The 72,089-nt window shown below is 44.6% G+C and overlaps 3 protein-coding genes across 3 annotated transcripts; all 3 read left to right on the top strand.

Annotated features, from left to right (window-relative positions):
- Positions 1 to 31,728: 31,728 nt before the first annotated feature.
- On the top strand, positions 31,729 to 32,177 carry LOC308219980 (gallinacin-10-like; the record flags this gene model as incomplete). Its single annotated transcript, XM_080615653.1, has 2 exons — positions 31,729 to 31,786; positions 32,041 to 32,177. 2 exons carry the CDS (start codon positions 31,729 to 31,731, stop codon positions 32,175 to 32,177), a joined length of 195 nt encoding a protein of 64 aa, XP_080471779.1.
- A 7,904-nt stretch (positions 32,178 to 40,081) lies between these two features.
- LOC308219881 (gallinacin-9-like) lies at positions 40,082 to 42,948 on the top strand (the record flags this gene model as incomplete). The annotated part of the gene is made up of 2 exons (XM_080615441.1): positions 40,082 to 40,139; positions 42,815 to 42,948. The coding sequence occupies 2 exons, from the start codon at positions 40,082 to 40,084 to the stop codon at positions 42,946 to 42,948; spliced, it is 192 nt and encodes a 63-aa protein (XP_080471567.1).
- Positions 42,949 to 58,018: 15,070 nt separating this feature from the next.
- Positions 58,019 to 58,889, top strand: LOC308220726 (antimicrobial peptide THP2-like; the record flags this gene model as incomplete). The annotated part of the gene is made up of 2 exons (XM_080617082.1): positions 58,019 to 58,076; positions 58,765 to 58,889. The coding sequence occupies 2 exons, from the start codon at positions 58,019 to 58,021 to the stop codon at positions 58,887 to 58,889; spliced, it is 183 nt and encodes a 60-aa protein (XP_080473208.1).
- Positions 58,890 to 72,089: the final 13,200 nt, after the last annotated feature.

Raw genomic sequence — 72,089 nt, 5'->3', positions numbered from 1 at the left:
CAGTACTTAACCAGATATTCACCAGGTTCGCAGGTTCCAAGTCGGCAAAAGCCCCTTTCTTGCCTACAGTGGCACGCGCCCCCTTCATGCTTACAGCCTAATGGCCCATGAGCATCTCCTGGAAAAAGAAGCGGCAACCTGGTGAGTAAACGCATGGGGCTTCTTGTGCCAAGCTAGCGCTGCGAGCGTGCATGGAGCCTGCATTGCTTGTGCGGCTGCATAGAGCACAGATGGGATACCTGTCCCAAAGGACAGCTTCAGACATCTCTGTTAAAAATACCAAGCTGCAAAGCCAGCCTCACTCAAGGAACATCTTACCATGCAGTTGTGTATTCAGGACGTTGGCAATGACCATGCAGGGGAGGTCAGAGCGGTTGTCCTTGCCCTACCAAAGGTACAAGTGCAGCCTGAGAAAAGGCAGAAATATTTCCCCAGGGCATAGCTCACCTCCTTAGGTCTTCTCCAACCAGTCTACTCCTACAAAAGCAGTGAGGTTCCCCATTTTCACAGCTTCTTCCTTCATATTTTTGCATTACCCCAAGGTATTAAATCATGCATTTTGCCAAAGTACCTCATCCGTTGCCTCATCCAGAAACCAGAGGACACCTTTCCTCAATACCCATACTATTTTGATTTGATTAAACAGTAAGAAAAGATTATTCCTGTTCCCAGATACCTCTGTTTACCACCCTCGGCCTTCCTGGTCTTACCGTGACCCATAAGGGAGATGAAGATCAACATGAACCAAAGGATCCCCATTGCTTTGGGTTTGCTGGAAAAGCACAGACCTGAGATTGTGCAGAAGCCTCTGTGTGTTGCTGGCACACTGGGTGGCATCTGGGAAGAGGGAGTAGGCAGGAGTTAATTATATTCCAGTCTCAGGAACAATGTCTGCTGCTGAGAAAACCATCCATGTCATTCCGACCCAGTGCTGCGGCTCCACACAATGATGACTCACTTCACGTTCACTGGTTGTCAGCGTCCCCAATTCCTCTTTCCGTCAGTTGCCATTTTGAACTGGTAGGTTGCCAACTGCAGGCAGTTTGGTGGAAAAAGAAGCTCAGGGGGATGCTCTTCACCTTCAGCCAGCAAAGTCCCTGGGGAGCTGATGGGTGGAAGGCAATCTGAAGGGAAGACTCCTGAGGAGCTGCAAGGAGGAGAATGGTGCAGTCCAGGAGTGATCCATTTTTTATCTGCGCTTGTGTGAATGTTTTCTCCGGCTGAAACCTTGGTGTGATTTTTTCCTGCCAAAAAGGCTATTCCAGCTTTGGCTTCCCAGGAATTTAGAAGGCTTCATTCCTGAGTGTGATGAGCACACAGCTCTGGTGGAAGAGGTAGCTGGTTAGCTCAGCAATGTACCACTTGGTGGTAGTTATGTGATAGGTATGCAGTTCCTGCTGTAAAATCGGCCTGTGCTATTCCAGCTACCCTTGCCTGCCTGCTGCCCCTGCCTTGTGCTGCTCTTTGCTGTCTCTTCAGCTGTGTTAATATAACTGTTCATGTGAATATATCCTAAGCTGGATAGTTGAAAGATCAAAGTTAAAAACTTCCTTCTCCCTAAAACAATGTAGTTTAGATGCACTTCATAGAATCATAAAATCAGAGAATCATAAAATCACAGAATCATGGAACAGTTTGCGTTGGAAGGGACCTTAAAACCCATCCAGTTCCAACCTCCTGCCACGGGCACAGACACCTTCCACTAGACCAGGTTGCTCCAAGCCCTCTTCGGCCTGGCCTTGAACACCACCAGGGATTGTGCAGCCACAGCTTCTCTGGGCAACCTGTGCCTGTGACTGCACACCCTTCTTCCTAATATATAAACTAAATCTACCCACTTGACAGAGTCAAAGTTTGCTGTCCTGGATCAGCAGATATGGAAAGCTTGATGGATGTCATTTGAGATGCCTGGGCATTGTGGATCTCTGCATGAGTGACAGTCACAGACAAGACACTCTGGAAGCCCAGCGTGATACCTTGGGCCACCTCAGGTGACACCAGTGTCCAGGTCTGGGCAACTGAGTCTGGTCCTAAAGGCAAAAAGGACAAAAGACAAATTTCATCTGACTCTAAGCTCAGATGGGTTAAAGCGTCTTGTTTGAAGGCTGACCAGTCCTGATCTAGGGAGGTCAAATACTTGCAAACCCTTAATTTGCCTCGTCCACTTAATATTCTACTTGGTCTAGTGGAAGGTGTCCCTGCCCATGGACAGGGGATTGTTGGAGCTAGATGATCCTTAAGGTCCCTTCTAACCCAAATCATTCTTTGATTTGTGATTTCATGATTCTGATTGCTCCATTACTCCGTGGTCACCTGCTGGACTGGAAATAGGTCTTTCCACCCTCTTGGAGTATGAGCTAGTCCCTTAGGAGTGGGTCTGTTCCCTTGGGCCTACAGCAAGGAGCTGGCCTGGGACCTTCACACCACTGTTTGAACACTGCAGTGTTTAGATTTCTCCTCTGGGCTACGCAGGGGCAAACCTGCAAGGCAGGTCTGGCAAAAGAGCTCCAAGCTCTGTGGATCATTTCATGATGGAGAGATATTGATCTTGGGAGAACATCAGAGCACACTGTCTGCTGCAGGCCTGTAATAATTTCCAGCTAAGCCTGCTCAGGTTTTGCAAAGGACAGGATGTTTCTGCCTTCTCTCCCCAGGCCATTTGTTTGATGTGTTGCTTTTTCAGTGCATTTCTGCTTCAACTGAAAGGGTGTGGGATTGATTTTATTCTGTTGCCCCCTCCCAAGAAGCATTGCTCCCCTCTCTTTGTCCTCTTCATGCCTTGTAACTGCTGACAGAGCTTGTCTGGTCCCACACGCTGGTCCACTCACTAATGATGCGGGGAAGTGAAACAACCCTGAAGCTGAAAGAGCTCTCTTGCTCTTTCTGTGGCCCATGACAGTGTGGATCAGGTCAGCTTTGCAAGGAGAGTTTGGGAGGTCTTTTGTGATCTAAAGAGGGCGCACATCTGGACATGTTTTGTGTCTGAATGATGGAGCAAGGGCTTGCACCTTGGTTCACTCCAGAGTGGAAATGGGGTGTAAATGAAATGGTTACAAATGCAGTACAGACAATCCAGCACCCAACACCTGGGAACTGCTGTCTCAAACCCCAAATGATTATTTACACAGACAAAAAGCAATCAGGTGAGGTGTTCGTTTGGCAAGACTGTATATCTCCTGCCCCTTATGTGCAAGCTCTTGCCCCATCATTCAGACACAAAAGATGTCCAGATGTGCAAAGCAAGGGGTGGAGTAATGTGTTGGTACCGATGCACTGTATTAATGCTGAATTTTGCAACTAGACTGGAGAGAAGCGTTTCTTATAAAAACAGGGGCAGCAAAGGCAAGAGACTCAGTGCCAGGAGTCTTTGCTTACATAGATAAGTAGGATCCCTTCCACCTCTTTGGCAGAGTTGGGTTATACACCTCAACAAGCCCATCCTCCAGCCCCTGGATAACCCCAGCCCATGGACAGCAGCCAGCAATAGTTGTGTGTGTCCTAGGAAGGCTGGAAGAGCATGGTGTTGGCTTTAAAACCTCCTCATGACATAGCAGCCAGTGGATGCGCACCATCTGCCAATCTGACTATAGCTCTTTTCATTTGGCATTGGCCAAGGATCTTCTGAGAACTGATAAACGCTTGGCTGGACAGCTGTAGCCACTGGACCCCGTCCTTCAACAGTTCCTGTGCTGCTGAGCCATGGGTCTCTTCCAGTCCCACAGGTCACTCCATGTTTTGGGTTTGCAATGTGCCTTTGTGGGTGGGTCAACAGCTTGCATTGGAGGGTTTTCATGCATGATTATGGTGACCTTGGTGAGTCCCCTGATGAGTTACTTTGGGAAATGTGCAGACAGCGCACTCTTTCCTGCCTGCTTTATCTGCACACAAGCCCTGATGTGGGACGTTATTCTTTACTGACTTATATCTGATGGCACCTCAGTGAAATCTTCTACCAAGCCATTAACTTGCTAGTTACAGTGCCTCTTGCCCCTGTATTAAAGCATCACCCTCCTTCATGACTCAAGGAAACCAAGATCTTGAATAAATTGGCAAACAGCTACAAGCTTCCACCATCCAACCAAAATCAGCTAAAAATAATGGAAGTAAAGTCAGGAGAAGAAATAAAATGAAAGTAAGGTTTAACAGTCAGAGTCCATATGTAAGACATAGGAACTCTTAGGTCCTCTTCTGATCTAAACTTTCTGGATGCCTCTGTACTGTCCTCTGGAGCCAGTGTCCTACTTCACCAGTGTCCTTGACTGGTGTGAGGATGGTGTCCTCACATTACCTCTGGAAAAACCTCCATAGTCAACATGGCAGCAAATTCCACTTCGATCGACATAAATTCACCTCGAAGTCTCAGATGAAAAAGTGTTCTTTAGAAATGAAAGATAGGCAAGCAAGACACAGCAAAGCAAGAAAGTAATGTCATCATCACTGTCATTATGTTGATTATGGACAAGAGAGCAATTATTGAAGAAGATCTGAGGTTCCCATGGCTACTGTGCCTGTTGGAATGGGACATTTTCAGGACACCACATCTTCTACAGTTCTTTCCGATATTCATACCAGCAGCAGAATGTGGTGTAACCTTGACCAGACTTTATCGTTGTGCAGGACCACAGGCATGGTGTTGGCATATCCTGCATCTCACCAGACACCCAAATGTAGGCAGAGTCCTGCATGGGCACACCACTGCTGTGGCACAGGGAGGTGAGAAGCAGGCCTATAGAGGCACCAGACAAGAGAGGCTGACTCTGGTGTGGCAGTGGGGGTGTATTTACATGTAGGAAAACTCAATAGGAGCAGAGTCTAAAGCCCATTTATTGACTTAACTTGATTTCAATGAGTCATGGGGTAGGCTGTAAATCAGTTTATTTGATTAAAAAAGGAACAACCCACAACAAAGAAGGATTTTTAAAATTTGATTGCTTGTTTTTTTGTTATTGTTGTGTTTTGGTTTTTTTATAATTCTAGTTAGAAAAATAATGTATTAATCTCCTCTCATGTGTTTTCCCTTTATTAAAGCTTAAACTCCTTCAGTGTATCTTCATTAGTAAACAAAACAGGGCAGGACACAAGCACTGGGATTTGATCATCCAAACTATTAAATGCTTAGCATATCCCTGGAAAGGTTTTGGTCCAGGCTAATTATTTCTCTTCCAGACAATTGCCAAGTGTGTCTGGGATGAGGGATTAATTCCATCAGACAGTCTGGATGTAGCCATCTCTTTCTGGTGGTGAAAAGAGGACGAGCATGGCCAGATTATGATATTTGGCTTCAGGGATAGAAAAGAGGCCTTGAGACTGCTCAGTTTGCTAGAACAGTTGTAGCAGTTTAGATACTGAATTGGCATGAAAATGTACCAAGTTTTGTGAGATTGAGTTGATATATATATAGATATATATATATGGAAGATATAAGGGTTAGAGAAGACCTGGGTTCTATCCCCAGCTTGCACTGACTGGCAGACTGGCAGTATGATCTTAGGAATTGAAGTCATCAGTAAAACTCAGGAGCTTAGGGCTACACATGTGCCCAAATGCTTTGTGGAAACAAAGCACAATTGTTTGCTCAAAGGTACATCTGCCCTCTGGTTGTTTGTGCATCTTGGTTTGATTTGCAAATGATTTCATTGATACCTTCCCTCCCATCTTCTGTCTGATCTAAACATGTTCATTGATCCCCATCCCTCCAGTTAATAAATTCAGGCTTACCACAGAGGTAAGCACAAACTGCATAAAATGAGTTTAGATAGATAGTTTTAGATAGATTTGCCCAGTCACACATGAAGACTTTATAGGTGGCAGCTGTTCTCAAGTGGGTGTACAGTTTATTGGTAGCAATAGGGAAGTGGAAAGATCAGTTGAGTGTCATCCTGCTTTGGACAATGGTAGTTGAATAGTGTAGACATAGCCCAACCATGCCAGTTGGACAGTCCTTGTTTCTATCACTTTAACAGAAAGAGAAGACATTGCCTTCTATTAGAAAGGAAAGGAAGGAAAGAAGAAAAAAAGACAGAAAAGGAAGGGAGATGAAGTTTGAATTACAGGGGATTTGTTTTCCAAGGATGTTACAGCAAATTTTCTGTGTATTTCTATGTGTGGGTGTAATAGACATCTGCCTCTTCTCATGCATACACAACTGCTATACCTGTTTATTTAGTTTTTATTGTCTTTGTTATATAAAGAAACATGTCACCTCTAGTTAATTATACACTTTGCATGTTGAGAACACCAGGCATCTTCTCTACAACGCTAGGAAGAACACTTATTTGTTTTCTTGGCCATGCATTTCTGTGGTTTAGTACAATTCCATGAGGTCTCCGTTACACTTCTGTGCAGCACTTCCATCCTCTGTGAGGACAAAGTCCCACTTGCTCTTCCAGACAATTGATTTCTGGAGGTACGCAATGACCCCCCTCATCTTGACAAGTATGGAAATCTGATGTCGTGTCTGCAATGAAAAAGATTTAAATGGGAACAGAAAACATTACACCACCATCTGAACCAACTCATACATGGAAAGCGTCTGATCACCGTGTCTCCAAAAGCAAAGACACAAAGACAGACGACAGGGATTATCAGAGTACTTCTGCTAAAATTGGGATTTGTGACCCACCAGCTTCGTAAAGAAGTAACTGAAGGAGGGATATTGTAAAGGTATGGTGGATGCAGAATGATTGCATTTCGTTTGCACTATAGAAATGGTGGCACTGAATAAAATTATAAGGGAGGAAGTTTTTAAACCAACAGAAGGAATTCCTAATGTAAAGGGGGAAATCCAGTAAGGTCTTTTAAATACAAAGATGCCTAAATATAAACATCTGCAAAATCATAAAAGCCAGGAAAATGTATAAGGAAGTGTAATTACATGGTTATCATTAATAGTCACTTTGCACACACAGTCACTGTACAGAATCATCCACTTCTGGCCATGGAGAGATACAGGATGCTGGATCAGATGAACCTTAGGTCTGAGTAGCACAGTTGGCTATAAAGCATATATTGGTTAATGATGTATGTTGCCTATTGATGAGCTCCAACAATAAGCAAGACCAGGAGTTAGATAAATTTACAGGCAATAGGTCAGCTGGCACCTATTAAACATAGCAGTGTGAATGCAGTCAGCAGTCCCCAACAGATGATTAAAGGAAGACATATCAAAGAAGGAGGACTCTGTGTGTGCCACAATTTCTCTTTTATTTCCTCGGGCATCTGTTCTGTTGGAGTCAGGGTGTTTGGCGACGTGCTATTTGTCCAGCCCAAAATGGCAATCCTGTTTCTGTGCTCCATGCTGACCTTAGTGGAGAAACAGACAGGTCCACCTTTGTATATGGGAGAAGACAGCTTAAAGCCATTAGGAGACAAAGACAGTAAGAGTGTGTTTTGCTGACTTTATCAATCTCCTCTCCCAACATAGCCTGCCTGGGCAGGGTTTACACACATCTTTACACGTAAGCAAAGGGGGTGTACGTACCGATGCAGCAGGTTTTCTGACGCTGAGAGCACGTTCCAAATGCGGCAAATGGCGCTGGGCATGATTTTGATCGGAAGCAGAAACCATGGTATCCAACACAACGTAAGGTGTCTTTGGGCAAGCCAAGATCTACAGAAAGAATGGGATTCCCAGCTGTGCTGCAGGATTGGCCCATTTCTCATGGTCTCATTCCTCCTGCTGAAACCCTATGGACCCCAACAAAGGGTCTGATACCAATACCCCAAAATCCAAGGCAGCTTTTCCAGAAGTTTTGAGAAGACTCATGTGGCCTCACACGACTCCAAGGAAGGCTTCTGTACAGCTAAAGAAAGATGTAGTTGTTGATGGCAAGTTTCTGAACATATCCGGGGCGTGCACATTGTAGTGGGTAGGGACAGGCCAGCCTCTGGATGCTTCTAAGTTCTAGGACTGCAATGCTGCAAGCTGGTCATGCAAGGGACAGCATGGCCCTCATATGCCCTAAAAAAAACCCCAAAGCTGGAATCTTCCCCAGCTGATAACAGAGCCCCTTGTAACAGAGACAATCGGTTTGCCCAGTTCCTTCCTCCTCTGAAAGCCTTACTCCAAGATGAGGAGTTCCATTACGCATGAAGAAAACCAAGGCTAAAAGTACTATCAGTAGATGAGTCAGTGCAGCAGAACGGCTGAGGAAGAGAAACCAGCATATTTAGAGAGCTGAAGTAAATGAACTACACTGGTATAGTTCAACTTAAATAATATGAGAGAACACCTCTGTCACTCCTCTACCATACACAAAGGGGACAATTTATGACCATGGGGGTAAAAAGAGGCAGATGACTTCCATGGCACCATCTTCCAATAGTGCCACAAAGTGGCATAAAGGGATTTCAGAGTTGGAAAGAGCCAACACCTGATTGTGGCTTCTGTGGGAAAGTTAAAAGTTAACTTTTGCTTCTAGCCTGAGAAATAGGAAAGGCTCTAATGAAAGGAGCTGAGGCTGAGGAGCACAGAAGAGTACATTCTGCACCGCCGCACAAGCGAGTTGTACCTCCTACACAGGCAGACCCCAGCATGGATCTTCCCCATTACCTGGAACAGCCTGGAGGAGGAAAAGGAGGAGAGCCATGAAGCAGAAGAGTTTCATGGTAGAAAGTCTCAGCTGCAGTGTAGAGACAGGTCCACAACACCGGAACCTTTGAGGAGGGGAGGAGGGAACACTCCTGTGTTTATAGGGCTGTGGAAACAGACCTGGTTGTCCAGGGAACCTTGGCAGTGGTGAGTGTGGAAGGCAAGGAGTGCAGCTTGACCGCTGCACACGGCTAAACCTGAACAATAGCAGAGGGTCACAAAAGCAAGAGGAGTAGCTGCACCCCCTACCTCCTGCATAATTTCCTCAACGGAAAAATAAAATCTGAACCAACTAAACAACCAGTTTTCTTTATGAAAATATTACTTGATTGCTATTATGGACTCAAATCAGTTGCCCAAATATATAGGCTTAATTCTTGTGGGCTGCCCTAGGGTATCCAAAGAATCTCATGGGACTGCTTGGTAAGACACAGGACCCCTGAGATAATCTGCATGTGAATAGAGGGGAAAAAAGAGTGGCAATGTGTATGGTCTAACTTATTTAAAATGACACTGGACACTAATATGTGGACAACTGACTGCTCAGTGTTGTTGGTCAGTTCTATACTCAGATACCAAGATGTAGGCATCTACAATGGATGCGGGCATGTGGGAATGAGATGTTTAACTAGTGGTTTTAGGACATAAATAACCTGTTTAGCCATAGTGGGACCTCAGGAGCAAACACACATGAAGAAACGTAAACTGTAGATACTTTTACTTAGCTAGCCAAGCCTAGAGCTAAGGGCATCTATTGTAATTAAAAATACCTCAGAGATCCCATGTGGCCTCCAGCTTCTGCTCCATGAGGGTGCAGATTGCCCATAGCTCCTGCATGATATTTGCCAGCCCCAGTCACATATCGACATTCTTACTGTCACAGGGCCTCTCAAATGGCTCTAGTCTCTATGCATAGGCAACTGGGTCAATTCCTAAAATGTTCTTCTCAGTTGTGAGCTTCTGGGTGTGGTGTTTCATAGAAAAAGAAAAAAAAAACATCAAAAACAAAACCATAAAAAAGAGGAGAAGATTATAGAATCGTTTGTAAGGTCCTGCTTTGTGATGCAATGATCAAAAGTTTTAAAATGTGAGCCCCCTCTGGAAGATATCAGAAGAACTGGCTACCCTGGATTTGGAGAAGGCTGAGGTTCTTAATGACTTCTTTGCCTCGGTCTTCACTGGCAAAGGCTCTGACTGCACCACCCAAGTCTTGGAAGGCAGATCCAGGGACTGTGAGAATGAAGACCCTAGGCCCACTGTAGGAGAGGATCTGGTTTGAGACCATCTTAAGAACCTGAATGTACACAACTCCATGGGACCTGATGAAATCCATCCGTGGGTCCTGAAGGAGCTGATGAATGAAGTTGCTAAGCCACTGGCCATCATATTTGAAAAATCATGGCAGTCAGGTGAAGTTCCCGATGACTGGAAAAAGGGAAATATAACCCCCATTTTCAAGAAGGGGAAAATGGATGACCCAGGGAATTACAGACCAGTCAGTCTCACCTCTGTGCCTGGCAAACTCTTGGAGCAGATTCTCCTGGAAGGCATTGCTAAAGCACATGAAAAACAAGGAGGTGGTTGGTGACAGCCAGCATGGCTTCACTAAGGGGAAATCCTGCTTGACCAATTTGGAGGCCTTCTATGATGGGGCTACGGAACTGATGGACAGGGGCAGAGCAGCTGATGTCATCTACGTGGACTTGTGCAAAGCGTTCGACACTGTCCCACACGACATCCTTGTCTCTAAAGTGGAGAGACATCAATTTGATGGGTGGACCACTCACTGGATAAAGAACTGGCTGGATGGCCGCACACAAAGAGTTGTGGTCAATGGCTCAATGTCCAGTTGGGAAACAATAATGAGTGGTGTCCCTCAGGGATCAGTGTCGGGACCGATCTTGTTCAACATCTTTGTTGGTGACATGGACAGTGGGATTGAGTGCGCCCTCAGCAAGTTTGCCGATGACACCAAGCTGTGTGGTTCGGTTGGTACACCGGAGGGAAGGGATGCCATCCAGAGGGACCTCGACACGCTTGTGAGGTGGGCTGATGCCAACCTTATGAAGTTTAACCGTGCCAAGTGCAAAGTCCTACACCTGGGTCAGAGGAATCCCAGGCACAGCTACAGGTTGGGCAGAGAAGAGATTGAGAGCAGCCCTGCAGAGAAGGACTTGGGGTGTTGGTCGATGAGAAAATGAACATGAGCCGGCTTCAGTGTGCGCTCGCAGCCCAGAAAGCCAACGGTATCCTGGGCTGCATCAAAAGGAGCGTGACCAGCAGGTCAAAGGAGGTGATCCTGCCCCTCTACTCTGCTCTTGTGAGACCTCACTTGGAGTACTGTGTGCAGTTCTGGTGTCCTCAACATAAAAAGGACATGGAACTGTTGGAACAAGTCCAGAGGAGGGCCACGAGGATGATCAGGGGACTGGAGCACCTCCCGTATGAAGAGAGGCTGAGAAAGTTGGGGCTGTTCAGCCTGGAGAAGAGACGGCTGCGTGGAGACCTCATAGCAGCCTTCCAGTATCTGAAGGGGGCATATAGGGATGCTGGGGATGGACTATTCGTTAGGGACTGTAGTGATAGGACAAAGGGTAATGGGTTCAAACTTAAACAGGGGAAGTTTAGATTGGATCTAAGGAAGAAATTCTTTACTGTTAGGGTGGTGAGGTACTGGAATGGGTTGTGCAGGGAGGTTGTGAATGGTCCATCCCTGGCGGTGTTCAAGGCCAGGTTGGACAGAGCCTTGGGTGGCACGGTTTTGTGTGAGGTGTCCCTGTGCATGGCAGGGGGATTGGAACTAGATGATCTGAAGGTCCTTTCCAACCTTGATTGTTCTATGATTCTATGATTAAAGAAGTAAAGTGCAGGGCACAGCTTAGAAAACAGAAGTGGGCTTCAGCCAGGTGTTCATAGGTGTATCCATGTGAGCTACGTGTCTAAGTTCCATTTTCAACAGCGGGTAGGGGATTTCTGTGGCTGCAAGATAGTCATCTAGTGATGTTTTTAGGCACCGTTTGGGATGAGGCTGGACCAACACTGTACCTCTTCACCCTGTGCAAATGTCTTGGGTACCCCAGATAGTCCCAGGCAGAGGCTGGGAGAAGGAAGAATAGCCCTCTGTAGGTTTGAGACCATCTATGAAACCTAAAGGTGAACAAGTCCTTGCGACCCGCCGATAGGCACCTGCAGATCCTGAAGGGACTAGATGAACTTAAAGGTCTTTTCCAACCCAGTTGATTCTATGACTGTACAAAGTGGTCAAGCTACTACCCATCCTATCTGAGAAGTTGTGGCAGTCATGTGAAGTTCCTACTGACTGGAAAAGTGAAAACATAACCCCCAGTTTTAAAAAGGGAAAAAAGGAAGACCCAAAGAACTACAGGCTGGTCAGTCTTGTCTCAGTGCCTGGCAAGATCATGGAGCAGATCATCCTGGAAACTATGCTAAGTCATCCAGTTTCATCCACTGCCACAGGCAGGGACACCGTTCACCAGACCAGGTTGCTCCAAGCCCCGTCCAACCTGACCTTGAACACTGCCAGGGATGGGGCAGCCACAGCTTCTCTGGGCAACCTGTGCCAGGGCCTCACCACCCTCACAGGGAAGAACTTGTGCCTAAGAGCTCATCTCAATCTCTCCTCTATCAGGTTAAATGAACTACCCCTTGTCCTACAGGCCCTTGCCTGAAGCCCCTCTCCAGTTTTCTTGTCATCCTCTTTAGGCACTGGGAGCTGCTCTAAGGTCTACCCCGGAGCCTTCTCTTCTACAGGCTGTATGGATAGGATGACCATTACCCCTTAATGCCTTCTCTTGGGAGCTGGTGTTGCACCACTGGACTCACAACAGGGTCATACATGAGGTGCAGATTATCAGTTTGTAGATGTCATGAGCAGCACTCTCAGTTTTGCAGGTGTACAAAGAACAGAGGACAAGTGGGAATCATGATAGAGTTAGGATAAGGATAGGTCCACACAGCGTTTGAACTGTGTTACCACCAGTGATATTGAAAAGGTAGCTGACAGCACAGGTTTTCTTGCAGAGCAAAAGAAATGAGTGTCACTTACCTGAGCCTGTTTCTATACGTGATATTTATTGATGTAGTTCTGACCCAGTGGCCTTGATATTAACAATATAAACCTTCCCCTTACTCAATGTGTGTTGTTCTTTGTCTTTCTGGTTTCTTTGTTAGCTTTTAGTTTCAAGTTTGCAGGTGCCATTGAGTGTTCCAGGCATCCTTGTGGCAGGATTGCTGTTTATTGCTCATTTTCAGGCACTCCGGGGAAATAGAAGGAACAAAGGCCTTAACAAGAAAACTTCACTTGTCTCAGATTCCCACTGAAGCCAAGGGGACTGTCTCAGCTCTCAGACAGGATCCGACACTGTATTTGTCAGACTGGAGCAGGAACCCAGTAGGTGGAGACACCTACTTTAAATGTCCAAACCTTTGAGATAACTCCCACCCTCAGGTGAGATTCAGTTGCCTGAACACAATATCACTATAGATGCCTTGGAGCATCCGAGATGTTAGCATGAGACAGAAGTCTGTGTGGTATTCAATGCTGCGGAAGGGGCAAATAGACACAGGGCAGCATAGCCCATAACACAACATTAGATAACCTGAATTTAGGCAGCTGAATCTCTCCCATTGTGTCATGCAATTGGAAATCAAGCAAGTGCCAGGGTGGGATAGGTGAGGAGAGGTGACAGTGTGAGCTGGAAGCAACCTGTGGCCACATCTGGCTCCTCTGGAAAACTGTCGGGGAAGTCTAACAGAGACCAGTGGGACTGAATAGCACCCTAAAATATATGGGCTGTGTAGAAAGACCTGTATTTCCAGGAAGGAAACAAGATGAATATCCAGCCCATCCCCGTCTTTCACTATGCAAAATGCATCTCCAGCCTGGCTTTGCAGCTTGTGGAGCCCATGAACTGGTTCAGGGCTCCCTCTTGCGGGAAGACATGCTGGCGGGGAACAGATACCAAGGCCCTTCTCGTGGGCAGGGTTTGTTCAGGTGGAGATGGAGATGCCTGCCACTTTGCTCCATCTTCAGCACTGATCATTCACAGTGATAAGTGCGTGAAGATTATTAATATGTTTGGAGAGCAGGGATGGGTTTTGGTTTCATGCATCGAATTTTAGGGACTGGAGATGCTCACTTTCAGGATAACTGTATAACGATAAAATTAACTTTTTTCTAACTTCATAGAATTTTCTATCATTTATGTAACTTCAAAAACCTTTGTAATTATGGTAGTAATGAGAGCTCTGCTTTGCTCCTTTGAAGATGGAGCAAAGGTGCAGGTAGGCATCTGCTTTGTAGACATATTCAAGTTCCCAAAGCAGCATCCCATCCCAGAAGACCTTCACCTAGCACTTCTTGCCTTGTCATTCAATGCTGCCTCATACAGTCAGACAGCAATAATCACATCATGCCACTTATTGTTATTATATTTGTTTAAATAAAGCTCATTGTCAAAAGCTTGAAAATGCAGGATTTCAGAGTCTTCTGCTGAGATTTCTTATTTTCACAAGAGAATAACATTTCCATGAAGAAATGTACCCTAAAACTAACCTAGGTGAGAGTGCTGTGGCTCTGCTCCCAAACAATTACCCACAAATAGGAATCTAATCCAATTGAGAAACAGTCTTTCCATCCAGGTAAATATTGTACATCTCATGTATTTATACACAGTATTCACAGATGGTGGGGAAGTAGCTCACTGGGTATGCAATTCAAGCAAACTGTCTTTAGCATAACTAGATAACTATATCTGCTGCAGAAAATAAACACGTCTATTGAACTATCAGTTGTGTGATTCCTCATTCAAGTACCGTAATTTTTATTTGCATTTGCAAACCATTTTCTCAATTTTTCTCAACATTTTTGTCCTTTTTCAAGGATTTTTCTGAAATGGATCATTCTTGATAACAATAGATTCAGCATTGCATCACAAACATGTATACTTAAATAGTTTATTTTCTCTAAAAGGAAAGAGACATGTTAATAACAGTGTCAGAGCTCTAACTCCAAGGTTTTTAATATGGGCTGTGGGGCAAACAGGAACTGAGTGCAAAAATGTCAGAATCTGCACTACAAGGCCTAAGGCAGGGCAGTGCGGAACAATGAGGTGTAGCAATAATTGTGTTCAAGAAAAATGCCTGATGGATTTCTGATAGGAAAATGTCTTATTGCTGGCACAATACATGGCAGAAAAAGGGGATAAGCCAGAGGCAGGACAGAACCCAAGGCCACTTACCCACCACTTCCAAAGGATACCAGGGCAACCTCATCCCCACCACTTCCACCGTGGCCAGGCTGTGGGCAGAACCCAGACGGGGTTCTCCTGGCTGTTTGTCTGTTGCACTGCTGGCCCTTGCCCCTGCCCATATTGTGCCCACAGTTTGTCCCTGCCCCAGACGGACTTGAAACAAGAATCTTCCTTCATGATTCTGGGGTAGACATGGAGTTGGAGAGATAGAAGGAAGGTTTCACTTCCTCTCTGATATCTCTGTCCATGACAACCTTGCACTAACCACCCATGAAGAAAGGGCTGGGCAGCCAGAGCTAGCAGTGGATTTTGCCTACACTGCTGGTGAGCCCTGCTTGCACTGGTGGGACATCTTTCCTTCCTTGTAGAAGGTCCAGCTGCCATTATCAGTTGACACAAGGATGTGGCTGTGGCAGGACATCAGGAGCTGTAGTGTCCAGCTCTGACTGGACTGAGCCCAAGGGCCGTCTGCTCTTAACACTATCTATCACCTTTCCTGGGTATATACCCAAAGCCCACCTCGGGCTGTGCTGCAGGAGAGGGTAGTCCTTCTCTGTGTTCCTAGTTCCTTCTAGTTTCCTCTAGTTCCTTCTCTGTGTTGTGCCCTGGACCACCATTTTTACATTACAGCATCCCTAAGATGCTGTGTCTGAGCCTGCAGATCACCCCATCCCACCCTGCATGTTCGTCCTGCAGCCTGGACTCCTCACTGCAGAAAGCCCTTGGCTGCTCTCTCCTCAGGTTGCCTCTTCCCCTCCACAGCTACAGCCTTTTTGGGGGTGCCTGGGCACCCCTGGGGTGGTCCCCATAGAGAGGACACCCCACTGACCAGGCCAGGGTAGGTGCTGGGGACCCACACACCTCCACCCTGACCTCGTGGCGCAAGGGCAGCGCGTCTGACTCCAGATCAGAAGGTTGTGTGTTCGAATCACACCGGGGTCAGCCTTGGAGCACCACTGGGCACCCTCTGCATTCACCCTGCTTTTCAAGGGGCCTGGCCTGTGTGAGGGACAGGATTCTGCAAGGCGTAGGACAGGTACACGGGAGAACCTTGAGAGTGGCTGAGGGAGAAAATGTGATGCTCAGAGCTTTCCTTTCAGCCAGGTGGAGTGCTGTGCTGGTTGGAGATTATGGATCATGACAAAGTAGAGGCCAATGCTGGGGGGTGTTGTGGTGGCGATCTGCCACAGTTTTCCTTCATCAAGAAGCAGAAGGAAGTTAATTCTTCCTTAGGGAAGTGCAAAAAGCTTCTAGACTGCATGCTCAGTTGCTCCTATGGGACCTGGACATACCTTCAGGCAGTATTTGCCTGGGAGGGTAACATGTGCTGGTACACTCAGCCCAGGGAATTTCTGGAGGGGATGAAGGACAATTGTTCATTGTAAGATTAGAGAAACAGGGGCAGGATTCTGATGAACAGCAGGAGAAGTTTATCAAGAAGAGTAAGAAGCAGGATCTGGGAGGCTCTGGTCTGCTCAGCCTCACCTCAGAGCCCACACAAAGGCTATGGAAGAAATACTCCTGAAAGACATGCCCAAATGAAGGAAGGACTGGAGATGACCAGAAACAGTGACCATGGATAAATCAAGTGAAGATGACTCTTGGCAGTATGATAGGGTTCTTTGAAGACTTTACTTCCTTGGTGGTCAAGAGGACACAAAGGAACATCGTTTGTCTTGACATTGGTTTGACCTCTGACAAGGGTCCCCCAGGCATGTCACTGTAGCAGGACACAGGGACACAGTGCCTAAGCTCAATGCCAAGGTAAAGCAAAGTGGCTGCAGCAGGGGGCTGAGGGGGTTGTGTCAGCAGCCGGCCATCCAGCTGATGTTCTTCACTGCCTCACATTGCACTGGGTGCTGTTTAGTGTCTTTGTGATGGGCACAGAGCATGTTCTACAGAATGAAGGATGCAGAGCGCCTGGCAGGGCCATGGGGATGGTGAGGGGCAGGGGCCAGTGGCGCAATGGACAACGCGCCTGACTACGGATCAGGAGATTGCAGGTTCGACTCCTGCCTGGCTCAATGCTTTTAGCCTGGCCACGGCTCCTCCTGTTCCCTCTGCGAGGGCCCTCATCCCTCCCTGGGGCTTTCTGCGGGGCAAAAGTGCTGGGGTGTCCTCTTGCCCTGCAGGAAGGAAAGAGGTTCTCCAGACCTTATGGCAGAGCTGGGCCCCTTGTCTTATCACTCTACTCACTACTGGCGTTACTCTATTCCCACAGTTTACTCATCTTCCATACTGGGAATACTGAATAGAGCTTTGGTGCCCCCAGTTTGAGAACATTGGTCATCTGGAACAAGTATAGTGGAGGGCCATCAAAATGTAGCATTTGCTGTATGAAGACAAAGCATGGAAACTCGGTTTATTTGGCCAATGGAAGAGGAGGCTTCAATGAGTACCTGATAGAAACCTTCCAGTATCTATGAGGAGGTCATCAAGCCAAATGCTTCATAGTGTTTCATGATGAGAGGTTGAAAGACAATAGGTATACATTAAAATGGGAGATTCTGGCCTATCCCTGGAGTCCTATCCTTATATGCCCTTTAAAAAGTCCCTCTGGCTTTCTGGGCTGTGAGCGCACACTGCTGGATCATGTCCAGTTTTAGATCCACCAGTACCCCAAGTCCTTATCTGCAGGGCTACTCTTAATCCGTTTGTCCCCCAGCCTGTACTGATATGGGGGATTGTTCTATCATGTCCAGTTTTGTGATCTCCAGGACAAGAAAGACATTTGCAAGTGTCATTAAGTCCCAGAGATGGTCATCCAGATGAGAAGGTGGTGGACTCCCAGATGAGGAGTGGCCTAGGGAGGTAGGTTTCTATAATACAGAGAAGAAGGAGTCGAGGAAGGATTATAACCTTGTTTTATGCTATGTGCGCCTACAGAGAAAGCGGACGCAGCTTTTTCTTGCAGACATAGAGGATGAAGCTCAACAAAAATCACATTATATCCAGAAAAACCTGTACTAGATGATAGGAAAAAAATGTCACACATCACAGGTCGCACATTAGAACAGGGTCCCAGGGAGGGTTTGGAGTTCCCATCCTTGGAGACGTTCAGATGTCGACTAACAGAATGACCCAATGTCAATGGCTTTAATGCTCTGAGCAGGGGATTAGATAACCTGCCTTCCAGGGATCTCTATAACCTGCTTAATCTGTGCTTACCTAAATCGTGTTGCAGCCTCCTCCGCACCTCTCAGAAAGCCCATTTAGCAATGGAAGCCCCCTCCCACCCCAACCCAAGGAGGGCCAGTGGCGCAATGGATAACGCAGCTGACTACGGATCAGGAGATTGCAGGTTCGACTCCTGCCTGGCTCGCCATTTTCCTGCCCTCAGCCTGGCCATAGTATTGATGGTGGCCTGCAGCAAAGGCTACCTCTTTATCCATAGTGGGCTGCCTTTGCCTGGCATTCCTCCCTTCTTGTTGGGCTTCCTGCACAGCAATATCTTCCCTTGCATCAGGCTCAATATACTGGCCAAAGAAAATTGCGTCATGAGGGTGGTAAATCGCTGGGAGAGGCTGTGGACTCTGTATTCTTGGAGTATTCAGAGTTCAGGCAGGCACGGCACTGACCTGAATGTTATAAGTTGAGTAAAAATTTGGGCTAGAGACCTCACATGCCAGTTCAGCAAAGGAGAACGCAATATACTGCATTTGTGACAGGATAACCCAGTGCAGCTCTACTGTCCATGCTTTCCATGGGGCTTATTGAAGTCGAGCACAGAACTTGGCAAGGCACTGACAAACAGCAGCAAGACCGATGTGACCCTCAAAGATGGCTGGGGACCAGAGCACATAACGTGCCAGGACAGCCTGAGGTCTGGGTCTATCCAACCTACAGGAGAGCAGTTCAGGAGGTATCTTCATTCTGCTGTGGGATTTGCTGTTGTGCCCCAGCTCTGCCATAAGGTCTGGAGAACCTCTTTCCTTCCTGCAGGGCAAGAGGACACCCCAGCACTTTTGCCCCGCAGAAAGCCCCAGGGAGGGATGAGGGCCCTCGCAGAGGGAACAGGAGGAGCCGTGGCCAGGCTAAAAGCATTGAGCCAGGCAGGAGTCGAACCTGCAATCTCCTGATCCGTAGTCAGGCGCGTTGTCCATTGCGCCACTGGCCCCTGCCCCTCACCATCCCCATGGCCCTGCCAGGCGCTCTGCATCCTTCATTCTGTAGAACATGCTCTGTGCCCATCACAAAGACACCAAACAGCACCCAGTGCGACGTGAGGCAGTGAAGAACATCAGCTGGATGGCCGGCTGCTGACACAACCCCCTCTGCTCCCTCATGCAGCCACTTTGCTTTACCTTGGCATTGAGCTTGGGCACTGTGTCCCTGTGTCCTGCTACAGTGACATGTCAAACCAATGTCAAGATAAATGATTTTCCTTGGTGTCATGTTGACTGCCCAGGAAGCAATGTCTCCAAAGAACTCTATCACACTGCCAAGAGTCATTTTCCCTTGTTTTATCCACGATCACTGCTTTTGGTCATTTCCAATCCTTCCTTCATTTGGGCACGCCTTTCAGGAGTATTTCTTCCATAGCCTTTGTGTGGGCTCTGAGGTGAGGCTGAACAGACCAGAGCTCCCCAGATCCTGCTTCTTGCTCTTCTTGAAAAACTTCTTCTACCACCACACGTTACCCTCCCAGGCAAATACTGCCTGAAGGTATGTCCAGGTCCCATAGGAGCAACTGAGCATGCAGTCTAGAAGCTTTTTGCACTTCCCTAAGGAAGAATTCATCACTTCCTTTTTGATGAGGGAAAACTGTAGCAGACTGCCACCACAACACCTCCCAGCACGGGCCTCTACTACGGTCATGATCCATAATCTCCAACCAGCACAGCACTCCACCTGGCTGAAAGGAAAGCTCTGAGCATCACATTTCCCCCTCTGTAGCTGTCCAGTGCATTGCAGAGCCCTGCCCCTCACACAGGGTAAATGAGAGGGTGCCCAGTGGTGCTCCAAGGCTGACCCCGGTGTGATTCGAACACACAACCTTCTGATCTGGAGTCAGACGCGCTGCCCTTGCGCCACGAGGTCAGGGTGGAGGTGTGTGGGTCCCCATCACGGACCCTGGCCTGGGCGGTGGGGTCCTCTCCATGGAGACCCCTAGGAGAAGGGGCTATGGGAGGTAGAGAATACAGGGCCACCCCTTGAGGAGAAGGCAGACAAGTGATGTCCACAACATGGTGACCCTACTTGGGGGTGAAAGCCCATGGAGAGATGGGGCAGAGGTGCAGAATAAACAGCTTGTGTCCAGGGCATGTGGAGGCAGCTGAACCCAGAGCACACTCCATCTCCTTCTGTGGGGAAGGTGACCCCAACCAGGATGTCAAACTGCATGAGGGTCCCTCCTGCCACAGGGCATGAGGTGGGTGCTGTGCATCTACCAGATAAATGGGGCGTCTCGCTTCAGGGAGGTGGCTGGACATGATCCCTCCTGCCCCTCTAGAGACACCAAGCGCAGGAGCCTTTTTTCTCCTAGGAAAGGTCCTACAGGGCTGCTCTGGGCAATGGTCACATTTTGGCCTTCCTTTTCTGAAACAGCTCATTTACAGCCCTTCTTGCAGGCTTAGCAAGATAAGTGTCAAGATGCTCCTCCCCTTCCTTCAGAGAACACCCATGGCCATAAAACCCAGGATGACGTTTGAGCAGAATCTGTCCCAGCCCTGACCTCGTGGCGCAATGGTAGCGCGTCTGACTCCAGATCAGAAGGCTGTGTGTTCAAATCACACCGGGGTCAGGATGCCCACCTCCCATGGGATCTCACTGTGAGATGGGTATCTCCTTGGCAATTATTTTTGCCTTCCCACTGTGCAACCCATAGCCCTGGTGAAGGGCAGTAACTGCTCCATGGCAGAGTAGTCTTTCCTTGCTGGACCTTGGTTAGGTAGTGTCTGGATAGCTTCAGCCTTTCCTCACCCTATGTCTACGAAGGAGACAGGATTAATGGACATTCCAGCTCCTGCTCCATGATTGTGTACAGCTTCTCTTGGTCCCAATACCCATCCTGGGCAAGGGCATCCTACTCCAGATGTGTCCTTCTACAAAAAGCCCAGCCTGCAGTCTCCCAGTCCATAGCAGGGCACATTATCCATTGCAGCATGGGCCTTTGCAAGCATGGCACCCCATGACAACATGTTCTCATATTGCTTTTTGGGTGTTTTGCCTCCCATCTTATCACTGTGCACTCTGAGAAAAGTCTAGGTCCATCTCCTGTACACCCTGCTGTTAGGTGACTGAAGGTTGGGATAAAAGCCTTTTGCATATTCTTCTTCAGGTTGAATATACCCAATTCTTTCCACCTCTCCTCACATCTCAACTACCACAGCCCCCACCACCTTAGTGGTGGACTTGCTTCACTATGTCAGTGTCTTTTTGTTGATTCTGTTGCAACATCCAACTGTGGGGAACCAAAACCAGGCTGTCAGGACTAGCCATCAGGGGTTTTAACTCTCTACTTATTCTCTTCCTGGTTTCCCATGCATTTCTTGGTGAGATGGATGGAGAAGATGGAGGACTGGGAAAAAAAGAAGACTCAAGGCTCTGGGAATGACCTTATATGAGTTATAATTCAATAAAAGTAGTTGAACTCTTTTAAGTGCTCTTTTAGGGTGAATTTCAAGAGTCATAAATAGGGAACTTAATGGGGATGGGGACAGAGGGGAAAATAGAGACCCCCTGGGCTCAGACCAGCCCATAACCAGGCATCACAGATCTGGAGAGCCCTGGAGATGCCTTAAGTCTGATATTGCCTGAGAATCACAGCCACAGACAGAAGGCAGAAAAACCAAGTGTAGGGCCTTTGTGACTCCCATTCTCACTTCTCTGAATGAACATAGACCTAGGAACCCCTATCCCGCGTCCCAGAACTCCTGGCGTGTCGCTGATGGGTTGAGCGAGCATTTAACCGGTGGCTATTTGTCCTCCAGATGTCGCTACCTCACTGCCAATATCCTTGGCTCGTCCACAAGCAAGTAAGGGTAGGGATCACCCAAAGGCAGGGGAGAGATCCCCTGATTGTACACCAAATGCACATAGCTGTACCGTGGGGAAAACACTGCACACAGAATCTGTGCATGCCAAACCCTGTACGTGCTGAGTGCATTCACACAGCTTCTGAACCAGGGAAAGATTTATGCCACCACTCTGTCACTGTGTTGTGATTTTCTGCCCTTTTGATTTCTCTGAAAAGAAAAAGCCTCAGGTATTTCCTTTTGCAGATCTTTCACAGCTGAAAAAACCCAATCTAATATAAATTGTTAGATGCTTTTATTACACTCTTGAAAGACTGGTGTCTGGTAAGAAGTATTGTTCTGGTGTACTTCAGCTTAGAAGAACTATTTTCAGTGCAGCCAACAGGAGCAGGTTTTACATTTCATAAAGTACACTGAGATTTACAATTATCCTCACTCTTCAATGGCCTGAACTTTACAGACTTTTTAAAGACTTTCTTTTTTTTAAAGCAGGAGCGACTTGAGTCACAATATAGGCAAGGGCTGGCTGCTGATGAGGTTTAATCACAGAGGTGGTTTATTAGGGAGTAGAACTTGAAGTCTCCTGTGCAAGAGAATTTATCATAGGTTGCTTTATAATCAAATTGTTTTGCAATCTTTAGACTGTCTGATTTTTTCTAGTTAGAACACTCTAACTTGCATAAACCTTTGAGGCAATATCAAATGGGAAGGTGTGAGAGGCTTTAAAATGTTCCATAAAACTGTAAACCTTTATAATAAACGCTGTTTCATATATGACTTTATTTTCAATGAAAATCCAGTTCTTGGAAAATTGTGATCAGTCCTATTGAGGTCTGTTACATGAAGTGGTTTACTTTAAATATTGACGTACAGCCAGCTTGAGCAGAGGAGGAGATGTGAGGAGGGCCTGTGAGCACAAGCCCAGCTCCCCTGAGTTGGGATCCCTGTTCACAGTGCCAGATGGGTCCAGCTCTGGATTGTCTGTTTCTCCTGAAAATGATCACAGAAACTTATAGAGGAATGTTACATCAGGCAGCAGGGATTTTCCCTGGCTGTATAAGCATCTGTGCCTCTCCTGTGCCAATGGGCTGTGCTCGCTTCTAACACAATCCCACGACTGCAGTGGAAGTTTCATTTTGACTTCCCTCCATCCTGTTGATTCAAGGTTCAGTGTCTAAGTTGAGGACAAGGTCACATCTCCATATTAGTGATCAAGGCAAGGTAATTTGTGTTCTGCTGGACATTTTTAAGGAGAAAGATACTCCTGTTTGTGGAGGGAGGCTGATTCCTAGGCACCAGTGACAGTAATATGGTCTTTAGCTTCTTTTACCTTCACTATCTAAATCACCTATAAAACAGCTGCTGGAGAAGCGATGAAGAAATTCATTAAGATCTAAATCCCGAGCTTTGTGTCTTTTGTTTTCTCTGATTAAGCCTCTGCTTGCTTCTCTCTGAGCCTTGATTTCCTTTTCCAGTTGATGAGTTGCCCCTAGGGAAGGGCTTGTCCAGGTACCAACCAGATGGAGTACAAGAGAAACTACCAAATTCCAGAGCAAAGGGAATCACGACTAACAAAGCATGGAGAGCTGTCTATAAAAGTCTCAGTGTTCCAGTCCACAGTACATTTATTTACAGGTCTACATCAGGAATAAAAGACAAAATCCACTGTTTATCCATTTCCCCAGCAGGGTGAGCTCCCTGTTTTATACAGCTTAAGAAAAGCAGGGGGAAAGCCATGCAGATGCAGTATTTCTGGGTAACTTTAATTCTCTCATCTGAAAGACCTGGCAGACCTTCTTATTTTGCTATTATCAGTACACTTTTCATTGATGCCTGATCTTACGGCTGTGTTGTTCTATCAGCACACTCTTTCCTCAGGGTTTGTGCCAGTGGAAGATGAACAACTGCTTCTTAGCCTTTTGTGTATGGAAAATCAACTAGATTTTCTTCCCTTTTTATATTTTCCATGGCATTTTGTCACTTATGTATGAACAGGAGCTGTCTGACAAATGGGGTTTTGTTCCACTGTTCGCTTGCTTGCTTGCTTCCTTTATGCTTCTGAGATTTTAAATCATATTCCTGTACTCAAACTTGTTCTTGCAACTAAATTGCTACACAAGACTGATATCCTTTATACTGGTGAAATGGCTGATCAAATAAGAACTGTTGTATCTAAAGGGACAATTAGTTTGTAGGGATGAAGCCAGAGATTTCACTTATTTGTGGTGTGATTGCAACAGCTTTGGTCCAAATAGTACCCCAGCATAACTGATGAGTGCTTTGGGGCAGGGGGAATAAGTGGAGAGGAAGGAGAGAGGGAAAGGTTTTATCTACCTTCTCTTCTGAGAACATCCATAAGAAAATTCCCTGGGGCAGCATCATGTCCATGTTGGCAAGTAAATGAGTTTTGAGGTAGAGGTACAGGACCTATAATATCAGCTAACCTGGGAACAGTTTGTGACCAGGCCAACTAGCATGTCCAACATCATGTCCATGTTGGCAAGTAAATGAGTTTTGAGGTAGAGGTACAGGACTCTATAATATCAGCTAACCTGGGAACAGTTTGTGACCAGGCCAACTAGCACCAACCCAAACTATCCCTGGGCACAGCTAGGGGTTGGCCTGGGACCATTCTCAATAGATTTTTAATTCAGCCGTCTTGTTCTGCAGGGTGAAAGAGTTTATGGATGTGGCTATCCATAGTTTATGGATGGGGCTATCCATAGTTTATGGATGGGGCTATCCATAGTTTATGGATGGCATCCTAGCTGCCTTAGGAATGGTCCCCATCATCTTTAGTTGAATAGTTGACACAACTATCCTCCCCATCCTTCCTCTGGCAACATCATTCTGTCCACTGTTGGACTAGCTCCACCACCACCCATGACCAGGCTCCATCAGCACAGGAAGCTATGCCAGAATGACTTCTAGCATACCAAACTTCCCCTGCTCATTATCCATCCTTCCAACCCAACCCAATGGAAGGAGTCAAACAGAAAAGAAAACACAGATTTTAAGGCTAAATATGTTATATGCTATTCATAGCTTCAGATGACGACTAGGCAGCCCAGAAGATTCTGCATTGCAAGTTGTACCTGAAGAACAGTGATCTACGGGGCTTGCCCGTGAAGGGGTGATATACTTCTGCATCGATAATGAGTTAGATTTTTTGCTATACTTTTGTAATTCCTTACCAAGGCTAAACCTTTGCGTATGCTCTTTGCACCAACACCCACAAAACCATTCACGTTGCCCCTCTGAAGGGCTGGAGATGATGGTGAAGTGTGGGTGAGCCTGTTTTACACCCCCTGCAAAGGCGTGGGCATGAAAAGTGTACAGCGGGCTCTTGAGAAATGCAGTCCTTAACGCTGTTAGCAAGTCTTGGCCTCTCCTAAGGTCATTTTCCTGGTAGTGTCTGGCTCATTACCCAAGAGGAATCCCACCCTTGGAGGTGGGGGTGAGGTGCTGCTGTTAAATGCATGGTTTCCCAGCAAAGTCATGCACAGGGAAGCAGGAGCTATGAGCCGTGGGTTGCTCTGTGGAGACCTTTATGCAGAAGGCTGGAAGTGACCCTTTCAGCTGCTGCAGGGTTGAGTGACTGCAAATGGCCTTGGGCTTTTTTTATCAACTTCAGCAGCTGAAAATCAGGTTGGCTCATGCCCTATCAGTGTGTCTGTGAACAAGGGAGCTCAAAAATTAACAACTCAGTGGCTTCCCTTTCCTTCTGAGAGACTCTTTCAAGCTGGCTTCTGCAGATGCTGCAGATCAGTCCTGCTCCCAGCTAAGATTGGGCCAAGCCTCATCCTTCATTATGAGGATCAGAGTGGTGAGGAAACACCATCCACGGATGGGGAGATGAAGCAGACAACAGATTTACATGGTGCACCCAGAGGCTCACCTGATAGATGCTTATCTCAAGGAGGTATTTAGGGGACAGCAGATATCAAGGAGATGCTTGTAGTCCTGCCTCTGTCCCCTAAGAAATGGTATAGTCATACACTGAGATGTTTTTAACCCACAAAGGGTGAAGTTCCAGCAAGAAAATTAACTGAAACTGGTCTTAAACTGGAAATTAAACTAGAAAACCATCATCTTGGTGATGAAGGTGCAAGGAAAGAACTCCTAGTCCCCAGCCAGGCACTGACTCTTCTTTTCCCATCCTGAGCAGACGTAGCCCGCTGTGTGGTAGAAAGCAAACACCACACACACCTCCAGCCCCCATGTGCATTACACAAGGCACTGATTAGTTCGTTGGAAATTGATTATGTACTTGTTTACATCATGGTTTACATAATGGGGTTTTACCTGTGATATTGGCCTTAGAAGATGTGAGCTGCTTTCCAGAGAGCTAGAAATGAAGTAACTAAATGAATTGAAGTAACTAGGTATTTATTATAAGGGACTCCTGTGGGCGGCTTGTTTTCTTTGTTCTTTAGAGGATTATATTTCAAGTCATCTTTTATAACTCCATGAACATATTTTGTTTGTTAGATTGGTGATGCATTCTCTTTTAGTATTATCCTCCACTGTGTGTTATATGTCCAAGTAGATATCTGCTATGGTTGACTTTCAGTGTGGGATTTAGATGTCACTTACAAGCACCTAATCACTGTGATTTCCTTTGGTGATGGTGGCACCCAAGTAGAGACAGGCACAGTGAAGAACCCCTATGCAACTCCAGACTTTATTCAGGACACTGATGTAGAAGATGGTTGTCTTAATCCCAAATTGTTTCTATCAGCAAGACGACGAGGCATCCAAAATAGATGTTCTATGGGTAGGGGGAAGGATGGTGGTTGCCAGAGCACTTTTTTAAGGGCTCGTTTGCAATTGGAGCAAAACCAGCCAAATATGAGTGCCTGTAATATGATAAGTTTCAAATACAGACTGTAAAGCTATCTTCAGTACTAGTAACAGTGCCTTTATCTAGCTCCTGAGATCCTATGACATGGTGTGACCCATACTGTACAACTGTCTTAGCCTCCAAAACAAGGTGACCACGTCAGACTCTATTTGAATAGTTCCTAGCCAGAACCAATCACTGAAACAGCCCAGGAATTTTTGGCAGAGACCAAAACTGACAGAGCTGTTCTAATAATTTAATACTGTGGATGATCAATTTTCAGTGATCACGTCCTGATGCTATTTAATCTGTACAGATGCAGAGAAGTCAATTGAATCACTGTTCAGACTCTATCAACTGTAGTAGCTGCAACTTGATAGGTTATAATGACATCTTGGACGTAGCAGACACAATGGACTTGTCTATTACACATGAAAACAAACATGCTTATGCAGGTGAAGGTCAGTGCCACTCTGGCCTGTCTGTTCTGTGTGATTCCAATTCTTGTGGTTGCAGCATTAGCAGCTTCCTGTCTCACAAGAGCCAGGGGAGCTCCAGTAGTTTTATTTTTGATGATGATGGTGCCCAAGTCAACAGAAATTTACCCAATACACCATAGGAACCAATATTTTGCTTCTGCACAGAAGGAAGCATTTAGACACTGCTTACTGTCTAATGAAAACACTTCTGGTGTTTTATTTTATCACCAACTGCACATTAAAGGTTGGACTCGATGACCTTAAAGGTCTTTTCCAACCTAGCTGATTCTCTGATTATATGATAATTCTTAAAATTAAAGCTTCTGTGCTATTTTAGATGATAACATACACACAGAAGCCACAGCTCCTTCCAGGAAAAGCATCATGCCAGCAGCATCAACACTGTGTGACAGATCAGGAAACTCGTCCTGCAGAACCAGAGAAGTACTAGTCTTTTCTTGGTAACATATAAGTGATCCTGCTTACCAGATTTCCTCTCAAACACTGATTATTATTCCTTCTCGCCCTCATCTCTGCAGAGGAATATTCCTTTTGTGTGGGCTTTACAGCCACAGAGGACATTACATTCTCTATGCTGATTTCCAGTGGTTTTATGTAAAGGTCTATTTAATGTTGACTGACTGTATGGATTGCAACATGAGGACGCATGCAATTGAGATCAAAGTAACCAAGGGCAGGTAATAATTGACTAGGTTCCCAGACCTCAGCAATGCATCATCCCCAAACCTTACATGCAGGGGGGCTCTCCAGCCTCCTCTTTTGCCTTTTCAGTGATACTGGGAAGTCTCTCGCATGTCAGAAATCATTCACTGCTCTGCTGTACTTTTGCTCTGAAGTTTCTCTAATAGAAGAGCATTGTATCTGTCACAAGCACTGTGAGAACTGATGGAAGAACAGAGGTAAAATGTGCCTGGTGGTCTTTGCTTTGAGCCTTGTGCACCCATTTGGCCCAAGTGAAATGGCATAAACCACTCAACTGACAAGTCACATGTGAGAATACTTCGCACAAGAGCACAGTGTATCTGTGTAAGATGCAATGGAGAAGCAGGCTGGATGTCAGATTCACCTGTAGCTATCCAGGCAGAGGTTCAAAGAGTGCATATCTCTTACCACCAGGTATCAGCAGTCATCTGTGGGAAAGAAACACCCCATCACTTACACTGCAAAGGGAAGAGCTGTGAATTTGATTTACATTGATTTCCCATAGAGAAAACTGTAAAACAGAAGACTAGCCAGCTACAAAAGTAGGAAAATCCAAAAGTGTTGGCTAAAATTGTCCAGTGTGAACATGGTGATGACCACGAAATGAATGCAAGATTTCAGTCTACATTCTTTCATCTTGTTTGCTAACTTTCGGAAGCATCAGACAAAGGGCAAAGCTGAAGAACTAATTAAGTTACTACTGATTAATGAAAGATCAATCACTGCAAATGTAAATTACTCTGCATGCAGTGTAAGAGAAAAGCCAGGAAAACACTGAAGTATGTGCTGATATGAATTTGGTTTTAATGTCACTTAAACGTATACTTTGCTAAATAACCAGATGCCTGTGTGGTTTTAAAGGCATACTTACAGTTAAAACGGCATAATAAAGTCCTACCAGTCTCCAAATACATGTACCCCATTATAAATAACCATTCTCAGAAGTACAATAGTTCTTAGATTCTAAAAAATTTTTTTATTAGCCATTAACTGCTGAAGTTGTTCTTAAGAGAATGTCTTCAAGAAAATGTTGAGGCAGAAAGCAATCAGCATTGCATATGGTGCTCATTCTGAACTGCTATGGGAGGTCATTTGTCAACTAATGAGGGAAGAAATGAAGAAAAATACCTGCCTTGCAGAAGACTGAGAAACCTACTCAGGCATTGTGTGCTCCTTTATGAGGATGAGTCGATGTTTACAGGGGCTGGCCCCGCTTAATGTTTCGGATTTTCCTTGCAATATCACCTTTAGAAAGCTGTGCTGCTAGGGCAAAATACAGCAAAATTGGACTGGAAACATCAAAACTTAAATATCTATTCATTCCTTACAGATTTACAAAGTTGCCTATTAGTAAATGGTGAGAAATAAAGAGAGTACTATTCCGATATATTGCATCCTCTATAATAGCACAGAGATCTCCTGATGTACCAGCTAAGGGAGTTTCTACTATTAAAAGCTGCCCATCTCTTCCCAATCTCAAAGGCAAAATTAAATGTGTTTTGAATGTCGTGCATGTCTTCCCTTTCCTTTGCTACCAATATTCTCATGGAATCTTTTATGTCTTATTTGCATTGCAGTATTCTTGCATGAGGTTTCAAGTAAAATCACCCTAATACCTATTTACCTCTCTAATACCTAAAACCTCTAGGGTAGGTACCTACAGCTCCTGGAGTTCCCATGTCTGAAAGTTAACATTCAACAGAAGTCTGGAACCAGATAATCTTTTATGTCCCTTCCAACTCAAACCATTCCATGATCTTCATGACTCCTTCCTGGCCCTGACTACCATGCGGCACAGCTCCACACACATGCTGCCGTGCTCCAGCCCAGGCCGCTGCTGTGATGCACAAATTGCTTTGCTCCTCAGGGGTTTTATACAAGTTTGCCCTGGTTTTAAGCAACCAGCTTGCACTTGTCTTTGTTTTTACCAGGAGCCAATGTAATGGAATTTTCCTATTGTTCTGAATAACATTTTCAGGCTGCCTGTGTTAGGAGGGCTTAAAATGTTGCTCAATTTCCCAGAAGGCTGATTTTCTTCTGCAAGAAATAAGATTGTTCAGCAAAATCTGTGAGTGCTGTGGCAGTTTACACTGCTGAAATTAAAGAATTTGGCTTGGGTAGTAGATTTATTCTGTTCCACAGGTGGAAAACAGTACAGCCCTGAAAGCAGGCAAAGCTTGTTCAAATACAATGTGTGATAGCAAAGAGTAGTCACCAGTTTCCCCTGTGCCACATTCTGATTTCAGTTGGGGAAAACATGACTCCTCTCTAACATGGACTTCTTTAGGAAGCAAGGAGTGCTCAGAAACCACACTTCCCACTGCGAAACATCATAACGCCGTTGTCCTGTCTGTGTGAAAGACAGGTGGGGGAAACTCACATTTCAATGGGTCTTCATAAAAACAAAAGGGTTTTGTTCATGTTCATGTTGTAGGTCAGGTGTCTGTCAGGGTGTCCCACTGACAGTGAAAGAGAAAAGAAGGGAGTGACAACTCAGCCATCCTCTGCATTAGAAATAGGGGAAGTAGATCAGTTGCCAGCAAAAAGAAAGAGATTATTTCCAAGGCAAGAGTACGAAAAAGGACATTCTGGAGTGCTTGGCATTTCCTGGTTAATTAGATTTTATGGATGGAAGATGGAAATCAGTGTTTACCTAACTGTTATTTGCTGCATAAACACTTAAGTACCTCACCTTGTTAGTTTCTCAGCTGCTTAAGCTTGCCTGTTAGTATGCAGATTAAACATAAACATCAGTAATGTTTTCATCCTGCAAATAATTCTTAGAACAAAAATACTGTTAACTCTGGGTTGAATATAATAAAGAAGGTAATAAGGAAGCAAACTGCTGAACCAGAATGTCAGAGCTAGGAGCTGCAGAAACACCTGGTATGTGACAGATATCAACCTGTGTATTATGTGTGCCAGTATTAGGGCAAAGGGAGGATTCCCATGGGTGCAAAGCTGTTGCTGTCATTTGACATCTGGCCCAGGATCTGATGAAGGAGAACATTCAGTGCTTTGATCCTCTAACTAGTGCTTCGCAGAAAATTTACAGCCATGTGGATCATGCTCTGAAGTGAAGCCCTAGAAGATGTTGCTTTTCGAGGCATTGTGTCTGCTGAGATTCTCATGGAATCAGCCCATTCTCCCAACCTTCCGGGCAATGTGAGGAGAAACAAAAAGATGTCAAAAGTTGGTCGAAATGCAAAGCACTCAAGGTGGCACACAAGTGAGAATTAAAGGAGGGAGAGAGCTTTGTATCAGTTCTCTCCAATGGGTGAGGATGTCCTGAAACCTGTTTAAAATGTGATGAAGCAAAGTTGCGTCATATCAGATCTTTCCCAATGTTTTTGACGTCATCCTCCTGGTGACAGGGATGGAGAGATGGAGACAAATGTTACGTGACTCGTCAGTGAGTGATGGATTCAGGGTCAACACTGGGATAGGACTCCAGCAGTGGCTGACTCCCAAGCCCTCTGCCTAACCCATCTCCATGCCTGTGTTTGAAACAGGCTGGCAAAAGGCAATGGGTACAGCTCGGTGGGCTTGGCTGGTGGTCCCATTGTGTAACCGACACGGTCAGCGGATATTCACCCTTGGGCATTGCAACACATTCACTGCACATTTCACTGCAACCGGCGATAAGGGAGATAACCACCCTGCTTTCCAGAAGGTTCTTTGCTGTTACTTATTGACAGAGCACTCAGCTGTCAAACTTGCACAACCCCACAGGCTCTATAAATACCAGGTACTTTTCCTAGCCTCTTCCACAACCAACCTTCATCTTCCATTGGTCATTCAGGCACTTTGCAGGAGCACGAAGCCAAAAAATCAACTGGCAGCCATGAGGATCCTCTACGTTCTCTTTGCTGTCGTCCTCCTCCTCTTCCAGGCTTCTTCAGGTGAGAAGCAAACTTAATCCTACAAAGAGCAAAAGGGCTTGTAGGCAGAGATGAAGAAAAGCAACCATCAGCAGACAGGCAAGATGTGATGATGCTGGGATGCTGCTGTGCAGTGGATGGGACTGAGAACATCTGTGCTCACAATGGCACTCTTCCTTCTTAGAGAATATCTTAGGATATAAATAATATCCTTCTTAGAGAAGGATAAATTTTAGACTGAAAACTGATGTTTTAACATCTTCCACTCCTCACAGGTTCTGCAGATCCTCTTTTTCCTGACACCACAGAGTGCAAGAACCAGGGAAATTTCTGCCGTGCTGGCCCATGCCCACCCACCTTCACTGTCTCAGGGTCATGCCATGGGGGGCTGCTGAGATGCTGCTCAAAGTAAGTGCCACAGGACTAAAGGGCATCAGAAGGCATCTTTGTCCTGCTATTTTATCTGATGTTTCCTTGAATAATAAGCACAAGACCATAGGGCTTGCAGGGCAGCCATATGTGAGGAGTACAGATGGAGGATGAACAGGTCGTTGTGTTCACACACCGTAGATGCATTTTTAAGGAGACATTTAATTTCGATGGAAGTTATGCATGAAAGTAAAAGATCAGGAGGGTCAAAATTTCCCAGCAGTCAGTGTTTTTCACTTTATATTAAATTTTGATGGGAAGAAAAAAAAGCATTTTTTTCAAGAAATTATTAGGCAAATATTTCACAGTATTTTTATCCAAACAATGTATCCCCCTTTGTTAATTTAATTTCCATAAAGACCTAGAAAATTAAATTTTAAGGAGGGAAACATGTTCACTGAACTCTGCTTCTCTCTCCTTCCTCCCATTGTTGTGCAGTTCTTAGAAAGGTGAAAAAGAGTGAATTTGTTAGTGACTAGAGACAACTGGGTGTGCACCTCACTTTTGTCTTTGGAGATGACTTTCTAATAAGGTCTGGATTTTCCCTTATAGAAAGATTTTTTCCTTCTTTAAGGTTATGAACACACTTTTGAGGAATACACTTCAGCTTAGGATCAAACATATTCCCGGGCATTTAATTTCTACAGCAGTTTTGTTCTGCTGATGGCCACGTGATGATCATTGCCAGCTGCAGTGACTACCACACACACTCAGTTCAGTGTGAAATGAAATGTTCCTGCATTTTAGAATGAAAAGAACAGCTGTGGTGACATAACTCATCCCAACAAGAAATGTTCAGGCAGACCCTCAGCCACTGATGTGACTGGACAGAGCCTGGTTCAAAACAAAGGAAGAGCTCAGATCCTTGTTTTCTGAATTTTCCAGAAGTCTTTATTCTGTTGCTTATAGAATTGCCAGGCTTTAAATGTTCCCAGAGACTGAAGAAGGTGTGATGAGATTGCTCTAGGGAGAAGGTTTCATAGCATTTGGTCAGCACATGTATCCTCATGTCCGTCAGATGGTGGTTTCAGGAAACCCAAATCATACCAATAATGGGACAGGTTTGATGTCTCAAGATTAAGATGCAAAGGAAGCATCCACTTAGGAACCCAGGGAAGTAAGTAAATGGTACAGAAGCAACCTACTGTTAGATGATTTTAGAAAGGAATGATGTGATTCCTCAGTCTCTGTGTATGATCATTCTCTTCATGAAGCAATTTCTACTGATAGCAAACACACTGGTAGGAGCAGATGGCAGGTCTCCAACTTCAGATTTCTGTGAGAACATCTGTAAAGCTTGATCAAAGGAGAATTGGGGCTAGGAAAAGAACAAGGTCTCTTGAGTTTGCTTCCAGGTGTAATTTTCCTATAGAAATACTCTTCCTTGGAGGAATGTACCCATATGTGATATTGCTGGGTGCTAATGTTCAGGATTAAAACTTGGATTTTAGATTTTCAGCTGGGTTGATCAATACAGCAGTAGAATTTGAAACCAACAGGGTATTCTGAGGTACAATATAAGCAGGTTTTTTTTCAGCTTAGGATTCAATCTACTGAGTTGATTGAAAAGAAATCTTAAATTGGATGCAAAGAGTTTGATTCAGTATGATACATTGAGCTGTTTAGCGGTATTTGAAGTGCCTTGGAGTGTTTAAATATACATATATATATATGTATATATACATGTCTGGCTGAGATAGCTCATGAACTACAGGAAAACACTGCTTTTCAGAAAAGATGGGTGAAGGCCAAACAGATACCCTGGAACTCTTCAAATGACACCAGACTTGGGTGGTTCAGTAACTCAGTCAAATCTCCAGTCTTTATTTTGGGGTGAGCCTAATTAAAATTTCATTATTAGTGATAATATAACTAGTGTGCCAGTGACCATAGCTCCTGAGAATTGAATACTTGCAGACCTAGACACTCAGCACACACAGGGAACCTTCCATGGAGGCGTCTAATTGCGGGTGGCTGAGCCCAGTCTGTACATTAATTCTGAAAGGTAATTAGCAGGTATTGAGGCTTTTAGAGGCTGAGTTTCAATTACACTTCAGCAAAATAACAAGACCCTTCGTATCTTTACAGGATTGTGGCAGAGTAAGAAGAGAAGGCTTTCCTGGGTCCATGCCCTTGTACCAGCAACATTTCCACTGCCGTGAGGAGGTGATTTTGATGGATTCCTCCTCTTTTTAAAGTGTCCTGCAAATGAGCATGAAAAAAAGCTTCCAGAGGGCATGTCCTGTTAGCACACTGCTTCTGAAGATCCAGGTTTTTCTTTGCTGAAGTCACTCCCTTTTTCGCTTTTAACACACAAGCCACTTTGGTACCTTGGCCACCTATTCCAGCCTACCTCACGGTGATGTTCGGATGTTCAATCAGCCCAGGTTCATGCAGCTCTTGAAGGATGTGAAACAACATATACGTTACTATTTTATTCACACACAAAAATAAATATCTTCTTAAACTAACAACTGTGATCTTCTATTATTGCTAACAGTGATTTTCTCTGTGGTTTTAACTCTAAGCTCGTTGAGTCATGCAATCTTTTCAAACACATAAGTTTGTGCAGGCTCACATATTTCTGAGTGATTTGGAAAAGGGAATGGGTAAAACAGCAACCAGTTTTGAGGATACTAAAATGTTCAGGATGACAAGATTGAAAATTGAGTTGTAAGAGCTGTTCAAGCAACTTGTGATAGTGAGTGATTAAATGACAAAATGGCAACCAATAAACACCTCCAGTACTGCAAACTTTACATATATATAGTATGCATATATGTGTAATATACATACTATATATATCTAGTGTGTATATATATATACACATACTGTTATGACTGCTAGTGAATACAGGATTGATGTTTTCAAAACAAGTGTGTATCACTCTAAACCTTGGTTCTGTGGTTCTGGGTAGAGATAGTTCAGACCCCAACACTGTATTTATGAAATCAAGTGTGCACATGCATATCTCTATCTCTATATCAATTTCTTTATCTATATAGCAATCATAACAGTAAATTAAATCTCCAGTTTTATTCAGTTGTACAGATATAGCCATGAGCTCTATGGTGCTCAAAATGCAAACCCAAGATGTTTTTCCTTGTTTCCTCCAGTAGTTACAGATGTACAATCAGTTTAAGTTCTCCCATCACAACTAGTCACGGAGAGAAGAGTCCATGTTTTTTGAGTCAATTTCCTATATCCATCTTGAAAAGGTGTTAGGGTGACATAGGGCTGACTTCATCCAGGTGTATTAGAAAAATTCCCAGGATATTCCTCATGGCACTGAGGCCTAATTTTAAGCAATTCAATTGATCCCCATGTCTCTGATTTTGGAAAAAAAAGAGATGCTCCTTCTTCACAATTGTGGCCTTTTTTTTATTATCTAAAGAGTCTGAAAAGAACCCAGATCAAAACCACAAGGGAAATGCGAAATCAAATAGGTCAAATTAACGCAGAGGTTCTGCAGCATTTTGTTTCCTTCTTCTTGTCTTCACTTACCCAGTAAAAGCTTGACAACGCTCGTCTTGTTAGTCTGAAGAGGATGACATGTCCAAATGTTCAGTGTTATTTTGGAGATAACCTGCACAAGGTTTCTATAAGCTGTATTTGTGCAAGCAAAAAAAAAAAAAACACTCTTGACTTCTGCAGCTTTGAATCTGTCAAATAAGGCTAAATCACTTTCTTCTGAATCAACATTTACAACAGGACCATACACTGTAAGTGTTAAAGGACACCAAAGGATCACATATTCCACATACTTCTGTGGCTTCTTAGACAGAAAAGTCCTTAGGATATAACAGTAACCCATGTTTGAAACTGCCTCCAGTAATCTGCCTGACTGCAGTGATCTTACATTTATATCAGCAACTAAAAAGACCAGGAACAGTTTTGTGGTGAAATGGAAGACGGCATCGTGGCCTCCAAAATAAGATTGTTTCAAGATGTGTACCAAGAACAGTTCCTGATCTATACTAACCCCTGAACTATGCCCAAGATTTCTTCAGAGATTGCTAGCTCACTCAGTTCTAAGCTACACCAAAGATCCTGATAACATTTAAACAACGCACTAACACAGTCCATCTCCTGCTCCTGTTCTACTTACTGCTACAGACACGGATGACTTGTTCTCCATCCCTCAAGTTTATCCCGAAAATAATCTCTGGTATTAGATATGGATAAATTCGGGACAGATTGAGCCTCAGATTTCCCTCCTGTCCCAAAAAAAACATCTCTAGTGTCTAAGTCATAGAGATGTTACTCCGAACAGAGTTGCCTCCACTTCTGTCTCTAGGTGCTGTACCTCATGTCTACTAAGGTCTTTTGTTTCACACCAGCAGCCATCCTTACTGCCGTACATGGGTAACTTCAGGCTCATTTCCCATTTTTCCAATTTCTAGGAAGCCCGTTGAGTCTCTACCTCACCTCTGCACTCCCCATGTCGTCTGCCTGGGGTCAGCCTTATGCTGGCTGGCTCACACAGCTCTCCTGTGAAAACAGCCCTCCAATGACCAGCTTCTCCCATACAAGTTTCCTGGCCTGTCTCTCTCATGCAGTGATGACTGAGAGTTCTTCTCAAGAAGTTCCTCATCCCATGTCTATTGAGGACTTCCCTCCTAGGATGCCATTGCTTTTTCTCTTGGAGGGCTGGCAGGAAGGCAGCTAATTGTTTGATAGTGCAGCTCAAGCTACAGGAGAAGGAATCTCTTGATTGATGTTCACCTCCCAGAGCTAATGCAGGACCTCAGAAAACCTCCTCCTTGATCACCTGTAGAATGGATCAGTTTTCAGAATGGTGATAGGCGTTCAGACTTCTCAAAACTTTCCTGATCAGTGACTTCTTACCCTCACAGCTTTCTTCCATGGCAGGGACCCAGACTGGAGATGATCCCATGGTTGATCTTGCCCAGGTACTTAACACCTACTTTCCACTAGGACTGGAAACCTAGTGGAAACCCCCACCGAAACCTAGTGTCATGCATGAGCAGCCTTTATCAAGTGCTCCACCAAGAGGAACGAACTTCATGTACCTTCCACCCACTGTCACCTTCACTGTGTCTGTAAACATCTGCGCCTCTCACCATCATATTTTCCTTGCACTTACATTTGGGACAGGGGAACTCAAACCACTACTGGCTGCCACCTGTTTATTTACTCCTACACCACAGGAGATTTTCACTAAGTTAATTCTCCGCTTCTGCACTGGCAGATCAGTTGCCCATCAGTTGTGATTAAAAGCAGGGACTCTCCTTCAGGCCCAAAAATATTTGCACTCCTTGCCCTGCAACCCAGAAAACAGACCACAAGTGGCCATTTCCCAAGCTGCATATACAAAAAGCAAACCAACAAGCCCCCTGAAGGACCAGTAGACCAAAGCGATTCATTTACTTGTTCTGGGTGACGAATGGCTATTTCTTCACAAGGACAGGTCCCATACAAAACCCCCACCCACTGTTTTTCTATCAGGTCAAATATTAACTCTAACAAACACCTCAGTAGAGCAACTTCCCATCAGTAACAGCCTACTGCTTTCTCTGCACACTGGTGACACTTTCCCAACATCTTCTTCTGGTGCTCAATGAGAAGGAAGAAGTGGGGCACCTTGACCAGGCTCCCTCTCCCCAGTGCCAAGCAGTCTTCATGGTGGCTGTTATCACCCCAGGTGCGTTTAAATTTCCATAGAGGGAGCCTGGATGCAGGACAAGCATTGCTGTCACTCTCCAAGTGACACTGGGGGATGGAGGTGAGGAGGATGGAGCTACTTACCCTTTACTTCCCTCTCCCCAATTTGTTTGGTTCCAAAGAGCATTGGACAGCGTCTGATGGCATGGGCCAAGCCCATCAGCCTCACCCCTCAAAACAAACACCACTGCCCCTTGTGCCACCTGGGACAGAATTATGCAAGAAGCAGACATGCACATTCCTCTTCTCCATTAAATCCTATTATTTTTGCAAGCAAACTTCAGCCTTGAGGGCTTCCTTATGCTTGGCCATGGTCTATGATCACGGCCTTTTCCACCACTGGCAGTCTGGGAGGTGCAAAGAGAGGGATATACGGGCTTGATAATCCGAAGCATCTTCTGAGTGTTGTGCCCGTCACATGAGACAGTCAAATATGAGGCTTCCCCTCCTTCCCTTGGATCTCAGGATGTCCATGGCAAAACTTCCAGTCTGATCTGTCCTGCCAGCATTACATAGTAGCACAACCTGGTGAGCAGGAAAAGATGTTCATGAGCCCCTCCTCAACCTCTTCATCTGCCCTCCACTGTAAAGAGGATTTTCACTTGTTTCTCACTCCTAGTCCTGACATAGAAAACTAATGTGGTTTTTGCACAAATTGGAGCACCCACTTCATGCCCTACACCCAGTTTATAGCAGGCAGTTTACAGCAGCCAGTTTACCAGACAGACATCTCTGACCTCTGCTTGCAGACGTAACTCACCTCCTGCTGTTACTCTCCATCGCTTCAGTTTGCTACTCTCACTGAAGCAGTAAAAAATTAAGCACCCTTATGACTGGATTTCATTAATGATTCCTGGATTATACTGTTTGTCTGAAAAAAACCCGCTCTTGCGTTTCTCATATGTCTCAGGAGTGGCATTCTTGGAAACAAGCACAAGCAGTAAGAGTGCTGTACAAAGCTCTGGTGACACTTCTTCTGTTCCATGTTATACACTGCTGGTCCTTTACATGCATGAAAAGCAATCAGCTTTTATTTTTCAGATACAAAGGAAGGTTACAAGGTGAAGAGAGATGTGGAAGTATCACATGCAAGTAGACTTGGTATGTTGAATCTACGAAATTAGAAAGAGGCGCGTGACTCTCTTCATAACCACATCAGGAAGGTGACTAACAGCAAGGGAAAAAGGTATTAAACCAAAGTTATTTGGGGCAAAGAAAAAGTAGGTTTAGCCTCTCTGCAAAGGCAAGACTTCGGAAGAAGTTTCAAACCATCAGAGTACGGTATAGGCAGCACCATGACCTCACCTTTCTCAGGACAGAACTTAGCTGATTTCTGAAACGGAATTGGGGTACAGTTTGCTATGCACAACACACAGTGGTGTCCCTCACAGTCCTTTCTAATGACTTCTTCTTCAAGGTTTGGTACAAATCCATAGCTAAAGTCACAAGTATAAGAAGCAGAGGGTAACTGACTCTAACCCATGCTAGAAGAACATCTGGGAAACTGGAGCTACTACCATGTCTGCCAATTTCATAGCCATAGGTGGCAATATCCACAACCCTTTCATTCCTACCCTGCCTTCTTCAGTTGCAGCCCTACAATTCCAGTCAAAGCAAGGACTAACACTATGATCCCTTCCTGCATTCAAGGAGCAGGGTCTGTTGCCTCCTTGTTTCATGCAGCTCTGCAGGCCTGCTTTCCTTCCTTTGCTATGCTCACCATGCCTGGTGGCTGAAGGGAGCACAGGCTTCCATAAGTCCATGGCCAAAAGCCATGGGAATCAGCAGATTCACATGGTTTACACTATTGTGTATCACAGGAACCCACCTCCCTCTTCCTCCAATCCTGTGTCCTCCCTGGGTGCAGCCCACCAGCTGGCACAGGGCATGCAAGCACTGAATAATTTGACTGCTCAGGTCAGCTAGCATTTGATCATTTGATTTGGCCATTGCTCAGGTCAAGCATCTTCAAATGTGTTAGGTTGCAACATCGTCATACATCACCAGTCTCTATAGTAACAGGGCAATGAACTCACTGTTCCTCAGCCAGCCAGTCCTCCACCCCTCCTAGTTTTCTGGACTACTCCATCCCAAAGCCTTTATAAGTAGAGAGACTAACTGTGTTCTGCCTCAGACACCAGCTTCTGTCCATTGTTGAGCATCTTCAAAGCTGCAAAGTCTACCCTACCACCATCTGGCATCATGAGAATCCTTTTCTTCCTCGTTGCTGCTTTCTTCTTCCTCTTCCAGGCTGCTCCAGGTAAGACTGAAAATTAATGAGATGGAGGGTAAAAGGGTACATGTATAAAGAACTCCATTAGAGCCTAGTGCTGAGGTTCAGAACACCTCTGTGTTCTTGGCTTCCATGACTTCCATTTCAGAAGTCCCGTCCCCGAGTCACAGTCCTAATCTTTAAACTATGTAGCCAAGCACCTTGATAGTCTTCCTGATGGTTTCTTTCTAGCATCTTGCGTTCCAGTCATATGATGACATGATGGAAATAGAGATGCTCCTGTGTATTGACCTTGGTGCCAGTGAATGCTATGGAGCAGCTGGTGAAGGGTCTGCAGGACAAGTCTTGTGAAGAGTGACTGAAGGAACGGGAGTTCTTTAGTCTGGAGAAGAGAAGGATTGGGGGGGTGGGTGGGCCTTATCACTCTCTATAACTAGCTGAAAGGAAGTTGTAGTGTGGTGGGGGTTGGTCTCTTTTCACAAGTAACAAGCAATAGGACTAGAGGAGACAGCCTCAAGTTGTGCCAGGGGAGGTTTGGATTGGATGTTAGGAGCACTTTCTTCACTGAAAGGGTTTTCAAGCATTGGAACAGACTGCCCAGGGAAGTGCTGGAGTCACCATTCCTGGCAGTATTTAACAGAGGCATAGGTGTGGCAGTTGGGGACACAGTTTTAGTAGTGGGCTTGGCAGTGTTGGGTTAATGGTTGGACTTGATGATCTTAAAGGTCTTTTCCAACATAAACAGTTCTACTATTCTATGATGATTCCACTGAGGCAATTCTTAGGCTGATACTTAAGACCCTGCAATGTGAGAGCTTTCTCTTCTCACATTCGCACTCACACCTCCTGACTGTGTATTCTAGATAAGCAGATATCCTATATTTTTGGAAAAATGTAGCTGTGACTGTGGGTCTTTGCCTGAACTCCGTATTGTTCATATGCATTAACTGGGTTTAGAGCATATGCATCATTCCAGGCTGTTTGGGAGACTTAGGAGCAGCTTAAGCTGTCTCCATCCTTGCTTTGGTTTGCAGTAGACACAAATTTGTACCTACTTTCCTAGACCAGTACATGTCTATCTGCTCAAAGAAGAAATGTAGAACCACTGAGGCCAAAAGCAGCTGTAGGTGCTTTGGACAAAGCCTGTAATATGTGCTTCTGGATTGCTGTCTTGGAGACTTCCTATTGTATGCATCACAAAAATTATTTTCAATTTCAAAACAGTCTGTCACCCTTGAGATGGCTGCAAGGCAGGTGCAATTCCAGTAGTCTCTGGAAAATGGAAACGAGTTGTTTTATATCTCTTCATAAAGATTTACACACAGAAAAGACCTATAGCACTACAGGAATTTTTAATTTAGGAGACAAGGGAAACCAAGGTCTAATGATGTCTTTAAAATCAGCTGAGTTAAATCAACAGCACATAATCCTTGAATAGTGTGTGATTAAGAGAAAAGGCTTGAAAACCACTAGATCAAATTGGTTGAAATGTGGTAAATCTAATTAGAATAAAGTTTTCAAATGAAGGATAGTCCAATTTGTTGACAGGTGTGGACTGATCTAGGCACAGAAAGTACTGGGTGAGATGATCAGGTTTGTGCTTAGCAAGAAGTTGGGACATGAAAAAGGCCTCTTCTGCCTTTTCAGTGCACAGATGTACACGGCTCCAACTGATATAAGAGATTCATTTAAATCATGCAAAATAACACAATTTGAATCTCAAGCTGAACATCCCAGTGCGAACAAGTAATGCTTAGTCTGGAAATACTCAAACCCAAACTTGGGGCCAGCTTCTCAGCTGGAATAAACCTGGGCAGATCCCCTGATGATGATGAAGCTACAGCCTTTACCAACATCTGAACACTTGGCCCTTCAGTTGGAACACACCAGCATGATAAAAACAGCATAGCATCTCACTAAATCTAGTGACAACAGCCACTGACTTTATTAACGGTGTGTTTTTAAGTGTATTCAACATTTTAGTTGAGCAAATGTTAGTCCCATTGTTTTGGCTGTGATTAAGATTTATCTTTTCTGAAGATTTATGACATCTGTGTTAGCCATACCACTTTTTACATGGTAATACAGTGCACAGGTTTCCTCTGAGCGTGCCACTCACACTTAATGCTCATTTCTTCCTCTGAGGAAGATATTCAAAGTAGGAGATAAAGATTATGAGTCATAAATATGCTTTACATTTGTTGAAACTTGAACTGAAAGTTTCAAGAAACTCAGTTTAGGACATTTGTATTTGAATATTTGAATATCATCACTTCTGTTTCTGAAAGTAATGTGGGATTAATGTTACACATGCATTTTTCTGTGCTTCCTGTGGGTTTTTCATATAACCTAGTATTTCTGTGTGTAACTGGGATGACAAGCACATGCGTCCAGAAGGGATGCTAATGAAGCAGACAGTAATCTTTGGGTCAGTATTAATCAGGCAGACTGTCTCTTTTGATGGAGACTTTCAATGGACTTTCTTAATGGAGAGATTCTAGCATTACAGCTTGCTCTTCTGGTTAGTTTGCATTTCATATGGATGTAAAAACCTTAAGAAGGTGTGATTAGGTTACCCCAATAACAAACCAGGCACTGTGGCAAGAAACCACGTACCACACCAGGTAAGTCTGATGCTGCAACTCTCCAGTCCTCTACCTTGACAAATGAACATGAATTTTCCCTTGGGGTTCTTTTGGCAGCTTACAGCCAGGTAGATGCCGACACTGTGGCATGCCGGCAAAACCGGGGCTCCTGCTCGTTTGTTGAATGCTCTCCTCCCCTGGTTAACATTGGGACCTGCCGTAGTGGGAGGCTGAAATGCTGCAAATGGTAAGACAAATTCCTCCAGAGAAATGCTGCTGTACCAAAAGCAGACAGGCTTACTGGGTTTTTACCCTTTTGGCATGAAAGAAGTCACTTTCTTCAGCCCCCTACACTCTCCAAATAAACCCCATATATTGCTGGGGTTTGTGCCTGGTAACAAAAAGGCAGAACCTAAAGCAGGTTTGAGCTCACATTCAAACCAATGCCCTTTGAGTCTCCTCATCACTAATAGCATCTAATATTGCTAATAACATATCACTAATAACTTCTTCCAGCATAAGTCTGGCACCAGGGCGCTGGTGGCAGCTCTGCCTCTACTATTCAGGGTGTACACAACTGATTTGAGACAGCTCTGAGAAGTCCCCTTCAACCCACACAAGCAGCAGCATGGAACTTCACTCTACAGAAATAAAGCTTAACAGCACAGGATAACCATTAAGCAATTGAGGACTCATAGCAGCCATGGAGTTCTCCGTCTGCATTACTTGGTGCAAAGTGCCATAAGACATTTCCACCCTATAGGTGGAAACCCTCTGTCATATTTTCATCAGTGCAAGCAAGAAAGCATCTGCATGTATAGGAGATATACCATGCAGAGTGATGCTGTAATATGGCATGGTCCAGCTCTGCAGTTGGTGCCATTTCATACTTTTGTTTTGTTTTGTTTTAGCTATCTGCATTTCTGTTTAATCTAATTTGTGTTCTTCGCAGGACACCCAGTTCCTAGAGCTGACACCTCATTGACCACATAGACATCTGGGCATCCGAGACATCTCTCTTCCTTTGACACCAATGGATCCCAGTCTCAGTGCAATCCTGGGGAGCCTTTCCCACAAAGGTGAAGACCCTTATGAGCTAAAGAAGGTCTGAGGAGTTTTTGTACCCAGATAAAGAGATTTGCAACTTCAGTGCTAATAAAAGCAAAATCACTGTGAAACCACATTGCTGGTATTTGCTCATGTATGTCAGGATAGCTTTTGCTGGTTTTGTTGTGTATAAAAATCAACCTGTAAATGGAATTTATTTAACTAAATTGAGTTAATTTAAGTGCATGTGTCACTAAGTCCTGTTAAATCATCCTGCAGAGTGTCTGTGTTGCAGTGTTTTGTGTGACAACATATATATTAATAAATCAAAAAGCACTAGAGCTCATTTCCTCTGTCATCCCATCCCAGGGCACCAGGCTGGGGTTCAGGAAGCAGGCTCAGTTCTCTGCTCCTCTTCAGGGCTGCATCTGCCAACCCAACCTGAATCATGGAGTCACAGAACGTTTTGGGTTGGAAGGGACTTCAAAGCTTGTCCAGTTCCAACCCCTTGCCACGGGCAGGGACACCTTCCACTAGACCAGGTTGCTCCAAGCCCCGTCCAACCTGGCCTTGAACACTGCCAGGGATGGGGCAGCCACAGCTTCTCTGGGCACCCTGTGCCAGGGCCTCACCACCCTCACACTGAAGAATTTCTAAGATCTCATCTCAATCTCCCCTCTGTCAGGTTAAAGCCATTCCCCCTTGTCCTGTCCCTACAGGCCCTTGTCAAAAGCCCCTCTCCAGCTTTATTGTCGGCTCCTTTAGGCACTGGAAGCTGCTCTAAGGTCTTCCCTTAACGAGCCTTCTCTTCTGCAGGCTGAACAAGCCCACCTTTCAGCTTGTCTCCAGAGCAGAGCTGCTCCAGCCTTCAGAGCATCTTTGTGGCCTCCTCTGGACTCACTCCTCCAGCTCCACATCCTTCTTGTGTTGGGAGCCCCAGGGCGGAACACAGGACTACAAGGGAGGGTGTCTCACCAGAGCAGAGAAGAATCCTCTCCCTCGGCCTGCTGGTCACGCTACTTGTGATGCCGTCAATAATGAAGTGCTGGGAATGGCAACACAGGGGAACCACAGGGTGGCAGAAGTCCGGCTCCTTTAGGTCTTGAAACCACCTCACCACATTCACAACGTTCCTTTCATGCTGCCTCTATTTAGTCCAGATCAGCACCATGCTAATGGACTTCTACTTCTCTGGATCCTAAACTATTACTACATTATTTAGTTACTAAACTAAACACTATTTATCACTCCACCATGCTGTTAGGAGGCAGTGGATTGTGTGTCCATCCCCCTGGAGTCTTGGCACCTCCTGTTACAAGGTATAGACAGACTCATCCCCTGCTTCCTTTCCCCATCCCTAACATCTCAAAGTGCTAATGTAAATGCCAAAAGGGTCTGAGATAAGGAATAACTAAAAGTACCCATGCTCTCCATACCACAAACTGCTGTGGATGGTTCTAGACTGTCACAGGCACTGAACATGTTCAGTTTGTCCCAGCTTTCTACTAGCCTAATCACAGCAGGTTTGGAGAAGTTACTCTTGACTGTTACTGGTCAACTAGATAGCGAATAGGAGCAGGCCATATTCCTGCCCACACATGGGTTTTGTTTCTTCTCCTTTGCTTGGATAAGTTTACTACAAGGCACATCTCACACTGATCTGGGTGAGATGAGAGGCAGATCCTCTAGCAATAACACACACCAAGACAATTCCTCACAGGTATAAGGATCAAACAAAAGCCCTCTGAAGCAAGTTTACTAAGATTTATTGAGATACGTAGACCATGACACACTAACACCATAGCTGAGTGTTCAATGTCTCCTTCAGACTTCGTCTTCCAGTGTTATTTGCATTATTGCTAACTTTAAAAGGAAATAATGAATATCTGTTCTGAGTACCAAAGGAAGACCCTAGTCTGCATCCCCTCATGAGAACAGACTTCTGCATGTTGGTGATCTGCTCTCTGGGGTAGGTGTTGGTGGCTCAATACAGTTTCAAGAGAAAAACATTTTAGACAAATAAGAAATAGTGTTCGTTTTTTCCTGAGTGGTTCAAGAATTGCTTTGGTTTCTTCATGTCTGTTTGTAGAGCAGTTTGTTTTCTTTCTGCTGTTATTCAGCTTTTGGTGTGTGCCTGTGTGTGCTAAATGCATATTTTCAGCTCAAAATTCCAGGTTTCCTGATGGGATGATGCATCCCAAGCTGCCAGATGCTCTGCTTGGCCCGTCTGAGATGCCAACAGTCGCTAATCATACTGCAAAAGAGGAAAGGAACTTTCAGGTTTTGTACTTATAACCAGAAAAAGGTTTGAATAAAAAGCAGAGGGATTGAATGAGCATCAAGAACTGATATTCCTGGATAACCTTGGAGTGCCACAAGGATGATCAGGGGACTGAAGCACCTGCATGAAGACAGGCTGAGAGAGTTGGGGCTGTTCAGCCTGGAGAAGAGACGGCTGCGTGGAGACCTCAGAGCAGCCTTCTAGTATCTGAAGGGGGCCTACGAGGATGCTGGGGATGGACTCTTCATTAGGGACTGTAGTGACAGGACAAGGGGTAATGGGTTCAAACTTAAACAGGGGAAGTTTAGATTGGATCTAAGGAAGAAATTCTTTACTGAGAGGGTGGTGAGGCACTGGAATGGGTTGCTCAGGGAGGTTGTGAATGCTCCATCCCTGGCAGTGTTCAAGGCCAGGTTGGACAGAGCCTTGGGTGACATGGTTTAGTGTGAGGTGTCCCTGCCCATGGCAGGGGGGTTGGAACTAGATGATCTGAAGGTCCTTTCCAACCCTAACTATTCTATGATTCTATAACATGTTAGTGCTTACTAGGATATTCATACTCCTGCTGCTGCTGAATTTTAATCATAGAATACCTTACTATTTAACTTAATAATGAGTTTCCCAGTGTCTGTACCTGAAGCTTCCTACTCATCTCAAAATCTCTGGTATGGAGGAGAATTTCTTCTGGTCACACTTTGTTTATAACAAATCTGCTATTAATATTGAACAAAGTTAAATAAGAGTCTCCATGTTACAGCCGAAAGAAACAGAAAACGAAAGATTATAATCAGTGGAGACAGAGTGTAAATTTTAATGGATGTTTGTTTCTGCAGTCTCATATTGGAGTAAAGATACAGCCTGAAATTTATAATTCCAGTAAGAAATTCAAGAAAAAAGTATACGATATAATGTTTTGGTTTTGTATAAAAAGGGTAAAATTACAGAACAGGAGAAAACATCCAGCAGAACAACATGACTTTCAGGTTGTTCTTCTGACTGTGAAACCTGACAGACTTTACAGTGTGGAACACACAGGTTTCCTGTGAACCTGACCTAAACATCCCAGGTCTGCACATTGAGATGTGTCCTTTGAAGCCAGTATCGTTCATCGTGAGTAGTTTGAACCAGCTTATGAGAACAGCAGAAAAAGGAGTTAATTTCTAGCTAATTACCTCTCTGCCAAAGAGATTTGACTGTGATCTTTCCCATGAGGCACTTGGGTACATTATTTATGGTACAGAGGCAACTAGTGAGGAAATCCTATATCTGAGTGTACAGGGTCTCTGCTGCCTTGTTGGCTTGCACTAGAAGAGTTTTGCATCTAAAGGGCAGTCTGAATGTGTGAAAGTCAATAATAAACCCATTCTCCCAAAAAATACTTTATATTCATCAAATCCATAACTCACCACAGCCCTACAGCAAGGGACCCCTTGCTGGCAACGTCCAAAAGGCCTCATGTTGGGTAGGGGACAGAGGTCGGTGGAACAGGTACCCCCAGCCTGCTTGCATTGCACATCATTATTAGGTGCTCGCATGAAACCTGCACAAAAACCCCAGAACAGAGTCTTGATTTTCCTTCCGAAAGAAGGCTAAGAACAAGATATGACAGCAATATTCTAGTCTGCTTGCAGGCTTGCCACATCTGTACCATTAAATTCCCTTACTTTACAAAGCAGAAGGGCTTGGGGCATCCAATGGACCCAACTGGCGTCTGTCCATTGCTGAAGCATGGCTGGCACCTGTTGGCCTTGGGCAAAAGGGACTAAAACCCATTTTATTTCTATTTTAGGTACTCCATACTTCATGCATGCTTCCTCCTCCATTTCCTTTGGTTTTATGCAACTTACCTGAAGTACCTTGGAGTATCAAGAGGAAAAGAGCAAAGAAAAGGGAAACGATCTTCATCTCTGAATTCAGTGCCACCAAATACAACAGTTACTGAAAAAGAGAACAGAAAACCAGAAAGAGGTCACGCATTTAACCTGTACTTGTCATTACCCAGTACAAACACTATTTATGACATATAAGCTGCTATTTGATAATAACAAAAAGTCATTTGTGCAAAAGTAAATGTTCTAGGACAAATCTATTGAAACATCACTTTTTGAGGATATATATGAAAGCACTTTGCATAAGATCAAGAAAAATGTATTTATGTCTATAAAATTTAAAAGAATTAGATTAATATTGTGTTTCCATCAACTTCAAAGATAACCTACACCAGCTCCAGTGAAGACTCCTATATTTGAATCTCATACACCCTGTTACAACTTCTTCAAAAAGTAAGAAATTCAACTGGTTTCCTCAAAACTTTATCCAAGTCTTATATTATAAGTGAGCTTTTCTTAGATGCCTTTTACAACTTACAAGTAACCCTGCTACATGCACAAAATCATCAGATCTTCCATTTAGAGTTTTTCCCAGTTTCATATGAGCAGCATTACTGCATCTGGCTGGGATGGAGTTAACTTCCACAAACAGAATGGTGCATTGCTTCTGTCTTTAAGAAACTAAATTGTCCATTTTATTTAATTATCACATATTTTGTTTCAGATCTGGGTAGAGGATGACTTCAGCCATTCCAATTTCTCTGGGTCATAAACACTCAGAAATTTTTATTATTCAAATAATAGTAATTTTTGTAGCTTGTAAGCCATTAGTAAGTCCTTAAAAATGTCTTTACAGAAAAAGCTAAGGAGCTATCTGTCTCTTCTCACCGTAACGTCTCTATAATGTGTGGGTATGAAAGCCTCAAAGTATTTTTCTACCACCATTTCTTGCTGCAGCTTCCAATTAACTTCTGAAAATAATGAAGACTACTATAATCATTCAGAATCACCATTATTGACTATAATAATCAGCCCAATGCATTACTGAAATACCACACGTTGTACATTTCAGTTATGAAGATTTAAATAAGCTGCAAAATTATGCATCTAGGAATGATTAACTCCTCTTTAGAGAGACAAAGAATATTATCAAGAAGATATGTATTTTTTGCCTTATCAGTTGAAACCAGTGTGGAAACTACACCTTCAGCTTACCCTAGAGGACTTCAGGAAAGGGAGCACAGTGACCAGTCTGTCTTACCTGGTTCCTCTTAACGGATAGCTTCACAGAGTGATTCTTACCTCAAAACAGCCGACTTCATATATTCCTGCTGATGGCAGAGCTGCCACAGATGAGCTGGCCAAGGACTCAGGCTTCCCACAGCACTTCCCAGCAGCTGAAATGTGAATTCCCAGCATCCTATGAGGAATGCTGACCGCTCATGAACTCCCTCCCCTTTCTCTGGCACATGAGTTTGCTCTTCCGAAAAGCACCTTGCACCACCCCGGTTTGTGTACAACACATTGATCTGTCAGGGGCTGCGGAAAAAGCAGCCTAGGACATATACTGAGAGCTCCTGGTTTGGATCCATCGAGAATCTGTTCCACAGGGCTGTCCCATAGCCAGTGCTTGCTGCTGAGTGTAAAAAGGTCCCCTCTGAAGCCCGGAGATACCTACCAAGACACCTAAACAGCTACATTAGGGAAGCTCAGGTTTGGTACCATTTAATTAATTAATTACTTTAATTAATTACTTACTACAAACAGCCATTCAAAGAGCATCCTCAGCCCAGCTCATCTGCCTCTCAGATGAGGGCAATGAAGAGCTAATACTGAAATTGCTCTCCAGCAGCTTTCTTCAGTCAAGACTACAGAAATTATTCTGACAGCAGGGTTCTATTTCTAAGAATTTCTTCTTAATTATACAGATTTATTCTCATTCTGAGAATTGATACCATGACTTACTATGATTTATGTTTTCTGACAGGCCAGCTTCAAAGCTCTCGGTGTTTTGCAACCTCCTGTAGACTTGTGCAATGGACAAGAAGCAAGTCTTTGCTCTGAAAATTATATTGAACCTAACAGGTAATAGAGGTAGGTCCGGGGAGGAGGAATGTGGAGTTTAGATTGCCTCAGCAGCTGGAGACAGCCAACCATGAGCATCTGGGGAAGTGGGATATATTTTCTTCTTTTAGAAATTGTCAGTCTCTGTGTCACAGGTGCCCAAAATCCTGTTTACTGAAGCCTAAGTGATATGTTAGGAAAACTACAAATAGGAGCTTTAACTGCCCAGAAAGAGACAGCTATTTTAAATCCCATTCCTGTATAATTTAATTGATGGAACATGTATATATGCTTTATAGCAGGCGAAGCCTTTGTCACTATCATTTGGTTTTGTATTTTCTTTTTTTTTCTTAAAAAAAATTGATTAATTAAATTATGAAATGTAAAGAAGCAGAAATAAACTCTGTGAGCACTAAATCCGTAAACGTATTGCTAGAGGCACAGAGCTCTGAACTGAGCTTTTGGGGTCTGACAATCAGTCACCTCCTGAAAAGGACCTCAAAACAGAATAAAACGACTCTTTCCTCCTGTTTCCCACTTTGTGCCTCTGTTTCCTGCCCAAAACAGGTCAACAATCAAATATGAATCAAGACCAGGATAAGATCTTCAACTAATTAATTATGTCTGTTTTATACTTGATGGTAAACTTTATATTTCTTCAACATGGTAAGTAAATTATCTGTTATTTTAATTACACTACATTATTGTTAACTGTAACTAGTATATTGGCCACTCAAGCTTACAGAAGTGACACATTTCTCTAACCTTTTTCTTGGCAGTTAAACTTCTGTAATAAAAGAATGAATATTTTATATCAATTCATATTGTATTCTGAAAGCATTATGACAGCTGAATATCTTAGTTTCTTTTCTCTGCTGTACTGCCGAGGATACTGTGTGGAGCCCTAAAAATCGTGTTCTTCTTTTATACAGAGAATATATGCAAGCACAGATATATATGTCTATATATATATCTATTTGTATATACCTGTGTATATGTATGTAGATATTTATAATATATAAATATTCTAAGAGAAATAAAGACTGAATTTTCTGAGCTGCTTTATATCTTAGCTGAAGGACATAATAATGGAAGATAACAATTCGAGTATTCTAGTCTGAGATTTACCCAGGAATAGTCAGGATATTAATGTAAGTAATTCGAAGTTGCACATATTCTATAATGATGGCATTTCTTACTCTCCCCTTTCTCTACAGTCCCGCTAGCAAATCCCCACTAACATTTACATATATTTATATATAAAATGTTAATATGAGCATGGGGAAGGACTTTTCTAACTCCCAGCTGGCTTTTTGTCACCTGGAATGACACAGACTCCTGTCATCTGAATATCCAGCTCTCAGTTCCTTTGCTCACACACCGACAAGTGCTGCCTAAAGGTGCTCCTGTGTCCCACCACACATCCCTGTGTTCCACATGCCTTCTGTTCCAACAAGGCTTGGTTTCCTCTCTCCTGGCCCTTGTCCATCAGCCCCAGCTGGGCATCTCAAACAGTCCAGAGCACTGCAAATTGTTCCAGATGCTGGTGTGAAGGCAACTGGATTAAACCCTGTGTGTCTATGTATTGCCTCCATCATGCCGCAGGTTACCTCTGATGACAGGATATCCTCAGCCAACTTGAAACCATAAGGATCCTTCACTTTCTCCCTGCCATCCCCTTCCTCCAGTGTCCTCTGTGCAAATGACAGGGAGGGATGACAGACCTTTGGTAAAATTGCCCAATGCTTGTCCTCGCATAGGTCCGCAATTTGCATGAAATCCAGCCAGGGAACAGATCTGCTGTCCATTCAGTGGCCTTGGCCAGCCCCATGGAAACCTGCCCAGACCTGACTTGGTCAAAACCTGCCTGGAAATCACAGCTGCTGCTGGGCCCTTTGTGCAGAGTGAGCTGCCCCTGTTCGCTCTGGGCAGCATGGCTGGGATGCATTTCTCCCAGCCCAGGGAACTCCAAGCTCTCAGAGAAGACACAAGAGTGCTTGCCGTATGCTTCCAAAGTCCTTGAAACATGAGGGCTAACGTGCTGCTCAGAGAACCAGAGAGCAGAAATTCAGCTTTACGTCTACAGAGCAGCAGCAATATTTGTCTGTGCTTCACCGACTGTATTGCAAAGGCAGGCTTTAGACCACATGGAGAGATACATCCAGAGAAGATTGGGTAGCATGGCAGAGTAGGAAGGTCCCAGGGGAAGAGAGACCAGGCATCTTGGCAGGGTGGGGATAAGGAAAGTTAGAAAGAAAGAATCTTTCTTGCTGTTGCAGGAAAGGACTGTGAGGGGTTTATAACGACCAGGAAACCACATAAAGTTCCCAAACTTGGTGTACCTCATATAAAAGGATTAGAACAATTCCTTTCCATTTACTATAAAGGAAGAGCAACAAAAACAACTTGGCCCTCGGTGTTTACCTTTAGGACATCTACAATTTGACGAGATTACTCCTGCCATTTGTCTCCAGAAAATATGATTCAGTTTATATTGGTTTCTAGAAACTTTAGGCTACATGGCATGTACCAAGGAGCTTTGAACATACACTGCATGTTTGTCAGTCACAATGTGGTCCTTACACCAAGAAGCTGGGCTCTGCACTGGTGCCCTGACATCTTCAATTTAGCTGTCAAGTCAAAACTAAGGTCGAGGGCAGATTTTTTCATACAGACGTTAATCTCATCATTTCTCCCTGGTTACTCAAGGTAACAATTTAATCATTAGTCTTGGGCTGGATTAAAGTTTTTTTGCGTACTGTTTGAAGTTCATGACTTTGTATCCATTTGTTATTGATTCAGATGATCCTTGGTTCAAAACTTTATCTGTTAACTATAACAGTACATGCCTTGCAAATTCATTTACAACTATCGAACAGCATCAAAATACTGGTTATCTTTCTTATGGTGGATGTACTCTTTAGCAGTGGAACTGCAGCTAACAGCTTTTGCAGCTGACCTAGAGGACTCTGAGTTTTTTCTGTACTATACACTCCACAGTGCCATCAAAACACCTTGATCTCCTGTACATCAATTATGTCTTACAGATAGAATTTGGTTTAGTGCACATAAAGGAGGGTAAGGGATGATGCTACAGTATAGCTGAGGAGCAGTCTGCAGCTAGCTAGGCCACAAACCATCATTGTTGTTCAACCAAGCTCCTCTTCAAAGCACACTTAAACATATGCTCTTTTGTAAGCTGCTTGGGATCAGCTTATTGTTGTTCCCGATGTTCTAGCTATGTCTTCATACAGTGACTTCCAGATGCCTGGAGCCTTCAGTGACATGAACAAACCGTCCTCTGGAGGTGAGGGATGGAACAGCAGACAGGCATTCTGTGTAGTAGCATTTTAAATAGGGGAGACACTGTTGAAAGGCCTCGCTAAGATTTCCTGCTTTGTTTGTTGTTTTTTTTCATCAGTAAACTATTAGCAGCAGAGTTTGAGATTCCCCCTTTTCCTCCTAATTGCCTCATCTGCTGTGCTAGATACAGACTCCTAAGACAGAGGTAAGATCCTCCTTCCTTTCTGGTAAGTGATCTTGGCAGAGTAACCATTCATCTTGATCTGAAAAAGGTGAAAGCCATTTCTCCTTCCCACACTCTGCAGCCTCCTTGTGAAGATATTTCCCTTATAGGTCATCCACCTGCATCAGACAGAGCAGCACTTCAAGATCCATCTATCAGTTCTTGTGCCAGGGCTCTATGCACTACATCATTACATAAAATGCTGGTCCCATCATACTGTTTCTCCTCCTCCAAAGACAACTGGGTGATCTGGACCTGAAATGGGTGGGGGAGTGTGACATCATTGGTGAAGTCCAGCTTGAAAAAGTTGGAATGAAGACTTGTCATGGAGATAGAGAGAAATGTAGCTGGATCATCTTCTGGACTTCGATGAAATAAGAAAATGAAAGAAACATGTTATTTAAGAAAAAGGAAACTCTCCATGAAAACTCCCTTTCCCTCTGCACTGAAAATAACAAGAAAGTAGATATGGTTTGTGCAGAGAGGATTACTTACCTAATGTCAAGATCCAAATGATTGCAAGGTGCTGCCCAGGTTAACTGGGCTGGATCTCATGCGCTACTCTACCCATTTACCCTAGGTGAAGGAACGTGTAGCTGGTGCTACTGTGGTCCTGGGATAAGTCAGGTCTACCATCAAAAACACTATAGTAAAACACTGAGATTGTGAAAGGCAAAACACTGCTATGTCCCTCTTGACATTCAAAACTCGCTGACTGTCCTCTGCTCGTAAAAGCAGGAGCTGCAGGTGAGGATGGAGATGGTATCTACCCTGAAAGCCACAAACCAAAGCCTTGATAAGGCCTGCCTTTACCACAGTGACCCTTAGACAGTCAAAGGTGCTCCATCCCTCCTCTGCTTCTCCCTTCTCCATGTCCTAGCAGAGGTATTTTGATCGTGACGATTGGAGTTACCATGTAGAATGTATAATTAATGGTGTCAAGAATGCCCTGTGTAAAAGCCAGGTCCTTGACATTACTTACATAGAGCTCTGCACAGGGTAAAAGTTAACGATGCGTCCTTGTTTCCTGGAGGAATCAGGTTGAGTAACAGTAGCAGTTGGTAGGCAAACTAACCACCAACTCCTGGCAAGCTGTGAAGTAACTGCAGCTTTTGCAATTTTATTCCCTCTGCTTTCTGCTTTATGGCCAGAACTTCATGAAGACACCAGATATTTAAGCATAATTTTTTTCCTACTGAAAAAAACAATTCACTGATAAAAATACACAGAAAATAAAAAGTTATCCAAATTATCAGGGCATGCATTTAAGAGGAATCGTTTGTAGGCATGTTTTCACATGCATCTATATCCATGTGCATCTGTGCATGTATGCACACATGAACACTTCTGTATACCTAAGAAATTAATATAAAAGCGTTGAAACAATCACATTGCTAGTAATTAAACTGAGGAACCAGAAAGGAATTTAAGTATTTCAGTTTAGTTTTGATAGTAAATGGCCTGTAAGATGTGGTGTCATTTGCAGAGATCTTGGTCAATTGTTCATTCAAAATAGCAAACATATCATAATCTATTATGATGCACATCAGGTGTCATATTAAAGTATTGCATGAACAATGTTTTTTGACTGAAGTAAGTTGTAAAGTAAAACATGACTTGAAAAAATATTTAGTATTAGTGTCATTGGATAGTTACTGTGTATGTCAGCAAGTGACTTGGTGCAATGGACGATCAGTAGATAGGAAAGGATCACTAGACCTTAGAGATTGTGCTGAGGCTCCTCAAATCTTCATTGCATCAATTTATTGATTCAGTTTGACTTGGGTTTTGCTATTGAATAAACCACAAAACAATCTGAGTTGGAATGGCTGTTCGGAGACCACCTGGTCCATCCATCACTCCTGACAGAGCCAGTTTCAAAGATAGGCCAGGTTGCTTAGAGTTTGAATATCTCTCTGAGGATCAAGTCTTCATAAATTCTTCAGGCACCTGTTCCAGTTTCTGACAACCCTCATTGTGAGAGGGCTTTTTTTATCTCATGCCTAATTGGAATTTCTCTCATTGTGATTTGTCTCTGTTACTTCCACTAAGTACCTCTGAGAAGAGTGTGGCTTAGGTAGTTGTGAACATTACCTTTAACCATGCTCAAGCTGGACAAAGGCAGGTCCTTCAGCCTCTCCTCAGGTGGCTGATCCTACAGTCCAAACCCTCTAGCTTTCCAAAAGAAATGTGATGTACGCCCTGCAGGACCTCAAGGTGGTATAGCCCACACATTGGTTCATGCCACAGTAGATATTGGAGTGCCTTCAGACTACCTTCAGAGTACATTCAAAGCAAAAATACTGCTCCTCTTTCCTGCTGAGGAATCTAGTTTGCACACACAAAAACCCCTCTGTAAACCTAACCTGCATGAAGCCACAAGGGACCATAAGAGGATTACTTCAAAACTGCACTAATGCAATTGAAGACTTCACTGTGGATATCACTCTGGAAATGTCACTGTTCATCTGTGGACAAAAAGGCAAGGCAAATGGTAGGAATCGAGGGGGGGGAAAGGGAGCTGAAACTGAAAGAATAATTATGATTAGGCACTGTCCAAGATGCATTTTGGAGATTACATGTAATTCTAGCCAGCACATTTCCCAAAGGGCATAATACAGCTGAAAGAAATAAGATAAATGTACAACAGGAATGATCCACTGAAATAGCTGAATCCATTAGAAGACTTGTCTGCTAAATGTGGCTGACAGAATCCCACTTTTCATTGTGGGAAAATAGACAATCAAGGGAGTCTGTAAGAGACCACAGCATCAGCAGTGATGTAGAGAGATGAAAATGGGATATTTATTTGCTACTTCCCAGGACAGAAAAAGCAGAGATGCTCAGCTGGTCACTAAACAAATGGCTGTTTCAGTTTCATACAACCATATATTCATATATCCAGAAAATAAACTAACTGGATGTGCAGAGAAGCATGCAGATGTTTCGTACTGCAATGGCTTAATGTTGCTCCTAAGAAGGAACAGTTCAACGTACATCCCAAGATGTTTGACACATACCTAGGTGGCTTAACGTATCTTACACAAACCAGAGTGTCACAAGAGGTATTGCATGAATAACCTGGGAGTTTGAAGAAGCTTCAATAGGTTCGGGCAGAAACCCTGTTTTTTTCACTGGGAAATGGAAATCAACTTGATTCTGGTTGGATTAAAAGTCACAAAAAAAGTGGGTAATTTTTTGATTGGCTCAATGTGCACTTGCTGAGAAGAGAAAGCAGCTGTCACTTCCCTTAGGAAACACATTATAAAAGAGGGTCTCATGCCGACAGCCAAATTCCTCTGGAGGGAAGGGACCAAGAGCAGGTCTTCTTTGGCTTCTGGGCTCACCCGATACCCGGTAACTTCTCACTTCTTTTCAGTCTTTCTTTCAATGTTTGCTGTTGTCTTTTCCTAAAAAAACCCCAAACCTAAAACCCAAGAGAAAAACCAATAACCCACAAAACCCCCAAACCTCTGCATTATTAACCTAAATCTGTAGGTTACCAAAAAAGTAAATATAAGTTTTCCAGAAATTGCTCAAGTTGAATAAATAATTCAAACATGTGCTAATACTTAAAATACTTTGGTAACAATACTGTGCTTTAAAACTCCTAGGAAAAAATCTTTCTGGGTCAGGTTGCTGCAGGGAGGTCTGTCCAGTGTATATTCTTTATGTCTCTATGTTAAGAACTTTATTTCTTTTTCAGAATTGTTGACTTTGCCAGCTTCTTTGTCCTGATATTTTCAAATATATAGGAATTTATACAAACTTTTCACACTAATTTCAAAGCTGGTTTGGGCCACCCGCTACCCTTCCACTTGCAGAAATATGACATTTCAGCACAACCTTGTTTCCTTTCCTTGCTTAAGAGAACATAATTTGTGACAGAGCAGAAGATTCTCTAATGCTAAGATATATGACATTTACTACCTCTTCTTTATCCATAAGCCCACTTCTTGACTGTTCTATCCCATTTTGCAGGTATCAGTTCAATTATTAACTTTCTACTTTCATTTTTCATTTTTCATTTCATTTGTCAAATGGGAACTGATTTGGTTGTACATTTCCATTCTAGAACTGCTGCCTATAGACTAAGACTGAAGATTCTGAGCTAGTTGATTTTGGCTGCTATTTCTTGATAACTTTTAACGTTGCTTTTTTTTTTCCTGAAGTTTCCAAATGGGACTGTATAAATACCCCTTTTTGGTCAGTGTTGCATATTATAAACAACACTTAGATTAAAAAAAAACCTAAATTTGAATAATGACTGCATTTGGGGTAGGACTATTTGCAAAGTGTGAAAGAAATCTGAGCAATCAAACTATTATAATGATTTAATGATCACATATCCCTAGAGTATGTTTTTCCATATATATTTACTTTTTCCCAGAAATGATCACACAGCAGTCATGATATCATATGGGTCTTACTGGTATTTTTCAAATAGGTAATATAAATGCCATCTTGATTAATACAGTATTTATACACTTCAGAGGACTGTGGATTCCAGGGGACTGCCTGTCATATGTCTATCTTGCTCCTTCTCCCTGCAGTGACACAGCAAGTCTGCAGTCATGAAGATCCTTTATCTGCTCTTTTCTCTCCTGTTCTTGGCACTTCAAGTTTCCCCAGGTAAGACGAAAAAGAGATGCTAGAAGAGGATTTTTGTGTACCTGAAGTAAACTCCCCAGCACATTTGAACCACTACTGGTTAAAATTGCTTGAAACTGAGCAGGAGTTATCACATAGTTCAGTGCCTGTGCTCTCTTATAAAACCTCTTTCAAAGGCGGAGAAATTCTGGCTTTTGAATGAAAGTGATTTTTCACTTCTGCTATCTCCCTAAAAAGATCATGTTAAATAGTCCAGTGAAAGACACCTGATTTGGTGTCTGTGATGGCCATGAAGTTTGGATAATAGCACACTCAGCAGGGTGTATGCAGATGAAAATGAAGCCTAGCCAACTATTCAGGGATAGAAGCTGGTACTAAAGCCTCTTGAACCATGACCCTTTTCTATAAGGTAAAGAAAGGATGATGAGTCAGTAGGTCTGTATCATTCTCCACCTGGACTTGAAGGCCATCCATTTAGATGCACTGTGACCTTATGATTCCACCTCCACAAGGTGTAGATCTGCTTTGTAAACTCACCTGTTTACTCGCTTTGTAAACACAGCCTTTCAACATGGCCAAATCCAGGCAACAGTCTTTAGGCAAGTTGGTGGTGAAGGCAGCTCAACGAATGGGAAACCCTCTGGCATTAGGGTTACATTTCCCTGCCCTGCAGGATGAGAGGAAAGGAAATCTTTTGTTATTGTTGCAGGTTTGTCTTCACCACGGCGGGACATGTTTCTCTGTAGAAAAGGGTCCTGTTACTTTGGAAGATGCCCCATCCATCTGGTTAGAGCTGGAAGCTGCTTTGGGTTCCGCTCCTGCTGCAAATCGTGAGTTTGACATTCATCAAGACTTATCTGCAGTATGAGCAGACAAATCTATTTTACCTGTGTCCTTAACCCCAAAGTGCTAAGGAACATTCGAATTGCTCAGTGAGGAAAAACACCTAACATGCTATGAGGACAGTCAGGCATTGAAGTAGGCTGAGATGCATGGTTCTCTTTCTCCCAAGAAGTGCACCATGATCTGCCCCAGCGAGAGTGATAAAGTACAGTTGGAGATGTCAGCCTTGTGCTGTCACATCTCTGTGTAACCCTTTTCAGCTGCTGTGCCAGATGAAAATACCAGGGTTTGGTATTTGCAGAACTGGACTGCTGTGCTCTATGGGCAACAGAGGGGAAGTCAGTCACGGTGCAGGCTGAACACAGGTATCTGAGTGTCATCAAATGTGCGCAAAATGTGCAACAGTGAGGTAAAAAGAAATTATCACATGAAATGTAGCATTCTATTTTCACTCAGGAATGAATTCTTTCACCCCAGTACAAAGGGATACCAATTTAATTCAATGCTTTTCCTGAAATGATAGAAAAACACTCTCCTTACTCAGAGGCATGAGTGCACAGGACTGTCCCAGCAAGGCTACACATGATATTATGTATTTTGGAAAGTACTTATACCCAAGAGGAAAACATGCATGGACTGAGAGTAGGTAGGGAGGGAATACAAGCAGAAAGAGAACCTAATTTTATTAATTTTTCTTTGCGCAGGCCATGGGATGTATGAAAACTTCATGGACCACCCATTCAAGAGTGATGAGAATTCCTTCTAAACTTAGACATTTGCTTTGAACCCCTTACTGCCAAAACCACCGAATTCTGCTACAAAGCCTCATGCACCTTTCATTTTTAATGCAGAAAAAGCTTTATGGTATAGAGTAAATCCAAATGTATTCTTCATTGCTTTCTCTCCTGTTTTGAATAAATTGTTGTTGCTTAGCATTCACATCACTGAAACATGGGTTTTTGTTGCATGGGCTGAGGGCGATGATCTTACCTGGGTTTTGACATACAGACCACAGAGGGCAACAGTTTACAGTGCCGTCTGCTCCTTAACTTGAGCTTTTCTGAGACATACGATGTCCAGGCCTAGACAGACATGGACTGAACGCCTTACCCTCCAGTACCAAGAGATATGACGGGTGGAAAAACTCAGCTTCCTTCTGTGAGAATGTGTTCAGGTGTCAAAAGAAAACTTTTCCTGGGGAAAGAGAAATAGAAATAGCTAAAAGCCCAGACATCCACAATCTATTAAAACATCAGTATCTGAGACGTAACATTCTGGATTCTGGAAGATGCCTGTGAGCATCCCAGGAAAGATATAGTGCTATTACCTTTCCTTTAAAATAATGCAACAGTTGATGTCAGCTTTTTTACCTCCAGAAGCTGTTCGTCCTGTAATTTCACAGCAACGGATGTCAGCTATGCTTTTTCCCCCCCCACCTGCCACTATAAGACGAAGCATAAAAGATAATAGATGGAGAACAGCTTTTATTGGTGTTGTGGTTTAAGGCCAGTTAGCAACTAAGTACCAAAAAGCCATTTATTTACCTTCCCCCCTCCAATGAGATGGGGAAGAGAATGCAAATGTTAAAAAAAAAAAGGTAAAGCACATGGGTTCAGACAAGAACAGTTTAATAATTGAAATAAGGTAAAGCATAATGACAGTAATCATCATCATCATCATCACCACCTTCATCAAATCATAGAATGGTTTGGGTTGGAACACTAGACCAGGTTGCTCCAAGCCCCGTTCAACCTGGCCTTGAACACTGCCAGAGATGGGGCAGCCACAGCTTCTCTGGGCAACCTGTGCCAGGGCCTTAGCCTCACAATAGATATATAATTAAAGGAAATAGAGAGAGAGGAGTAAACCAAACTGCACAATAAAACAAACCAGAAAACCCCAAGTGATGCACAATACAACTGCTCACCACCTGATGACTGATACCCAGCCTGACCCCAAGCAGTGAATGGCAAGTCCTGGGCAATTCCCCCATTTCTATTCTAATCCTGACATTCTGTGGCATGGAATACCCCCAGCTGTGCTCCCTCCCAGATTCTTTTACCCCTCCTCTCTGGCAAACCATGGGAGACTGAAAAGTCGTTGATCAGGGTAAGTGCTACTGAGCAACAACTGAAGCATCAGTGTGTTATCAGCATTGTTCTCAGACTAAAGCCAAAACACAGCACCAGAAAGAAAATTGACTCTGTCCCAGCTGAAACCACAACAACTGATCTCTCTTCATTAGGTCCCTCCACCATCCAGCACAGTCCCTTCAGTTCTCCATTGAGATCCACACATTTATGAAATGATGCTCAAGAGGGGATTTTGTTTGCCTGCCAAAATGGCAGCATAGAGCATGAATAGTCATATGAACTATGACTATTCCTTTGCACTTCTTAGCAGGGAATAAACTTATCCTCAGGTGTCCCAGCCAATTTCTAATCCTCTGTAGCATGATTAAGGCCAGTTAGCAACTAAGTACCACAAAGCCATTGCATGACTTGCAAGAAGTCTTGACTCTTCTACAACAGCACATGAGGACCAGGCAGAATATCACACAGTGCTAGAAGCTGCACTACTGACAACATTCAAGCAACTGAAGCCATCCTCATCAGTCTGTTGGTTCTCCTGACTCTATTGACTATGATGGGAATCTAGCCACCACTGTGCCTGTAGTCATGCAGATTAAGTTAGAGGAATTGGCACCCCCCAAACGTGTTGCATGCTGTATATACTGTAGAAGATATGGTATATACATATACATGTATGTACTTCAAGGTCACATAATATCTGGTACTGAAATAGTCTGTCTCAATCTCTCTCTTACCACCTGCAGTTCTGCCTGATCTTGTGCAAATGACCTCCTTGAGTGGCACTGCTGGCAATGTAACCTTTTACGGTTATGTGGGGAATGAAGTATACATTGTGGAAGTAAAGGACAGGAAACATCATTATTTCTCAACATACATGAGTTAAGGGGTAGCTGGCCACCAACTGCTGAGGTTTCTCTACAATTCAAGTAGAGAATTTCTTGTTGATGCTCTTCAAGCCTTGACTTTTACCTTGACAAAGTATACAGGACATTGCTTTCCCTGAATGGCCAAATATCACCCATGTCCTTGTCCTTGTTCCTGACAGCCACAGGCACCAGCAGCACCAGATGCTTAGGGAGGTCTGTGCTGTTCAATGTCCTTTGGGTGGGCATATTCTGGAGACCCCAGGCTCCTCCTCATCCTGCTCTAGCACACTGTAACCCTCCCTGTTGTATGCCCTGATGGGACCTACGCTGCTTCATGCCCCATCCCATCACACAGCAGGGAGGGACCTCCCTTGCTCTCATCAGCACTTGAGCTTTCAAAGGTTTAGCTGGTTTTGATGCCAGGATTCACATGGAGCTGCTAAATGGCCTTGGATAATAGCACTGCATGAAAAAGAGCTTTGATAAGCAGGACTCTCCCAAAGATCACTTGAGGGCTGTTTTTATGCTTAATTTCCTTTCCCTGGCCCTTGCTTGAGCTGTTTGTCAGCTTTGATCCTGGCTGTAGACCTTGTTGACCTGCCCTCCTGGTTTAAACCTGGAGCTGCCCCATTGCTGTGAAGCCAGATTTACCTGTAGAAGAGCCTGGTCTTTCTTCCACCTGACAAGTACTGTGGTCACATGCAGACCTGTGCACATACAAACATACATGTTCACCTGCAGCTATAGCACAGCTCTGTATGTTGGCCTGTAGAAGGGATGAGGTTAGTGCCTGACAGCAAAGAGCAACAGAGCTGATTTTGTATGGGCTGCAGGTGGGAAAAGAGGAGGAGGCATCCTGTTTCTTCCCTGGATATTGGGAAACCTTAAGATACAGGTTACCCTCAGGAAGCTTGCAGATGGCACTGAACTGGGAGGAGTAGGTGATGCACCAGGGAGCTGTGTTGCTACCCAGAAGGACTTCAACAGAGCTGACAGGTACCTCATGAAGCCCAACATGGAGAAATGCAATGTCCCATACCTAGGGAGGAACAACCCCATGCAGCCATACATGTTGGGCTCACCCAGCTAAAAAGCAGCTTTGCAGGATAGGACCTGGGTGTGCTAGTGGACACCAGGCTAAACATAAGCCAGCAATAGGCCTTTGCAGCAAAGTGAGCTATCCTGAAGGTATCCTGGGCTGAATTCAACCAAGTGTTGCCAAGGATGTGATCTTTTCCCTCTACCCAGCACTCGCAAAGCCACAGCTGGAGTACTGTGTGTCCAGCTCTGAGCTCCCCAGTCCAAACCAGACATAGACATACTGGAGAGAGTCCAGCAAAGGCCACCGGGACGAGGAAGGGACTGGAGCATCTCTTCTATGCGAGGAGGCTGACACAGCTGGGTCTATTCAGCCTGGAGAAGAGAAGGCTCAGGGGGGAATTTATTAACATGTTTAAATACCTGAAGGAAGGGTACAAAGAGAAGGGATCCAGGCTCTTTCCAGTGATGCCTGGTGCCGGGACCAGAGGCCATGGGCACACACTGAAACACAGCAGGTTCCTCTGAATATCAGGAAACACTTTTTTACTGTGAGGGTGACCAAGCACTTGGCAGAATTTGCCCAAAGAGGCGATGGAGTTGCCATCCATGGAGATAGATATTCAGCAGCCATCTGGATATGGTCCTGGACAACCGTCTCTGGGTGTCCCTGCTTGAGCAGGTAGGGGTGGACCAGATGACCTCCAAACTTAACTGTGCTGTGATGCTGCACAACTACGTGTCTTTATTAAAGCCAGGGAAAAGCAGCCTTTGCTCAAACAACACCAAGCCCATGGTAGGATGTCTCCAGCTCATGAGAACCCAGCAGGAGCAGCACTTCCACTCCTGCTGTCACACCACCTTGGGGTAGCAGAGGCAGGAAGGGAATATGACATCAGGAGACGGTTCCAGGAGCCAGAAGCAAGCGGGACGTTCTGCTTGGGAAGTCCAGGGATTCACCACTCTTTCCTGCATAAACAAAGCACAATGTGTGGTCAGCAATATTTATTTTCCCTGTTCATTCTTTGTCTTCCTCCAGTCTCTCTGCAGCTTCTATTATAAGGACCTGTAGAGAATTACTGGACAACTCTTCCTCAAATAAACTCCAGTCCTTATTTCAGATGACTTGGACCTGTGTGTTCCTTAGTGGTTGCAGCCTTGAACCGAAGGCTCTTCAGAAACCTCACTGAGATGATCCTGTGCCCTGCAGTACACAAAGATCATTCTTCACTTTCACAGCATGAGAAAGGGAGAATGGGAAGATGCTGGCTGAATTCGGGTTTCTTCAGTCCACACCGGGCAGGTTCAAGCAGCTTTACAAAGGAATTTCAACCCTCCTTCCCTGGCCTCTGCCTCTTAACATGAATGCAGGAGGGTGTTATCCAGCAGTGTGAATGTGAAGATAACAGCAGATCTGTTTCAGCAAAGATAGCAGAGGGCAATTCCGAATGTCTAACTTCAGAACTCACCTTTTGCAGCAAACTACCAAATTTGTACACCTTCCATAGATGCGATAAGGGTGATAGCATGTCAAAAACCTACAGAATCCCCCTTCGTGCTTACATCGCCATTCATTTCCTGGAACCAGAGATGTACCTGTAGAGAGAGACAATTGAAAGGAAAAGATGATTTGTGAGCACATTCTGTAATTCTAGAAGGGCTGGCACTCCACTAGGATTTCAACCCACTTTGTGGGCCAAGTATGAACATGACCACAACTGCACCTTCAGTAGCAAGCTAACTACCCAAAAGAACTGTCAGCTGAAGCCCTGAGGCACAGATATCCCTGGCTGTCTGTGAGACAGAGGGATATATTTCATCCTTCTACTGTCCCTGCGGAATGAGCAGTTATTCCATAAAGCCAAGCTCTTATTCCTGGATGACTTTCTCCACACCAGCCCCTCTAGCTCTCAGAGGAAGAGGCATTGTAACAGCAACCTTTGGTATATTCCATTGCATGACTTTTAATGTTGGAGCAAAGCCACAAAACTATCCTCTCCTTTGAGCATCTCTAAAAAATATGGTCACCTACTAGGACGTGGATCACACATCTTCCTTCTTCCACTCTCACCTGCAGCACCCTGGATCAACAGGAGGAAGAAGGGGAAGAGCGGGTACAGGATCTTCATAGCTGATGCCTTGCCCAGGTCTTTAGAGGTGTGCACAGCGAAGACACAAAGCCAACAAAGGCACGGGAGACCCCGAGTGGTGCAGAAGCTTGTGCACAGTGGTATATACCGAGCTGCAGATCTGTTATCCTGAATAAAAGAAGATGGTGTTGTCTGTAGCATATTCACAAAAACAACAGCCACCTCTTCAACTTCATGAATAGCCTGACAGTAGTTCAGGAAGTTTCCGGCAAGGCAGTACCTTCTTCAGTTGTCTTCCTTATATGTTGTCTCAAGCACACACTGTAGATTTTATGTCTGGTGATTCATGCTGTTTTAAGTAAAAAAGCAACTGGTGCTATTTAGACAGCAGTCAGAAAATTTGCCTTTAGGAGTACCTTGGGCCTTACACATGGCTCACCTGACTCTGAAACAGACCTAAATATGTTTCTAGAGAGACAGAATCGAAGGGATAGACTAGGTATGCTTTCAAGTACGCTCATCAGATAAGGGTCATGCCTAATGCCTGTGCTCTCTTGCTTCTGCATCTCCTTGCCAAAGGCCAAAGCAAAGAAGGTTTGAATGCTTTGCCAATGTAAATGCAAAAGTGAAAGGAAAACTATGGTCACAAAGTAGTGCAGCAGCTCCCCAGTTAGGAGAAAGAAGGGAGAGAAGCATGTCAGCAACCAAATAGATCAGGAAAGCATGAACTTTCAACTTATCTGAAGGCTGAAAGAATGGAAATTCTCTGTACTGCTGCATGTAAAGTGGCTCCGTTCTTTAAAGTACAAAGTTCCCCAATACAATTACAAATTGTATTCACCAGAATACAATTTCCTGGTGTCCATCTTCTACCAACCACAGAAACTTTCCAATCTCTCCTGTGCTGGGGAAACCCTGCATCCAGGTTCAGCAGATTCCAAGCTCCAATGAGAATTCACTTTTTCAATTTACTTTATTTCCCCAGAAAGCACAAATGGCATTATGTGAATAGATATATATAATAGTTTGTCATTTAGATGGTCCCAGTGTGATGGACTGAAGTAGAGAGACTGAACGGGCGGCCAGCCTGAAAGAGACCCCACAGTTACTTCCCTGATGAGGAAAGATCTTGGTCTTCAGGCAGCAACAAATGCACCAGGAATCACTTGCCTCCAGATGCCTTTGTGGTCAGGGAATACCACTTTGGCCAAAACACCCTGGTTTTATACCACTGCTAGTGAGTGAGACATGCTTATTCCATGGCCACATCTCCCCTTGGCCTATCAGCAAGTGACCCATGTGCATGGGGGTGATAGCTTCACCTCATCCTTCATCGTGGCAATGGGGGAGGCAGGGGTGCCTCCTGGGGTTGATGCAATCTTCACCATTATCCTCATGCAACACATCTTGTGACATCCCTCTGCACAGTGAGCACGTGGGCTTGGTGTCTCAGCATGGACTTTGCTAGGTACAGACAGCAGCAAGCAGTCTCCAAAATGCAGATAAGGTTTCCCTGCTTACGTATCTCCTCCAATCTGACAAAATAATCTACATGGGATGTAGAAGAACGTGAGGAGTATTACAAAGCTTCTTACCTTTCAGAATTATAAAAAGGACTTTATCTGTGCTCTTATTTGAAGCTTCATCAGGTGTTTTGGAAACAACATACTGATTGCTGCACACCTTTATGAGCTGATGGTCAAATGCACACCTATGTCAGCAGCATCTCCAGTTCACTGGTTCCATGTAAGTCATGTCAGATCATCTGTAACAGAAAATATCTATTTATTCATTGATCTTTCTAATTTTCTTGCTCTTTTTCCTCTTTCTTTACTATATTAAACTCATGGGGTGACTTTCCACAACACCATCAGTCTTGTTCAAGATGTCCTGGGCAAAGGGGCCCATGGGACAGGGGGACAACTTCACGCTGCTGAGATAAGAGGTGTTCAAGGTAATTGCTAAATGTTCAGTTACACGATACATGGATGAATGTGAAGGAAACGATCCTGGAAAGCCGGTGGGAAACTGCTGTGCTGTGTACAGGATGAAGTGAACATGAAGTGAACAGAAGGGTGGGAGCTGCCGGTGGATAGAGCATAGACCCTTGCTGATGTGGACACAGCTCTTGGTACAGATCCTCACTGACTCCTACAACCCTCTCACAGGAACTGATATCATAGGAGACTGGGCTACACTGAATCCATCTGGGACTTGCAGCTTCAGGACCAGAGCAAAGGTGCATCAGCCCCATGGCTCTGGGAAGAGCTGCGTACCCAGAGGGGAAGCAGTAGGTGGTGAGGTGATGGTGAGATGGCTGCATGGAGGTCTCATAGCAGCCTTCCAGTATCTGAAGAGGGCCTACAAGGGTGCTGGAGATGGACTCTTCCTCAGGGACTGTAGTGACAGGACAAGGGGTAACGGGTTCAAACTTAAACAGGGGAAGTTTAGATTGGATATAAGGAAGAAATTCTTTACTGAGAGGGTGGTGAGGCACTGGAATGGGTTGCCCAGGGAGGCTGTGAATGCTCCATCCCTGGCAGTGTTCAAGGCCCGGCTGGACAGGGCTTTGAGCAACCTGATCTAGTGGAAGGTGTCCCTGCCCGTGGCAGGGGGTTGGAACTGGATGAGTTTTAAGGTCCCTTCCAACTGAAACCAATCTGGGATTCTATGATTCTATAAGTCAGGGGTGGACTGCTATGGGTGATCTGCCTCCTTGGAATGGACATGATTCACTACTTGCTGACATACTCACGTGTGCATGGACACACAGATATATTTAACTATAGAGGGCAGAAATTTGCACTTGATAAAAGGTTAAGGCTGTTGATGAAGAACCATGTTGCAATCCCTGTTTGTCTGAGTCAGGCAAAGAGAAGAAGATACCTTGCTTTCTTGCTGCTGGACTACACTTATGGACATTTCCAGGTTGTGGTCTATGGAATCCATTGGAGAGGCCACCTTGAGGCCTCTGACAAAATAATCTATCACAGTGGCTGATGGACAGCCAGTCTGGAGCACCTACTTTCCTCCAAGGCCTTGTAAAAGTCCCCTTGGAGGGTGTCTGTGGAATCAGGCACCTATAAGAGGGATGTGTCAGGGAGACAGGCTATGGGCTAGTAGAGATGCTGCTGTGAGGCTGCCAGCAGGGATTGAGCTGAGCAGGAACTGCTCTGAAATGCTCAACTGCAGATGAGGCAGATGGAGGCCTCATCCCACTGTGTGCTGGGACACCTGAGATAGGTTCGGGGGCAACACTGGCCATGCCTGCCCAAGAGACACACACCCAGCACAGCCCTGAGCATGAAGCCGCAGCTGACAGGGACATAAATCCACACAGCAGCTTTATCCACAGCAAACACCCTGCCCGCAGGACTGCCAGGCCAAGATCATCCCCACATCACTGCCAGGCAAGAGCATCCTCAAGGACAGACCCAGTAGTGATCCCCAGCATCCCGGGGAGCTTCTCCTGCCACCACTCCCCTGGCACCCCATAGCGAGCCAGCACAGCGCACCCTGCGCCACAAGAACAGGCACACGTCCCACCCGCTGCAATGCCAAACTGCTCGTCTTTATTCAAGCCGGGAAAAGCAGCCTCTGCCCCAGCGGCACCGGCTCCGTGTCGGGATGTCCCCAGCACACGGGCACCCGGCAGGAGCAGCGCTTCCACTGCTGCTGTCACAGCGCCTCGGAATGGCAGAGGTGGGGAGCGGAGAGGACGTCCGGAGATGGTGCCAGGAGCCAGAAGCAAAGGGGACGTCCTGCTCATGGAGTTCAGGGGCTCAGCCCCAGATCCTGTATGGAGAAAGCACACAAGCACGTCACCCACTGTAACTTGCTTTTATCTTCCACCTCTCCTTCCAAGACAAGCAAGTCTATGGTGCAGGGGAACCAGACTCAACAGAGGTGAGGTTCAGTCCTTGCTGCAGAGTTTGGACCCATTTTATCTTAGTGTTGGCAGCTCTAACTCCAGCTCTATGCAGATGCAGCAAACCCAGGATCATGCTGCCTAAGGACAGTGAATGCTTCACTCTGTCCTAGCTTGGGAGAGACTTCTGCAAAGCCCGAATGAGCCTCATGGGGCTGAAGGAGAGTGGGGAGGTGCTGGGTGACCTTGGGCCCTTCCAGCACCACTCAGGGTGGGTCTGAGCATCTTTCCTTTTCTCCCCTGGGCTGTGCCTTATACGCATGTGCAGCACTGTGCCGTTATCTAGCCGTAGGTGCTTAAACACACCAGTGACTCTTTCTACCATCGCATCAGCATTTCTAATAACACAACTTACTTCTTGCAGCAAAATGAGATCTTTGAACAAGTTCCACTGATGACAAAGGGGAAAGGGCACTTAAAAAGTCCACAGAAGCCTTTTTCTCGAAGACATTGAGCCTTGTTTCCTGGAGCCAGGGAGGATCCTGCACAGTGAAAGAGATCAAAAAAAGTGAGTATGGGATGACCAAAATACGTGCATGGTTCCAGAGGGCCTGACACTGCCACTGTGTCTCAGTATCCTACTTGCACCAACCACCAAAACCAACACCTTTACCTTCCAGTAGGAGGTTATCTTCTGCAGCAGCATGTGCACATGCATGGAAACTCATAGGGAAAGACCAGTGTGAGGTACAGCAACTGCTGTGCTGGCTCCTCAGCTGCTCAACCATTGATTAGTGTTATTCCCTCCTAAATGTTTTATATATATATATACATACATATATATATATGAATGACAAATCCGGTCACTTCCCAAGACCCCATTGATGGGGGCTCACATCCCATCCCATCTCCTCTCTTACACTCTCACCTGCAGCACCCTGAGCCAACAGGAGGAATAAGGGGAAGAGCAGGTACAGGATCCGCATGGCTGATGCCTGAGCCAGGTCTTCACAAGGCTGCAGAAAGGATACATCAAAACAACAAAGAAAGGACATGGACAAGGCTGGGTGCACATGGTCACCCAAAAAGCAGAAGCACGATCTCCAACAAAAAAAGATAATAATGGTACCAATAATTGCAACTTCTCATGTATTCTTGGAGCATTTTGGGAAGCACCAGCCTGTTGTACAATCTGGAGTTTCATCTTCACCAGTTCCTGATGTTTTTCTCAAAGCATTGGTTGATGGCTAGTATTTGCCATTTTACTCAAAACAACATCCACTGAAACTCAGATTATAAGGAAAAAGAATACTTTGCCGTGTTATAGTCCCTCACTTTTGCAGGGCACGTATTTGTCCCCTGAGCAGAATTTTCCAGAGACAGGATCAAGGGGTGACACAAAATACACCTCACAACACAGACCAGGATGGGCACTAGAGCATTTGCTCTCTCTCTTCTGCCTCTTCTTAATCAAATGCCAGAGCAGAGAAGATTTGCCCATCAGGTGATATTGTGCCAACACTCAGTACCATGCCAATAACCAAACCAGACTCTGGAATGTAGGAAAACGCATGTGCCTGAAGAATCCATGCGTTAGCCAGTGCTTTCCATCACTTCTGCCAGTCCAAACTTGGCTGTCCAAAACGCGCCCTGCCCAATCACCACTGCTTCCCTGGGCTCAGGAAAGTCCTCCCAGCTTAGCTTGGAAGTGCCCATCCTCAACTCAAGACCATTCCCAAGCTTCTCAGCAAGGACACTCTCTGGCTCTACACTCACGGTCCCTGACCTGTGCAGCACAGACCCAGGGAGAAGCAAGGGGACAGGGAAGTGTCTTGGTGGCTAGAAATGGAATCAGACAACTTTTGAGTCAACTGAAAACTTGAAATTATGGGAGATCTCCTACTGCTGAGGAAAGTCCCCATTTTCCCAGAAGATCTCAGGTCCCTCCTCATATGAGGGGGTTTTATTCTCTTTCCCATGCAGCTCTGATGCTTGTTTATATTCAGTTTGTCACGTAGACAGTTCTGGGAAGATGGATGTGCACAGAGGAGCTGAATGCATGGCCAGATTGGAAGAGACTCTGCAGTCACCTACCTGATGAAGGTCTTGGTTCGGAGTGCACCAAGGAAGCAACAGGCTGAAACAGTCGACCAGGAATCACTTGCACCCAGAAGTATTAGGGAGTATCACCTTGCCCAACGCACCCTGGGTTTACACTGCTGACAGTGGGTGGGACTTGCACATATCCCTGCTTCCTTGGCCAATCCCAAAGTGCCCATCTGTGTGAGGGTGATGGGGTTGCACCTCGTTCCTCCCTGCTGCAGTGGGAGAGGCTGAGCTGCCTCCTGGGGCTGTTGCAATCTTCACCGTTATCCTCATGCAACACATCTTGTGACACCCTGTGGCACAGTGAGCACAGTGGCTGTGGTGGCTTGATGAGAAATCTTTGGGATGGACAAAGTAACCGGTTGATGCAGACAGCAGCATCAGCCCCAGAGGAAGGGAGTGCTTCTTTGTCTCTTCTCTAGTGTATAATTTCTTCTCTATTTTATAATCAGGTAGTGTGTGATGTGCAAGAACACACACAGTATTGAAACCTCTCCCTCCTTTAGACACTGCAGGAACACCTTCTTCTGGGACAAGATGTCTGCATACCTGACACATCAAGGGTGATTAGCATAACGCTGTCTCTCTAGCGATTATTCAGATAAAGTGAGAGTAGCACCAAGATACATGTTAAGGTCTGTAAAACAGATGATCCAGCAAACCTGCATCTCCTCCTGAAGGTATCCGAGGTAAAGAAATATACAGATCAAGCCATTGCTCATATATCCAATGCATTTGATGCATGCAATTGGAGGAGAGGCAGTCCTTGCTAGACAGAAGGTGGCTGTAATGCATACCTGACTTCGCGACTGCCTCTGAAGGTGTTTGTAAGAGCAATTTGGTCTCCCCAGCTCCAAGAGTTTATGTGTTGGGGATTTTGGTAGTGAATCCTGGCCTCTTGGCCTTTCTCCTTGCATGCGATTGAGGTGTCAAGTCACAGTGGCAAGATAACAAGCACACAAAAGGTGGAAGAAGCAGAGGTCCCACCTGCCCAGAAGATTGATCTTGGGTTTTACTGGAGAGCTACTTCAAGAGAAGCAGAAGAAGATGTGGTCTGTGGTACAGCAGCAGTTGGTGCTGGTTTCTAATGAGCAGGGATGCAGTGTGTGTGTGTGCATGGGTCCCAAGGT

Source organism: Psittacula echo, assembly GCF_963264785.1.
Source record: "Psittacula echo genome assembly, chromosome: 4".
NCBI classification, from domain to species: Eukaryota; Metazoa; Chordata; class Aves; order Psittaciformes; family Psittacidae; genus Psittacula; species Psittacula echo.
This window is presented reverse-complemented; position numbering and strand designations above follow the sequence as displayed.